The sequence below is a fragment of the Mesocricetus auratus genome, unplaced genomic scaffold (genome assembly GCF_017639785.1).
Source record: "Mesocricetus auratus isolate SY011 unplaced genomic scaffold, BCM_Maur_2.0 Super-Scaffold_100010, whole genome shotgun sequence".
NCBI lineage: Eukaryota > Metazoa > Chordata > Mammalia > Rodentia > Cricetidae > Mesocricetus > Mesocricetus auratus.
The window spans coordinates 59,780,366-59,852,454 of NW_024429194.1; the positions used below are offsets into that span (position 1 = coordinate 59,780,366).

At 40.2% G+C, this 72,089-nt stretch overlaps 1 protein-coding gene across 3 annotated transcripts; it reads left to right on the forward strand.

The window, feature by feature from the left end:
* Window positions 1–23,256: 23,256 nt before the first annotated feature.
* Slc40a1 (solute carrier family 40 member 1) lies at window positions 23,257–41,902 on the forward strand. 3 transcript variants are annotated; one of them, XM_040753679.1, is made up of 9 exons: window positions 23,257–23,387; window positions 24,491–24,635; window positions 25,067–25,134; window positions 29,114–29,273; window positions 31,381–31,496; window positions 32,168–32,294; window positions 37,714–37,959; window positions 38,639–39,289; window positions 40,314–41,902. In XM_040753679.1, the coding sequence occupies exons 2-9, from the start codon at window positions 24,593–24,595 to the stop codon at window positions 40,625–40,627; spliced, it is 1,725 nt and encodes a 574-aa protein (XP_040609613.1). In that variant the 5' UTR covers window positions 23,257–23,387; window positions 24,491–24,592; the 3' UTR covers window positions 40,628–41,902. The 3 variants fall into 3 exon arrangements, with proteins under 3 accessions (XP_040609613.1, XP_040609614.1, XP_005084540.1); XM_040753680.1 differs by having other exon boundaries at window positions 23,264–23,392; XM_005084483.4 differs by lacking the exon at window positions 23,257–23,387 and having other exon boundaries at window positions 24,263–24,635.
* Window positions 41,903–72,089: the final 30,187 nt, after the last annotated feature.

The window sequence follows — 72,089 nt, forward strand, 5'->3', positions numbered from 1 at the left end:
GTGGTGTGATGGAGCATCTTTTGAGTATATGCCCAAGAGTGGTATAGCTGAGTCTTGAGGTAGATCGATTCTCAATTTTCTGAGGAACCACCATATTGATTTCCAAAGTGTCTGTACAAGTTTGTACTCCCACTAGCAGTGAGGGAGTGTTTCATTGCACTATATCCTTGCCTGCATGAGCTGCCACTCTGGTTTATGATCTCAGCCATCCTGACAGGTGTAAAATGGAATCTTAAGGTAGTTTTGATTTGCTTTTTCCTGACAGGATGATGAACATTTCTTTACATGTTTCTCAGCCATTTGAAATTCCTCTGTTGAGAATTCTGCTTAGATCTCTAACACCATTTTTAATTGGGTCATTGGGGTTTTGGTGTCTAGTTTCATGAGTTCTTTACATACTTTGGAGATCAGCCCTCTGTCAGATGTGGTGTTGGTGAAAATCTTTTTCCATTCTGTAGGCTGCTGTTTCTTCTATTGACAGTGTCCTTTGCCTTACAGAAGTTTCTCAGTTTCATAAGGTCCCACTTATTAATTTTTATCTTAGTGCCTGTGCTACTGGTGTTCTTTTCAGGGAGTTGTCTCCTGTGCTAATGAGTTGAAGGGTTTTCTCACTTTCTCATCTGTCAGGTTCAGTGTAACTAGATTTATGTTGAGATCTTCGATTCACTTGGACTTGAGTTTTGTGCAGGGTGATAGATATAGATCAATTTGCATTCTTCTACATGAAAACATCCAGTTAGACCAGTACCATTTGTTGAGATGCTTCCCCTGTCCCCATTGTACAATTTTGGCTTCTTTGTTAAAATTCAGGTGTCCATGAGTGTGTGGATTTACATTTGGGTCTTTGACTCAATTCCACTGATCCATCTGTCTGTTTTTATGCCAAAACCATTCGGTTTTTATTGGTATAGCTTTGTGGTAGCATTTGAAATCAAGGATGTGTAACATTGTTTTAGATATCCTGGGTTTTTCTGTTTGTTTGTTTTTCCATATTGAGTGGAATATTGCTCTTTCAAGGTCTGTAAAGCATTGTGTTGTAATTTTGATGAAGATCTGTAGATTGCTTTTGGTAGGATGGCCACTTTTACCATGTTAATCCTACCTGTCCATCAGCGTGGGAGATCTTTTCATCTTGTCCAGTTTTCTTCTTCAAAGTCTTGTAGCTTTTACCATGCAGGTTTTTCACTTGATTTGATTAGGATGATTTATATTATTTGTGGCTGTAGTGAAGGGTGTTCTTTCCCTGAGTTCTTCTTCAGCTTGTTTATTATCTACATGTAGGATGTCTACTGATTTTTTTCAGCTAATCTTTTATCCTGCCAATTCACTAAAGATTTTTACAGTTGTAGGAGTTCCCTGCTAGAATTTTTTGAGTCATTTATATATATACTATCACATCATCTACAAATAGTGATATTTTTGCTTCCATTCCAATTTGTATTCCTTTGATCTTGTTTTGTTGTCTTATCGTTCTAGCTAGAACTTCAAGTGCTATATTGAATAGATATGTAGAAAGATATATGATAATATATCACCATAGTGGACAACTTTGTCTTGTTCCTGATTTTAGTGGAGTTGCCTTAAGTTTCTCTCCATTTAATTGGCTTCCTGTAAATTGCCTTTATCTCTATTCTCTCCAAGACTATTATCATGAGGGAGTGTTGTATTTTGTCAAGGGCTTTTTTAGCATCTAATGAGATGATTGTGTGTGTGTGTTTCTTTTTCTTTCAGTAGATTACATTGACAGATTTTCATATGTTGAACCATCCCTGCATCTTTGGGATAAAGCCTACTTGATCATGGTGGGTGATCTGCCTGATGTGTTCTTGGATTTTGTTTGTAAGTATTTTATTGAGTATTTTTGCATCAATGTTCATAAGGGATGTTGGTCTGCAATCTCCTTTGCTGATCCTTTATGTGGTTTGGGTAATCAGGATGACTCTGGCTTCATAAAAAGAATTTGTCAGTGTTCCTTTCTATTTTGTGGAATAATTTGGTGAGTATTGGCATTATATTTTCTTTGAAAGTCTGTTAGAATTCTGCACTAAAATTTTCTGTCCCTGGGCTTTTTCTTTCTTTCTTTCTTTCTTTCTTTCTTTCTTTCTTTCTTTCTTTCTTCCTTCCTTCCTTCCTTCCTTCCTTCCTCCCTCCCTCCCTCCCTCCCTCCCCCCCTCTCTCTCTCTCGTTTGGGAGCATTTAATGACTGCTTTTATTTCCTTGGAGGTGATTGGTCTATATAAATTGTTTATTTGATTTTTATTTAACATTGGCAAGTGCTATCTATTGAGAAATTTGTCCATTTCTTTCAGATTTTCCAATTTACAAGTTTTTGAAGTGTTCTTTGGATTTCCTAGTTGTCTGTTGTTATGTCCCTATTTTCTTTTTTGATTTTGTTAATTTGGAATGTGCTGTGACGTGCTGTGAAAAAAGTATATTCTTTTGTGTTTGGGTGAAATGTTCTGGAGATATCTATTAGCTCCATTATTCTCTGTTTAGTTTTTGTCTGGGTGAACTGTCTGTCAATGAGAGTGAAGTATTTAAGTCTCCTACTATAAATGTGTGAGGGTTGATGAGCTGCAGCACATCTGTCCAGGCCTTTCTGGCTTTTAGAATCTCCACTGAGAAGTCAGTGTCATTCTAATAGGTCTGCCTTGTGTGTTACTTGGCCCTTTTCTCTTGCAGCTTTTAATGTTCTTTGTTCTGTGTATTTAGTGTTTTGATTATTAGGAGGTAAAGGGACTTTCTCTTCTGGTCCAATATATTTGGTATTCTGCAAGATTCGTGTACCTTTATAGGTATATCCTTCTTTAGGTCAGGAAAATTTTCTTCTATGATTTTGCTAAATATATTTCTTGGGCTTTTGAGCTGTGATTCTTCTCATTCCTCCATTCCTATTATTCTTAGGTTTTGTCTTTTTCATAGTGTCCCATATTTCCTCAATGTTTGTGTCAGGAATATTCTAGATTTAACATTTTCTTTGGCCAGTGAATCTGTTTCTTCCATTGTATCTTCTATGCCTGAGATTCTCTTTTCCATCTCTTGGATTCTGTGATGCTTGCATCTGTAGCTCTTGTTTGCTTACATAGATTTTTCTATTACCAGAATTCCCTCAGTTTGTGTTTATTTTGTTGCTTCTATTTCCATTTTCAGGTCTTGAACAGTTTCCTTTACCTGTGTTTGTTTGTGTGTTTTTTCCTGGCTTTCTTGGCATTGCTTAAGAGATTTATTAATTTCTTCCAATTCTTTTGTTTGTCTTTTTCTCAGTTTCTTTGAATGATTTTTTATTTCCTCTTTAAGAACCTCTATCATCTTCATGAAGTTGATTTCCAGATCATTTTATTGTGCTTCAGCTGTGTTGAAATATTGAGATCTTGCCCTAGTAGGACAGCTGTGCTCTGCTGGTGTCATATTGCCCTGGCTGCTGTTGATTGTGTTTTTACTCTGGCATTCAGGCATCTGGTTTTGGGATGATTATAGGTCTAGGTGCTGATTTCTAAGTTTGTCTTTGTTGGATGCTGTTTTGTTCCTTGGTTTCTGTTTCCTCTTTAGTCTTCTGGTCTTTGCGGCCTGGATTTCTGGTGCCTGACATGACCTCTAATCCAGTAGGAAGTCTCTGCCCAAGTTGGGGGCTGGACTTCTGGTAGCTAGCTTGGTCTTTGTTGTTACAGAGAGTCTCTGTTTTTCTGGCTGCACCTGAGCATCAAAGTACTCTGGAGTAGGGGGCAGAGAACTGGCAGAAGGGTGAGCAGTGAGAGGGGACAGGGGGCAGTGGATTCTGTTTTACTATAATTTACAAAAAATATTTTGCATATTTTACAATTTAACTCAGGACAAATAATTCATGTTGACACATTAATTAACATATGTCAAATCATGTTTTAAACATTAATATTAAATTCAGAGCATTGATCATCCATATCGAATTGCTAAAAGGTATAATATTTCAAAAACATAGTAATATTTGACATCATAATACATTAGCTTGGTTTTCTTGCATAATATATCTTACTTAGTATTTAACTTCACTATAAAATAGTAAGCTACTCAGTAAACTCAGACCTGTAATAGGGTTTTTGTTTGTTTGTTTTTGTCTTGACAGCTTGGTGTAAATCCCCAACATTGTATAATCCCACAATTAGACATAATTCTAGAAACATGTCAATGGCAAATTTTAAAATTATCTGTTCCAAGTTTATTTGGGAGGACAGAATATTCACTATTCAGCGTTAGCACACTGCAGACGAACACAGCACAGTCTTGACCTTGGATCTGCGGAGCATCATTTAGTGCAGATCTGGCCTCCTGTCAGCAGCTCTCAATGGACTTGCCCTGCTGAGGTGTCTGGACTTGAACCACAGTGAGCCTCCCTAGGCTGAGCCTGGCCTTCCACTGTTGCTACTGAGCTTTGTCCCCTTCTCTAGCAACAGCTTTGTGTTGGGCTGCTGGGATTGGGGTTCTGCTTACTTTTTTTGACCTTAAGCCAGTGGAATCCTATAATTTTGGGGCCATATCTATGAGGAAGTAAGGAGCTAATTATTATATTTATTCTTGGATACACGCGGATAATAATAAGGTTTGTGGAGGCCATAGTGATTCATTAGGTATTTTTACTAAATAATAATTTGTCAGGATTAAATGAGACCTAGGATGTTTTTGTTTTCAATGTTAAAAACAATGAAAAATGATATACAATATGAACTTTAATGAGTATATTACTCAAACAGCATTTAAAATCTAATTTCATGTCAAGTTGAAACTTGCAAAATCTTCACTATATGTATACTTGCCCTATAATAACAAACTAAATATGACTTTGTGATGTATATTATATAATATTTGGTAGCATTAAATTCAAAAGAAGTAAGTCTTCAAAAATCCTTCAGGCAAAATGATTTTGTGGGCAGGTGGTAGTAAAAAATATGTTTTTAGATTCTTCTTATAAAATAGCCTTTAACTGAAATGCATCTTGCTACTCTAACAATCTTCTGTGTCCATTGCAAATGCTTGCTCTTCTCAGATCTCTCCTAATTTTCCTACTTCCTGTATTTTCCCTTTTTAAACCCCATTGGATATTTGTGTTCTGTAAAATCCTATAGGGGCTGGGATGTTTCACTTGGTAAAGTTCTTGCTGTGAAAACATAAGGACCCCCATTCTGGTTTCCAACATCCACCGAGGTAGCTGGAGGAGGCCCGGGCCTGCAATCCCAGTGCATGGAGAGAAAGACAGGATGGTAACCAGTTGCTGCTGACAAGTGAAGCCAATCAGTGAGTTCTGGGTTCTGTGAGAGACTCTGATTCCAAAAGGAAGGCAGAGGTGGGGATGGAGAGGTGGCTCAGCAGCTAAGAGCATGGGCTGCTCTTCCAGAGGACCTGGATTTGATTCGTAGCACCCATATGATGGCTCCCAAATGCTGTAATTCCAATCCTAGGGGATCCAATACCCTCCTCCAGCCTCCATGGCACCAGGAACATGCTTACAGTAAAAATTTAAAAATTAATAGTAATAAAAACCAAGATGGGCAGTGATAGAGGAAAAAACACATTGTATGTAAAGCATTTATTAATTTCTTTTAGATATAAGATCTCATGTAGCCCTGGCCTGGAATATCCTAAACATCAGAAGACAGCCTTAAATGCATGGTCCTCCTGCTTCTCCTGCCTCTACCTCCTGAGTATAAGCAGGAGCAGTCACACCCAGTTTCACGGCTATGTTCATGCTAGCAAGCACTCTGCCAACCAAACTGAGACTCTGTCCTGCTTCTATCTAAATTTCAACAGTTAAAATGTTTTCTGGTTTGGGGGCAATAAAGTTCTGACTTGGATTAAAAGGAAACAATAAGGTCTTGTATTTCTACTTGACACAAATTGTGAGAAGTGGCAGCTGAAGACACAGTTCAGGGTTCAGGGTCATTGTCATCCTCTTGTTCTTTCTAATTAGATGGCAAAAAATTTTTAAAAATTAAACAAACAAACAAACAAAAGGTCACCTCAGCTTTCAATAGAAAAAGTGGGAAGCTGGGATGGGGTGCCAAGCAAAGCTCATGGGATGCTCAGGTAGAAGACTTCTTATATGTTCCATGCCATATCGGAGCTGATAGTTTGGGGGGTTTCATTACTGGTGTTTTGTTTCTTTGTTTTTACCTCTATTTGAAGATGTGAACTGGAAACTAGGAAAATGTTGTGTGGGCTGTAGGTTATTTACATTACTTAGTCCCTGTCCCCGTGGATGTCGCTTCACTTCTTACTCCCAGGAGTCACCCCCCCCCAATTATTTATTGAAGAAATCCACATTTGTGTAAGAACTGAATTGATCTCCAAAGTCTTTAAGAATAACAGAACATACATTCAGGGGAACTGATTTACAATAACAGATTTTAAGGAGTTTGTCTTCCAGAGTTATGTTTCTGAGAAAAATTTTAAATTATGATAAGGAGATAGACATGGAGGAGACTGTTTTTCTATTTGGTCATATGATTTTTTACCTTATGTGTGTTTGTGTGTGTGTGTGTGTGTGTGTGTGTGTGTGTGTGTGTGTGTATGCATGCATGCATGTACACATGAGCAGGTGTGCCATGACCTATGTGTGGAGGTCAGATGACAAATTTTGGGACTTGGTTCTCTTCTTCTACCATGTGAATTTGGGGAATTAAAAGCAGATTATGGTGGCAAGCATCCTTTCTTGATGAACGTCCAAGCCCACAATTTTCTATTTTTAAATTTTTTAAAATTTATTCTTCTCTCATCTATTAAATCCTGACCACAGTTTCTCCTCCTTCCTCTCCTCCCAGTCCCACCCATCCCCCAAATGCATCCCCTCCTCTGTTTCTCTTCATAAAAGAGCAGAACTCCCAGTAATATCAGCAAGTCGTGCTATATCAACTTGCAGTAAGACTAGGAACCGCCCCTCATATTAAGGCTGGACAAAGCAACGCAGTGGGAGGAAAACCATCCCAAAAGCAAGCAAAAGAGTCAGACCGATGCAGGTTCCCAGGTTCTGTGAGCCCCTATGAGCCAGGGTTAGTTGATTCTGTGAGTTTGCTTGTGGTGTCCTTGACTCCTCTGGATCCTACAATCCTTCCTCCCTCTCTTCCTCAGGATTCCTAGTGCTCCACTGTTTGGCTGAAAGTCTCTGCATCTGTTTCCATCAGTTGCTAGGTGAAGGCTCTCTGATGACCATTGGGTGAGGCACTAATCTATGAGTATAGCAGAATATCGTTAGGAAACATTCCATTGACTTTTTCCCCCAGTCTTGTTTGGTTCTACCCTAGGTCTCTGGGTCATGCAGCCTCTGGGTCCTGGCCTTCTAGGCAGTGTCGGGTATGGGCTCCCTCTCATGGAATGGGTCTCAAGCTGGACCAGTCATCACAATTTTCTATTTCCAATTGTTAAGAAATGAAGAACTATTATAGAAACACACGTATAATTTTCAACAACTTCTTTCAATTCAATTTCAAACAATTTCAACTTCTTCAAACTTTTCAAGCTATATACTTATACACAAATGTTAATTTTATGTAAAGTACAGAGCTGGGAAAGCAACACCAGCATTCTTTGTAAAAAGTCTTATTAGAAAACCATTTCCTGAGTATTGTTTGCTATTGTCCTTGTTAGCTTCTCTCTGCACCTGCTTCAGCAGGAATATGGGTAGGGGTCCAACAATTGTGAAGCAGAATTTGCAGCAGCGATGAGAGGCCCTCAGAGGGACACCCAGAAATGGCTGAAGTATCAGTATCCAACACCAATCTGGATTTAAGTGGAGATGGTGTGTGCACTGCTGGCTTCTTGGGAGTGGGAAGGCTTCTGGGGACCCTGATGGCCCTGGCTTAGTTCATGACTATTTCCTGATGATTCTGGGTGTGTACAATCACACAGATGCCAAAGAACTCTTCGGATTTAGCAGAGTTAATGTAAAATTGGATGAGGGGGTGGGGGGACCTACTATATTACTTCTTTTTATCTGAAAATGCTTCAGTGTAAATATTTCATTAATATCAAAAAGATATGTGGCCACACAAAGGTTTTCAGAATGAGAATTGAGAATGGTTTGGGTATCTCAGCTGGAAACATCCTTGCCCAGCATGCATGAAACCTGGGTTCAGTTAAAACTAACCACAGTGATAGTCCCCTGCAATCTCAGCACTCACAAGGTAGGAGGGAGTATAGCAGAATTTAGAAGTCATCCTTGACCACATAATGATTTTGCAGCCAGCCTATAAAACCATATCAACAACAAATAAATAACAGTGGTGCTATCTTAGATTGGGTTAAATAATAGCAAATGACAGAAGAAATGCATTTTTAGTTCTTAGGATTATATTAGATTTTGAAAGTGTGAAGGATTAATTTGCTCTTGTTAGAAGTGTCTTCAGGCAGAAGGATGAAAGACATGTTGGTAAATATACAATGATATTCTCAGTTAGTAATAGAAACTTGACACTTCTATGCGAAAACTAAATACACTGAACATCCCAACAGGCAGCTTTTTTTTTCTTAGATGACCAAATGAACAGTCACTGATCAAGTCACCAACATAATCTGAATTTCAATCTGTGCCTATCCCCATTTCAGGTAGCGACATATGCTTACAATCTTACAAAGGACATTTTGCTAATTAATCAACATCTTTTGAGTGGTGACCACATATGAAATATTATTAGTAGGTACTGGATCCCCAAAGATGAAAAAAATCTAGCTTGTAATTTCAGAAAAGTTTGGAGCTGTACACCTAATAAGGGAAACTGGCCATGTGGTTAATTCTAGACAGGGAGCAGCATGTTCTTCTTTCTTACCCTGGTGCAGAATGGCAATTTGTCCTAAAATTAACCTTATATGTTTTAGCACTAGGTTTTCTTAAGACTGTTTGCTTGTAAAAATACTAGTGTGTTTAGATGTTTGAGTGGAATTATGAGTATTTTTTGTAAAGGCACAGTGATGATCTTCTGCAAGCTTTGTTGTTAAATTGTTAACAGAATATGCTAGCAGTTTGGCTTTAAACTTTCTTTTTGAGAATTGAAACACCGAGTGTATCTTGAGTCAGCTGGTCCTAAGTCACTTGGTCCTTGCCACTTCCCATGCTCTCTAGGTTGGTTTCCTCTCCAACATGCAACTTATTTTTTCATTCTGAAGATCAGAAGTCCTTAGAAACTGTTTATTTTTCTGTGGACAGATCCTGTGATGGTCTGTGAATTCCTTGTCTCCCAAACAAATCCTTAGATGTAAGAAATGAACATTCCTCAACTGTCATATTCCCTTACACCCAAAATTACTTGGCATGCAATATGCCTCCCTGGCTTCCATCAACACCAAACATAAAGTTCTGGAAAGAATGAATGTGCTACCCACCAGTAGTGATCCTGAGGTAGTGCCTTTTGTTACCCATTAATTGTTTGAATCATGTATTGTTAATAGACTTTCTATAGCCCAGTTAACATAAACTTTACAGATGCTTGGCTGGTGTCTGTACTGCCATCATCAGCAGGAGCAGTGAGGAGTCAGACACATGTTTACATGATCCTGGAATTGCCTTGGACCTTACTGTTTAAATGCATGCTTGTTCTGTTGGAAATTTTTATGAATTCAGAAAAATAGTTATGCTACCGCTGAACTTCAGACCTACACACCCCAACTCCTATTTTACACGCTCCAGACTTCTGCTCTTCTTGTTCTCTGTCTCATGTTGAGGATGGTCAGCAGATGCTCATGGTCCAAGCAGGTGATGTCCGACCCCCTACCTCCACTCGCTGTTGGTTTCTTCCCCTCATGTTCCTGGGGTGGTAATTAAAGGCTTTACTCTTCATAGAGGGAATTAAAGTTGTTTCCTTAGTTTTCTCAGGGCTGAAAGCAAAACTACTAAAGAGGCAATAAACCAGGAAGTTAATAAATACCAGCAACAGAAACAGTTAGCCTGTATATAAGGTTTCAATCAAAATTTTATTCTTCGTTCGGATATTCTTCCTTTACAATTAGGCAAGTACGCTGCCACATTTACGAAGAGATGTTTGTTGACAGTTGGCAAAGATGTGCCCCTTCTCGACTCTTCTCTGCTAGAGAGTCACTCCCCAGCCTGTCCTGTGTCCTTGCGCCTTTGGTTGACTCAAGATTTACGGAGGATACAAATGTGAGTGTTCGTTCACATGTCTATCAGTGCCATGGAGGTCAGTTGACAGATGGGGTTGTTGCTCTTCATGGGTTATCACCTTCTTTTTGAGACAAGTTCTTTTACTAGCTTGAGACTTGCCAAGTAGACTATGATGACCGGCCAACAACCCCCAAGGACCGATTTCCTGTTTCTCTGAGTTGCCTGCACCAGGCTTGCAAGCATGTATCATCGTGCTCAGCTTTATTTATTTAATTTTTTAATGTGAACTCCGAGGATAAAACTCATGCCTCTGTGCTTACAAAGCAAACACTTAACTGGATGAATTATCTGCCCACTATATCAGAGTGACCTTTATGCAGAGATTGGTAAGCCATGCCACACATGATTTTTCTCACTCTACTTATTTTATTCTTGTGATTGTGATTAATTCATGTTTATTTGTTTCACGTCAATAATAAACTATCCAAGGCCAACTTCAGTGGTCTTAGCTCTTGCAACATACAAAAAAACATCACCAAACCAACCAAACAAGGAAACAAACAATCCTACTTTTTAATATTTTATTGAGAGTAAGAATTTAAATAAGCCTTGTTGGTTAAAGGTAAGAGTTAAATGTAGAGAACTATATGCTCTATGGTCACATTGCAGTTTATACTTTGCTGGCATTGGTTTTTCAGTTCATCTTTTAAGTACCTGGAGAATTATGAGAGAGAAGTTAACACTTTAACTTTTAGTTTAGTGTTTGTCTGAGTGACCTATTGGTAAGTGTGTGGTATTCAAGTCTCCCACTATCAATGTGTGAAAGTTGATGTGGGAATTATCTTTAGTAATGTTTCTTTTATAAATATTGGTGCCCTTGTGTTTGGGACATAGACATTGAGAATTGAAATGTCATCTTGGTTGATTTTTGCTTTGATGAGTATAACGTGGCCTCATATCTTCTGATTAGTTTTGGTTTGAAGTCTATTTTGTTAGATATTAGAATAGCTTGCTTTCCAGGCCCATTTGCAATATCTTTTTCTAATCATTTTCTCTGAGGTAATGTCTATCTTTGAAGATGAGGTATGTTTCCTATATGAAGCAGAAGGATGGATTTTGTTTTCACAGCCTTTCTGCTAGCCTGTGTCTTTTTATTGGTGAATTGAGACCATTGACACTGAGAGATATAAATGGCCAATGATGACTAATTCCTGTCTTTTTGTTGTGTGTATGTGCCTGTGTTTGTGTGTGTGTGTGTGTGTGTGTGTGTGTGTGTTTCCCATCTTTGGGTTATGTTGGTGTGAGATTATTGCCTACATTCTCATGTGTAGCTAACCTTCTTGGGGGTTGGAATTTTTCTTATAGTACCTTCTGTAGATGGATTTGTGGCTAGATATTGTTTAAATTTGATTTCATCATGAAATACCTTATTTTCTCCATCTATGGTGATTGAAAGTTTTATTGGGTATAGTAGTCTGACCTGGCATCCATGGTCTTGTAGAGTCTGCAGCAATCTGTCCAGGCCCTTCTGGCTTTTAGAATCTCCACTAAGAAATCAGTGTAATTCTAATAGGTCTGCCTTTATATGTTACTTGGCCTTTTTTTCTCTTACAGCTTTTAATAATCTTTGTTCTGTGTGTTTAGTATTTTGATTATTATGAGGTAAGGGGACTTGCTTTTCTGGTTCAATCTATTTGGTATTCTGAAAGCTTCATGTACCTTTGTAGGTATGTCTTTGTTTAGGCTAGGAAAATTTTCTTCTATGATTTTGCTAAATATATTTTTGGGGCTTTTGAGTTATTATTCTTCTCATTCTTCTATTCCTGTTATTCTTATGTTTGGTTTTTTCATAGTGTCCCAGATCTCCTGGGTGTTTTGTGTAAGGACTATTTTAGATTTAATATTTTCTTTGACCAGCTTGTCTATTTCTTCTATTTGTCTTCAATGTCTGAGATTCTCTTTTCAATTTCTTGTATTCTGTTGGTGATGCTTGCATCTGTAGTTCATACCTAGATTTCCCATTTCCAGAATTCCCTCAGTTTGTGCTCATTTTGTTGCTTCTATTTCTGTTTTCAGGTCTTCAACAGCTTTATTCATTTGCTTCAACTGTTGTTTGTTTTTCTTGACTTTCTTGACATTTTTAAGGAATTTTTTGATTTCCTCACATTTTTGGTTGTCTTTTACTCTATTTCTTTCAGGGATTTATTCATTTCCTCTTTAAGGACCTCTATCATCTCCAAAAATTGTTTTTAAGGTCACTTTTGTTTTTTATTGTCCTGTTTTGGTTTTTTATGCTTCAGCTGTGTTTGAATATACAGGGCTTTCTGTAGTAGGATAACGGGGCTCTGGTGGTGACATATTGCTCTGGGTGATGTTGATTATGTTCTTACACTAACATTTAGGCATCTGGCTTTGGAGTAACTGTAGGTTTAGGTACCTATTTCTGGATCTTTCTTTCTTGTATGGGTATTTTCTTTCTTATTTTCTGTTTCCTTTCCTATCTTCTGACTGGTTGAGTAATGCATCTTGGCCTAAGTTGGGGGTTGGACTTCTGAAGGCCTGAATGGCCTCTGGTCTAGCAAGTGTTTGATGCCCAAGTTAGAGGCTGTAGTTAGGGCTGTGTGCATGGCCTCTGATCAGGCCAAGTGTTCTCTAGGGTTCAGGATGATTGCCTGGCTTTTGGTGGAGTAAGGGCCTTCTGCCTGATTTTCAGGGATTTGACATGGTTTCTGGGGTTCAGGATGTTGTTCTGGCCTCTAGTGGAATAGAAGTCTTCTGCCTACGGTGTGGGCTGCTTTTTAGAGGGCTGGCCTGGCCTCTGATGAGATAGAAGGCTTCCACCAGAGGTGTGGCCTAGGATATCTCGATTTAGTTTATAATGTTTGTTAGCTCTAATATTTCTCTGCCTAGTTTTTGTCTGGATAGCCTAACCTTTGGTGAAAGTGAGGTATTGAAGTCTCCCGCTATCAATGTGTGAGCATCAATATGTGAATTAAGCTGTACTAGTGTTCATTTATGAACTCAGGTGCCTTTGTGTTTAGTGCATCGATGTTAAGAATTTAAATGTCATCCTAGTGGATTTTTCCTTTGGTAACTATGCAGCATCCTTTCCCATTTATTTTGATGAATTTTGGTTTGAAGTCTATTTTATTAGATATTAGAAGCTACACCAGCTTGCTTCTTAGGATCATTTGATTGGAATATCTTTTTCTAACCCTTTTTCCTGAGGTAATGCCTATCCTTGATGCTGAGATGTGTTACTTGAATGCAGCAGAAGAATGGATCTTGTTTTTACATCCACTTTGTAAGTCTGTGTCTTTGTATTGGTAAATTGAAACCACTGATACTGAAAGACATCAGTGACCAATGATTGTTGGTTCCTCTTACTTTTTTTTTGTGCTGGTGATGCTGGTGTTGTTGTTGTTGGTGGTGTGTGTGTGTGTGTGTGTGTGTGTGTGTGTGTTTCCCTTCTTTTAATTTTGCTTATCCTAGATTATTCATTTCCTGTGTTTTGTGGGTGTAGTTAACCTCCTTGGGTGGGGGTTTTCTTTCTATCACCTTCTATAGGACTGAATTTTTAGAAAGATATTGTACAAATTATTCATTTCCTCCAAGTGATTATTTTTTATTGGGTTCCTGTGGGAGATTAATTAGTTTCCTCTATTTTTTTCCTGGATTTTGTTAAGAGATTTATTTATTTCCTCTTTGAGAACCTTTATCATCTTCATATAGTTGGTTTTAATGTCTTTTCTTGTGCTTCACCTATGTTGGAATATTCAGGGCCTGCTGTGGTATCATAGCTGCTCCCTAGTTGGAACACATTGCTTCACCTGTTATTGATTGTATTTTTACGGCGTGTTGAGCATTTGGGTTTAGGGTGATTATAGGTCTAGGTGCTGATTTCTGGATTTGCCTTTGTTGGGTGAGTGCTTTGTTCCTTGGTTTCTGTTTCTTCTCTGGATTTTCAGAGAGTGTGATGACTTCATGGGCTGGATTGGGGGACAGAAGGTTGGAGGAGAAGGTCTTTGTGATCTCTTGGGGATGGAGTCAGAGAAGAAAGTGGGACTGCTGTAAGTTCCTTCTACAGAGTTGGGGATGAGACTGTGGGATTCGATCTCAGGAGCAGCAGCAGAATTGTGGGTCTGCCTCCAGCATACTTGTTGCCCTGGGAGGAGCAGCTCCAGAGTTAGCAGGAATCGCTTGCTGGGTTTGGGGTCTAGAACAAAGCAATAAGTGGAGAGAGGAAGGTTTTAAGGGGAAGACCTGTGATATCCACAGGACATGGCAGCAGGGGACAGGGAAGGCTGCTGAAGTCTAGGGAGGGAGGTTAGGAAGGGATGTGTGGGGACACCAGACCTTGAGCAGAAACCCACTTCCCCTTCTGCCTGGGAGCAGGCAGCTGTGAGATAATGTTTACTGAAAACAATTCAGTGCCACAAAGCTCTTGATAGGGCTTCGTTAAGGGCTTGCTCACTGAAACACCATGACTTTGATCCCCCCTATGGCTAGATGCCTCTTCCTGCTCCCTGCTGTGTCTCCCCATTCTGGGGCCAGAGATTAAACCACCAGCCAGGAGGGTGAGAAGTCTGGGAGAGCTGTGAGAGCTCAGTTGGAGAATTGTATGTAGATGGATGGCAGAAGTCCTTAAAAAGGGAAGTGTTTTTTCTTGGGGGTCTCCTCCTAAGCTGACTTGGGAAGCATAAAGTTTTCTTAAAGCAACCGACCGGTCTCTGTGTCATCTATCCCAACCACCTTGCGACATTCTCAGATGCAGGCTGCACAGCAGGTGTGACAGGGATGGTGTGTGGGATCCACAGGAGATGTGGAGGGGTCAAGGAAGACTGCGGCTGGTGGTCTGTTGCAACACTAGGTATAAGTCTAGGGGGTTGGGTTTGAGGGCAAGGGTGAGCAGTGAGGATCTTCAGTTAGCTTACCTGTTTCCCTTTTCTGCTCAGCTGGTGTTCCCAGTGAATACCTGCTGGGCTTGGAGGCTGGGATAATGGGATAGGTTGGGGGAAGGCAGGTTGGGGGAGAAGATCTTTGTGCTCTGTTGGGGATGGGGCCAAAGAGGGAAGGGAGACTGCAGCAGGTTGTCTCCTTCAGAGTTGGAGTCTTCTTCCCTCTTCTGGCCTCCAGGGGCACCAGTGGTACACAGGCATACATTCAGCAAAACACCTATTCACATACAAAAATGAAATAACATATGTGTATGTACATGATAACTAAAAATTAACAAATGAACCCACTAAGGTAATCATTCACAGCCAGCCAGAGATGCCACTACTCTGTCAGTTAACAGCCGCTTGACTTCATTTCATGGCATCCAAGGATGTAACACCCAATCACGTGTAATATAGAAAGTATATTCTGAGTGTGAGTGTCAGATTTGCAAACCCTTCAAATTTTCTCTATTCAATAACTAGGAAACTCTAAGGGTAACACCCATCCTGCATTCTGTGGAATTGTTCCAATGTCACCAGGAAAATCTCCCATCCTGTGAACTTCACTTTCCTAGCTTAATAAATTAATAAATGCCTAATATTTACTAGAATGGTAAAACAAGTTGTTTCATGATGATAACTTGCTGTGTTGACACAAACCATCAAAAATGTGGAATATCCACTCATAAAAGAGTCTTTTCATTTTATGACACATAACACTTAAAAGTTCTTTGGATATTATTTTAATATGTTAACTTCTACTGTATTACTTGGTGTGTGTGTGTGTGTGTGTGTGTGTGTGTGTGTGTGTGTGTGTGCGCGTGTGTGGTCTCCTCAGTCTCCCATGTAGCTGAGTGTACAATCATGCACACCATGCCTGTTTTTTTGTTAGTTGTTTTTTAAAAAGGAAAAATGAGATGAATACTTTTGTTGGATAGTTATATTTACTCTAATGCAGGAATATGTTTAGTAAGCTACAAACAAAGGTACATTAAGAGGCATAGCTACTATTGGGAATGGAATTTTTTATTCAAGTTTTAAATATTCTTGATGTATTACTGGGATCAAATCCTGTCTTTGGGGGGAATTTTCATCTATGACCCCCTTATATAACACAGATAGGCTTTGGAATTTTGACATTTGATTCCTATCACTTGAGAAGATATACCCTAACACTCTGCAATCCTGTCCTTATTCTACCTTTAAAAAAGGGGGGGGCACCACCTCTTTAATTTCATAACCACTGTATTTCAGTGGAGTGGTTTCCTTGACTTGGGAATTAACAGAGTCATGCTGCTTGATGAGTATTTTCTCTCTGAGTTAATGTGGGCATACATATAAAAAGAAGTTTAAGTCGGGCAGTGGTGGCGGACGCCTTAAATACCAGCACTCAGGAGGCAGAGGCAGAAGGATCTCTGTGAGTTGGAGACCAGCCTGGTTTACAAGAGCTAGTTCCAGGACAACCTCCAAAACAATACAGAGAAACCCTGTCTCGAAAAACCTAAAAAGAAAAAAGAAAGAAAGAAAGAAAAAGAAACCCTGTCTCGAAAAACCAAAAAAAAAAAAAAAGCTTATCAGAGTGATATTCTTTATCAGAGTGATATTCAGACCAGTAATCTACCTCTAAGATGGTTCCCACTCCTGTGTCTATTGTAGGGGTCACTTATATCTGTGACTGGAGTTTTATGTAGTCTTACAGTTCAACTGTCTTTGTACAGATATGCTTGAGATAGAATTGGAAGCCATTACTACTTTGGTCTATATGAAAACACTGGCTACTTAGACCACATGGCAAGTTTCTGGAACGTTGATGTCATGATGCTTCTATTTGCTAGTGCAGTCTGTGAGGCAGTTTGAGACATATGGCCTCAGGGAGTCGGGCAGTCTCTTAAACCTGAGAACAAGAGAATACAGAGGAGTTGTCACACGTGTGATCTGCAAAGAAATAAGGTGATAGACCTAATAAAGAGAAACCAATTTACTGCGGTTCGTTTGAGAAAGAGATTATTTCCCAAATCTATCACCAGTTCCGTATAAGTGCATAATTGGTAAAGAATACATTTAATTTGCCATCGTTACAGTCTTGTCCGAGTTGGTCAACTGCTCGTAAAAGGAGGCTGTTTTTGAAGCTGTGCAACAGGGACGCCTGAGACATGAATAGGAGGAGCCTTTCCGAACTCACTTCACCTGACACTCATCCGTGGCCTGGACCATCTGCCCTGAGAGGAGCTGACACATAGTTACTCATCCCTCTTCTCCAGCTCACATTTACTTTAAAGGCAATAGTGTGGATATAAAAGAGAAAAACAATTAGACATGTCTAAAGTAATTAGTGCTGAGAAGAAACAACTAAACTCCTGTAATGACACCTTACATCCTCATAAACCAAAAATTACAGTGTAGGTATTTGCTATTTTAAATTAGTCAAAACATTAATGTTTTCTACTATGACTCCTTAGGATTGCATTATTTTTTTAACTCCAAAGGACAAATGTATGTTAATGCTGAGGAGAATATAGTTATACAAAAAGCTCGTCTGGAGACCACAAGAAATGAGATGCTGTGCCTTCCACACAACTCAGTAATTAGGCATTGCATCCATCAGAGGGAAGGGTGTAGACGAACAGGGCAAAGAGCTGCGGGAGGATCAGGTAAACCTCAGAAAATAATCCCTGAGTAGATTGGCTTCCTGAGTCAAATGCAAGCTAAGGACTTTTCTCTTTGGAGTTGATAACCTGAAGAATGCTCTTCCAATCAACCATGCCAACAGACCTCCATACAAGACGCTGTCCAGGCAGCAAATCCTCCAATATCTGTTCCTACTTTAAAGGCAAGCATCGGATTAAACAATTGGAAAGCAGTCAGTGTAAGAGCAGAAACCCTAAGAGAACTGCCTCACTCTAGGCGATGGTATTGTCTCAGAGTAAGAATATTTGGACCAGATAGGTGAGTGAGAACTCCACAGATAAATAAAGGTCCTAAGCCACCTGTATGAATGCCTTAAATTTCCCCAGAGGCATAATATTGAAATCAGTTCAAGTACAAAATCAAAAATGCTAGACCATTGCCCATTTTCCTCTTAAGTAAAAGAACACTGACCCTAGAGTAGGATGATATTTTAAAGTTGCTACCAATTTATTTTTGCAGCATTGAGCTGTATTTTAAGGTTTAATTAGTGTTTTGTAGAGAAAATGTAGAAGTGAACATAACTGATATACAAAAAAAGGCCTCAGGAAGTTTAAATTATCTTCTTGTTTTAGTTCTAAAAATGATATGTGTTCACTATAGGGAGGCAAAGACAAGTGGATCTCTGAGTTTGAGGCTAGCTTGGTTTACAGAGCAAATTCTAGGACAGCCGGGGCTAAGTGGAGACACAAAAAAGTAGTCTGTACTTACTACATAGAAAAAATACTATGAGTAAAAAGATAAATATCACTGTATGATTGAATCATGATCAGTCTCCAATTTCACTGAATTTGCTATCAGAATTCAACTAATTCCTTCATTTATACATAAAGTAGCTGTGTATAAACAAAGTTTCCCCAAGACACAAATGCTGCTTTTTAGTCAAGAGGTTGCTCTGTTTCCTGATTCCTACTCTGAAGCTTGGCCATACCATGTTCACTGGCCTTGTTGCAAGCCCACTTTTTTTGTTTGATCTTCAGCTTCCTAAATTCTCCCAAAGTCAGTTCAAATCCAGGTACCCTTCATACCTGCTTCACCACAAAACCTTCCCTACCACCAGAGGGACACATAAACACACAGTCGTGCACACATACATTGTGTGCATGCGTATGTGAGTGCATGTGTGTCTGTGTGTGCATTTGTGTGTATGAGTGTATGCACATGTGTATGTGTGTGTGCTCAACAGCTCTGAGACTAACTTGATGTGTAATGTCCACAATAAAAGAACTTCTTGAATAGTTATTAGGAATGAGGAAACATAAAAATGAATGTAAATTTCTCAGTAAAGCATTTTCTAAATATGAAAAGTTATTCTCAAAGCTACATTTCAATTATACCATAAAATGTCCATCTTCTAAACTTAATATTCTGTATCGAATACAGTTTTAGCAACTATTTAAAAAGAACTGCCTTAATATTGAATAATCTATACTCACCATATCCCCTTTAAAAATTATTTTTAATTCCCTCCTCAGTGCCAAGAAATTGTGGAATTTAGACTATTTTAAAGATATTTTAAATCAAGCTTCGGCTCCTACATCTTCTAATAGTTGATATAGAACACAGAAGAAGCAAGCAGTACACAATAAAAATGGAATCTCCTCAAACATCTCAGTTTCTCTCTATCTAAAATTACAGACTCATGCTGAGCAGTGGTGATGCTGTATGCCTTTAGTCCCAGCACTGGGAGGCAGGGGCTGATCTCTGAGTTTGAGGTCTACAGAGTGAGTTCCAGGACAGGGCCAGGAAGAGCTACACAGAGAAACCCTGTCTCAAAAATAAATAAATACCAGCAAACCCAAAACTCAGCTTTTTGACATGGATCTCATCCCTCTTACAGACATGGAAGCTAAGAAAGGGGTGAACTGTCACCTCCCACATGTGGGCAACAGGTCCCATGTGGGAGCTCTCCAACAGCCCCTAGCATTAAGAGCTCTCTGACCCACAAGGAGGTCTGTATTGTCTTATCCCAGCAGCTGGGTTTTTTTTTCCTTTCAGTATGTTTTTGTTGTTGTTGCTTTTGTTTGTTTGTTTTCTGTTCCTAAACTGTCTGAGCTGTTCCTTTTAAGATCCCTTGTTGCCTGATTTTCTGGTATTTTTAGTCGTTGCTCTCGACTGGCTTACTTACAAGGCTTGTGTACCTGACCTGCTTCATTCCACACTTGTTAGGTGATGAGAAGCAGGATGAGAAAAGCCAAGGTCCCTGGCCTTGTGTCAGCTGCTCTTCAATCTTTTACCTGACTGACCTTGAAGGAGTTGTTCAACTTCTTTCTGCAGCTGGGACAAGCACAGCATTACTTCACAGGGTGCTGCGAGGAGGAGAGGAGATGGTAATACCTGATAAGACCTGTCTCCTACCTACCACTTGTGTGGAGCTCCCAGGTAAGGTGCCTTTGTTGTGCATGCCTCCTAGTGCAGATAACACTAATGAAGTGTTTCTGAGGGGCATTCTTGGGAGAGGCTTTCTTTCGAAATGTTGGGATAATTTCACCAGTGATTTCAAATAGTGCGGACTAAAGGGTTTTGTCCAGATCACGTGTAAAGGTCCTTTTGTTTTCTCCGTAAAGATCTTTAACCACACTAATGTCTGTGTAAGCACAACTCAAGGATCTAAGATTAGGGAATTGCCCAAGCATTTCACAGTGGAGGAACAACATTATCTTTAATACAGTGCACTTCTTGTCTACATGTAATGATAACTAGTCATTTTATGAGACTTGGTTAAAAAAATTAGCAGTATAAAAGCAATATTTTCTGAAATAAAATAAGACAAACAAAATGAAGAGCAGGGCAGAGTACACTCCAAGGAAGACCTCGAGGACACAAGGCAGTCAGTCAGTCACTCCTGCATTGGACCTGGGAACTGTGCCCTAAATGGAACATTTTTGCCTTTAGCCCAGAATGCAAACTTTTTGACTAGAAATTCATGGCCAGCTTAGTAGGAATTCGCTTCAAGGTGTTTCTTAGAAGCAGGTATGCCATCTGGAGTGTCTGAGGTGGGTAGATGAAGGCTCCCAAGAGATCTGAGATGTATGCACTCTCTTCTGTGAGGGCTGCAAGCGACTGAGAAACCAAACAACCATGATGACCAAGTAGCAGAGAATTGAGTATTTTTTTTTATAGAGCCTTACAAAGAGCTGTCTCTAGGATTGTGTTCAGTAAGCATCCATCTTTGGCTTTAGCTGAAAGCAAACAATGGAATGGACTTTATATTGTAACAAAGTTTGATTAGAGAGAAAAAGGAAGGACTATGGAAAAAGTTGAGAGACCAAAATATTTATTCAGTGACTAGCTGCATATGGAGGCAATTAAACAATTAACATGGTTCTCTGATTTAGTTTCCAATATGATAGGCAATATTTGATTTCTAATCTTTTCTTTCTACACATTTGGCCTACATTAATCCCAAACCACACAAATAGGGGAATATGGCAGACTTTCCTTTTAAGACATATTTATGGAAACATAAAGTAAAATTCACATAATGTAAAATTCACAGTTTATATATTTTAAAATACACAGTTTTGCCACTCTGGATAAATTCACAATGTTGTACATCACCACTGTCAAGACTTCTATCATCTCAAAAAGATGCCCAGTGCCATGAAGTTGTCATTACCTGTTCTTTCAGCCCTCCTGAAGACAACTCTGCACTTTGCTTTTATGGATTTGATATATTTGTGTGTGTGTGTGTGTGTGTGTGTGTAAAACTCTGCATTCATTTTTTAAAATCTAGAAATGTATGAGAAGGAAAGAGAAGAGAGAACAGAAGAGGAGAAGAGAGGGGATGTCAGAATGCATCCATGGAAATCTTGTCAAGGTCAAATTTATTTGGGATACTCAACCAAAATGAAGACTGGTGAGCACATGCATCTATTAATGGTCTGTGACATGAAGTAAGAGCCTGAACTTGAAATTATCAAGAGTCCTATCAGTTTTATGATTACAGAAATGCCAATACTGAGAAAGGCACTTGGACAGAAACTCAGCTTTATGGCCAAAGCTTTGTATCCAATGGGAGCCATGTCCTCAGATCTGAGGCCTTCCTGTAATAGCTGGTGATAACCCTTTGTGTTTTCTCCTTTCCATTGTCTTCAGGGCAGTGGAGTGGTGACTATTCCCTGTGCTGCCTTTGCTCTGGGCAGCATCAGATACAGCCGAGGCAACTGAGGGCCCTGGAGGTAAGTAAAATCACAGTTGGAAATAAAAGAATAAGAACCCCTTTTATTTCCCAACTGTAAATATTTGTTAACAACTTCCAATCAGAGTACATTTTATTCTGGCTGGAATAATTAAAAGTGTGCCTTGGGAACTGACAAACTTTTGAATAAATAGCTCAATAGTGACACATGCCTATCATTCCATCACTAGAGAGAATGAGGCAGGAGGATTGTGAGTTCAAAGTTGGTATGAGTAACTTAGATTCCATCTCATAAATAGAATGTTGAAAATGAATTGAGAAATAGTCTTTCGGGTACCTTTTTTTGTTTTTGAAAACTAGTTTAAAACATGCATGAATCTTTCAGTTATGATTAAGTTGACAAGAAAGTTATATATTCTGCTCTGAGAGAAAAAAATTCATTTTGGATGAAATTTTACTTTTCAACCAGTAAATGCTTCTTTGGAAGGAGGAAGAGCCAGTGATGTCTTGTGACTGAAGCTTTGAAATCTGGAATGTCAAGGCCAGGAAACTCTGTCACTTTGTGTATTACAAGTGTTTTGTGAGTTTTTATTCCATTTTCTTTTTTAACTCTTTTCATGCTGTGAACTCCGACAACACACTCTAACTGTTCATTCTTGCTGACTTGGCCAGAATTTTAAGATCCTGGCCAATTCTCAAATACCATACTGCTTTTGCTGTCTATGAATCTTGCTAATTTTCTTTCCTATTTGCTTCATTGCAGGTTCCCTTCTGGCCAGCTCACCACTCCCTTAGTTTGTTTTTTTGTTTGTTTGTTTTGTTTTGTTTTTTGGGTTTTTTTTTTTTTGGCTTCTGGGGACAATGGGGAACAGAAGTTCCATGTTACACTTTGAAGCACTCCTCAACTGAGCTGTTTCTAGGAGTCTGCAGTAAATAGTCTTCTCAACTGACTGAAAGTTAAGCTGCTTGGAGGTTGGGGGCAGCTCAACACCCACCCTTAAGGCACACAGCAATTAATGTAAAGGACACAGAGTTCCCTGTCATGGACACACAGTGACATATGTGCAAGGAATTGGGTAGCTTGAAAATCAACAAAATTCAAAAAACAGGAAATGGTCACAATTTGCTAGATGTCCCTTTCCTAAGTGCCTCATGTACACATACTTTAGGTTTACTTCAAAAGACATTTGGATATACCGCCCCATTTTTACAATTTCAACAAACATAACCGAACCTCTGAGTGAGGAGAAAGAACTTAAGTGTGAAAGGAAAGAGAGGGAATTTGCAAAGGACAAAAAGCTGTTATGAGCAGTAAACTGTGAACCCCCTATCTCTGCGCTGCAGACCTGGTCCCAACGAATCCAAAAGCACCCCGCCCGCAAAGACCTTTGGGGCCTCTGATAGAGAGCCCAGATACAAGGCCTGCGCTCATGAGCGGCTCTCTTCATTATCAGGTGCCCTTCTGCCAGTGCTCCAAGTGTGCAAGCTGGTTGGAGTTTCAATGTTGAGGATCACTCTTGCAGTGTTGACGAGATTGACAAAGGTAAGGTAAGTGACAGGCTGGCACAAGCTGCAGGCATGCTCTGGGGATGTAACTGAAGTGCATTTTGCTTGTAGTTATAGTCACCCATTCCTTCAGGAGGCTACCAAGCGGCTTTATCCATATTGGGTTAGACCCAGAGTCGCAACTGGGACAACCGGTATTCCTGGTAACCTCCTGTCAGCTTCTGGGGCCTGTGGAGCAGCAAAGGAGGCAGGAGTGGCGGGTTGAGAGCACAGAGGGAAAGCACAGTGAAGGGTGCTGTCTCCTGGTGGCGCCTGCAGGACAGACAGCAGACCCTGCGTTCACTGGCTGGGCTGTGGAGGGCTGCACTCTAATCTTTGAGTCCCCTTCCTGCGCTTTGATTCCCCTGCTTTGAGAGAAATCCCTGTCTATGGTCCGGGAAAGGAAAACATTGTGCGCCGCAGGCAGGCCGGACGTGGAGGCCAGGAAGGCTGCCACTGTGACACGACTTGTATTTACTTAGCTACCTGCCTTCCGAAATGTAACCGGGGGTGGGAGGCTCCTTTTTATCCCGCTCCAACTCCCCGCTGAGCTTTGCCTAGAGACTGTCGGGCAAACGGGTGGCCAGAGCAAAGCGCTTCCCTCTGGCACCTGCCAATCGGCTCTTTGTGCAAAACGTCTGCATGGTGTCTCCTCGGGGTCCACGCACGGCCCCCTACCCACGTCCCTCCCGATCCCTTCTCGGGTTTCTGCTGCGGTGGCACAGCCAATGCGCCCTCCTGGGAGGGCGGCGAGCACCAGGCGGCCAGACTGCAGCTCGCCAGACCCGGGTGTCCTGCAGGGAGGGGCGTCCCCAGCGCTCGCGAGCTCCGCCCCCGGATGCCTTTAAGTGGCAGCCCGGCCCACTGCGCGGCGGCGGCGGCGGCGGCGGCGGCGGCGGCGGCGAGAGCAGGCTCTGGGTCTCCGCGGCCCGTGATCCTCCAACCCGCTTCCATAAGGCTTTGCCTTTCCAACTTCAGCTACAGTGTTAGCTAAGTTTGGAAAGAAGACAGAAAGAGACCCCGGTGGAAGCTTTGCTGTTATTCTTTGCTTTCGTTGTCCTTTGGGGTATTGTGGCGCAAGGCTGTTTGTTGTGCTTTTAGCGGTGCTATCTCTGGTTCCTTGCACTCCTGTGAACAAGACCCTGGGAAAGAGCAACTACAGCAACCAACATCACAACAAGCAAGGGGTGAACGCCTGGTGTCATGACCAAGGCAAGAGATCAGAGCCGCCAGGAAGGATGCTGCGGTGAGTTGTGTAATCACGTTTCAAGTGGTGGGATCACAGGTGGGACCGGAGCGCAGTTCCAGGAGGGTCGACGTCTGTTTTGATGGAGTCTCAAGAAGAAAGTAAATTCAAAGTTTGAGTAAAAGAGCTTCCGTATAGGCAAGGGTAGAGTAAGCTGGGCAGTGTGGAATTCCTTGCAGTAAGAAACAAAAACAAACCTCACCAAAGTTAAAGAATGTTGAAACAGGAGTTTCTTCACTATGCATGAAGTTGGGCGGTTATTGACCAAGAGGCCACGCTGGACTTAAGTCGATGGTATGAAGTAAACTGAATGCATCAATCTGTAGGTGACCTGATAAAAATCACACATAATTATGACCCAGAGCAAATTCTAACTTGAGCGCACTGGTGTGATCAAACATGTTTTTAATTTACTCTCTCTGCCTTTGTAGGATCCTTAGCAAACTACCTGACCTCGGCAAAATTCCTTCTCTACCTTGGGCACTCTCTCTCCACTTGGGTAAGTGAGCATAGTTGCACACGGTCTTATTTACCTTCATTGGAGACAGCTGTGTTAATCGAAATTTTTGTCAGTCAAGGAAATAAATTGTTCTTAGACACATGTTTCAACAAAAATGTTTTTTTCCGAAGATATTTCCCATGAGTGTTAGTAGATGTTACTTAATGGTGAAATTCTAATACTTTACAGAGACTGACAGCTGTCCAAAACAAGATTGACAAAGCTAGGGAAACTTGAATAACTACTAGGGTTGGTAAATTCTAATGTCCCCTCCTATACTGGAAAGGTATCTCATAGCCTTCTTTTTTCACACTTAAGAAACTTATTTGGGTGGTGGAGAGATGGCTCAATAGTTAAGAGCACTGACTGCTCTTCCAGAAGACCTGGGTTCAATTCCCAGCAACAACATTGCAGCTCACAATGGCCTAGAGCTCCAATTTCAGGGGATCTGGCACCTTCATAAAAATACATGTAGGTAAAATACCAACGCACATTAAGTAAAGATAAAGAAGTCTTTAAAAAGAGGAAGAGAAACTCATCTGTTTTCTTCTCTTGTTAAAGTCTGACTCCAGCATGCAGCATCATGAAAATAGAATAGAATGGTATACTGACAAATCCCAGCATAAGGATACTAGCCCAAATCAAATACCTAAATGATAAAAATGCTGATCTTCAAAGTTGCTATTTGTGGCTGCTTGATTTGTGGATAGTACAAGCTGTGTTAAAAACCACCACCCAGTGAAAATTAGTGATGGATTTACAATTCTCCCATTGGCTTCCTATGTGACTTCGGGAGAATCCCTGTGTTCCTGCTGGTCTGGATTCCTTTATCAATTCCCAAAAATTCTCAAAAGAGAGCTGGATGTGTTCAGTGGATGGCTATTAGAAACTTTAAGATTAAACAGTTGTTCTTACTGCTTAAAAGCTATATAACTCTAGACATATTCTGAGCACTATAAATAAGGAAAAGGGATTTCAAGAATATTTTGAAGTGCTAATTTCTTGGAAGGCAGCTATGCTCACCACTGCACCACCTTATCTATAAGACATGACTGGAAACCATCATGTGAGGAAATCTATGCCCTATGTCCTTGGGGAATTGTTAAGTTGGGTTGTTGGCTCTCAGAATTTGCAGTCACAGATAACTTCTTAGAGACACTAACTCCTGTGTTTCTGAATGCTTACACAGTGATGACTCTGCAAATATATGTATAAACAAAGTGGAACTGGCCCGAGTTTGTTTTAGCTGATGGCTATAAGAAAAAAAGAAAACAGTGAAGAACCCTCTGTAAATCTAAACCAATAGTTCGCTCTTCCAATTTAACTCAATAATATTAAGCATTAAAAGGACCAGAGATGAAGAGTGTCTGGAGTCCTCTGAGAGATCCAGGGTGCCTCTTTTCTAAACACTGATTAACTTCAAGGCTCATGTGACCTTTTGGGTGTCAGACTGGCCAGAAACAATAGAGGAGCTAGGGGATTTTTTTTTTTTGGTATTAAAAGACTGTTGTCAAGAATATTTAAAGCAAGTAAAGCAACTTCCTAGAGAAAGGTAGAAGATGCTTCTTCTAATCTTATAATAAACTGAGGAAATGAACAAATCCTTGGGAGAAAGAAAGATGAAAAGTAACAAGTGACAACAGCAACTGAGGCCATAGAAGTGTTAGTGTTTAGTCCTTCATGCTAAGGGAATTCAAAAGGGGAATGCTCTAAGTAAATAATTTTGTTTTTGTGCTTTGTCTCTTTTGATCATGGATGGATGGATGGATGGATGGATGGATAGATGAATGGATTTACTTGCCAGCATAGCTGAATTATAATTCCTTAGGCATTGGATATAGGGCATTTGGGCAGAAGGTTCTCTGAGGTTAGGTTTGTGTGGATTTGCATGTTTTTGTGTTTTTATTTCTGACTTCCTTTTTTACTAATGGGTCAATACATTTCATGCTACCACTGGAGTACAAAATAGGTAGGAAGTAGATGCTTTTGTTTAGGAGTTTGTAATACAACTTAGTAAGCACGTTAGAGAAGAAGCCACAAAAATAACACCATAAAGCAGTGAAAGAGGGGCTAGCTGCTTCTGCTTTATGCTGTTTAAGCCCAGGTGGTCTGCATTTTGCAGGGGCTTACTTCTCTGCTCATAGAGGCCTCTGCCATGATATAGAGTGCCACCTGCCAGCCCCTCCTACGTTCCTTTTCTTCATAGCATTTGCTGCAGCTTGTCCTATGCTAGGTTTGCCTTCAGCTCTGTACACTGGAATGCTGACAACACGAAAAATATCCGGTGTATTTTGTGCACTACTGAAGCTGCGATGCCCCCAGTAGCGTTGGGCACGCATCAGAAACAATTCTGTAGGCATTTATTAAGTAGATTAACGACTGTGGTTACTTATTCTCAGATCTAGCGTGGGTCGATAGGCATGTAAACAAATATCAAAGTATAGTGAGAGCATGTGTCTGGGAGGCAGAATAATGTGGAGACATAAAGGAACTGGGTGAGCACTCAGCCAATATTTACTTAGGTGTCTCCCAGTTCTTGGGATTGTTATGAGTACACAATTTACCACTTCTTAAAACTGAAACTCTTTAGAAATTAGAATTGCCAGAGCAATTTCAGCTCCATTCCCCAAGCTCCATTCCCCAATCTTGTGTTAGTTTTGATTATGATAGGAAACTCTATCATTCTTTGCACCAAGATTTCTCTATCTCTGCAGCGTTAATGTTTGGGGTCAGGAAATACTTTCTGGTGAACTGATGGATGCCAACAGTATTTCCCCACCCCAAGCTCCCTTTAGACATGGAGGTTGTGTTGCCTCAAAGCGTCTACAGACTTTAGCAATCAATCCCTGAAGAAAAGAATGCTGGTTTGTCGTGTTAGCATGAATCAGTTTAAATTTTGAATGTTTAAGGTTGTTACCTTTGTCTTATTAAAATTTAACAGTGTTTGACTTAGTCAGTATAATAATTTTCTTCCAACATATGAAATTTCTCATGAAGATTTTGTCAGACTTTGGGAAGATCTCAGAGTTGAAGTTCATTCACACAGGGTCAAATATGTAAGGAATGTCTAGGAATTTAGTGATGATTATGACAAAATGTTGTCTTCCTTCAATGTTAACCCAAAATGCCCAGGTTGGACTTATACTCTCATAAAATGTCTATTCTAGATATCTCATATATTAATCTCTGGCTACTTTAAAAGTCCCTGTTAAACTTATACCACATTTTATGCCAACTAATTGCAAAATTCCTCATATGTTCTGGAACTAATTAAAAATATAGCGTGTTCTCTCTCTCTCTTCCTCTCTTTCCCTCCCTCCCTCCCTCCCTCCCCCCTCTTCCCCCTCTCTTTCTCTCTCTCTCTCAGTTTATTTTTTTTAAGACAGGGTCTACTATGTAGCTCGACTAGGCAGGCCTCAAACTCACAGAGCCACCTGCCTCAGCCTTCTGGATGCTGGGATGAAAGGTGTGCACCACCATACCCAGCTTCTATTCTCTTTTCAAAACTTAATCTGTATGAAAACATTAATATAACTGCTTACTTACATAACAATTTCAGCATCTTTGGTCTTACAGGTCAGAGTTCCCCCTATTGATTCTTTTTCCTTCTGATTGTTCTGCTATTTATGTTGAAATAAATTTACTTGTGGAATAGCACATTGTGAGAAAAAAAAAAAGCAATGTAAAGCCATCAGAGGCCACAGATACCATTCCTCCCAGTTTCTAAATTGAAAAGATGACTTGTGTCAGCATTTAAGTTAAACTGATGTTTAGAAACTATGGTAGTAAAGCTTGAATTTTCCATTGTGCTGGAATGAAGTTTTGACAGTAGTACCAGCATTCAGTCCATAGCTACTGACTTGAAAAAAAATCATCTGATGTGACCAGAGATCATCTGCTTGACAAGAAAGCAACTTCTAGAGTACAATGGGCTAACAACTAAAAACATTTCAACTAAAACATCTTTCTCTTGTTTAAGGGGGATCGGATGTGGCACTTTGCAGTGTCTGTATTTCTGGTGGAACTCTATGGAAACAGCCTCCTCTTGACAGCTGTCTATGGGCTGGTGGTGGCAGGCTCTGTTCTGGTCCTGGGAGCCATCATTGGTGACTGGGTGGACAAGAATGCCAGACTTAAAGGTGAGTTCTGGAACATAACTAAGCCTGTGTTTCCTCTGTAACGGAGAAAGGAAATCAGTATAACTGACTCAGAGAAAGGGACTCACACAGCTTAGGATAGGGGTTGGTGGTCACACCTGGATTCAGGGTCCTGAAGCTGCTGTAGTAGTTGGGATGCCAGACACTGACCTAATAGATTTTTCTTTCTTTTGGCAGTTTGTCAGTTTCAAATGTTAACAATTAACCCTGAGGCCAATTTTCTGGGAATCATGTTAAACATTAAAAGTTTGCTTAGCTCTGGCTTCCTCTCTAGCCATGAATTGCACTAGAGGTTCTCTAGTGTGATGTTCCTGGGTACACCTTGAACATCTGTCCTTTGGTATGCTGTTACATATAAAGGTATTTGTAATGGAATTTGAAAACTAGATATTAATCCAAGGGAGAATAACTATATCTAGACCACAAAGAGTTGAATTATACTTTTTTAGGGAAAAAGGAGAAATTACAACATATTTTACATATATTGTACACATATGATAAAATGACCTTTATTATAGGGTGTCAAGATATAGTCTCTTTTATATGAAGAGATTGGTAATAACTAAGCAATTTAGTTCTAGAATATAAGATGTATGTGGGTAATTATTTGAAGCTCAGTTAATAATGCAAAGAGGGAGCCATGCCTGCCTGAAGAAGACATTGGGAAAACTTGAAGGCATAGCTAGTTTTGTTCAGTTCAGAGTGACTGCTCCTAAATAGTCAACAGGATTATACAGTTCTAGGATTTGGTAATACTAGTAAAATGATTCATATGATTTTTCTGTTTTGATAATGAGTAGATCAGAACATATATAGAAAAAAATTCCTGTATGCCAGAGAAAACCAAATTATTTTTATAGTTGTACGTAAGAGTATTAGCCATAGGATCCTCTAACCATAGCATCCTTGAGCATTGCAATCACGTGGTAGAAAAGTAGGAAAGTGCTAAGTTTGATGGAGAAGACTGGAGTCTCCTGTGTCTGCAGTATAAGTGACTCACAAGTCACCCTTCATGAAAAATCTTCCCCGATACAGAGTGAACTCTCCGTTTCTTCCTCAGTGCTTTTTGAGACCATGTTACCTTGGTTATTGTTTTCAGATAGCTATGGTAATCTGCTCACACATCCTTCCTTCTGGTATGTTGGCAGTTGGTATTTAATCACTTGCTATGAATGCATGCATGCGTAGATGCATGGGTGAATGACTTCTATGTTGGATTTTATTGCAGACTACCTTCTGAAGAGGAGTGTGTTTTGTCTTAAGTCTTTGATATGCCCTTCCAAGCCAGGATAATCTTTACTGTCCTGAATGACAAGATTTGTAATTATAACTTATGCATTTCACAATGCTTCCATAGATATTTTATTTGAGGATCATTATGATTTCATAAAAGGAGGAAGGTGGACGTTATCCTCCACACTTAACCAGGCATAGGCATTAGAAGCATTAAATATCCGATCCTAGATGATCTGCCTAGTGAGTGATGGAGAAACAACTACTGGGTTCTTAACTGGCCTTGCTCATCTGTATGAAGGAGTGTCTCTCTAATAGAACATGCACTTTCTGTGATGGAAGGCGTAGCTCGAGATTTCATGGCAGTGACAAATAGAATGCAAATCAGAAGAAATTTACTATTTATTGTTTGTTGGCAAATGTTTGTGTATTTTCCATTTGTTCAGATTATTTTATTAGCTCGGGCCTGCCATTAAGAGAGAGGTTATGGAGTCTACAACTTTGTCCTCACCTCTTTGCAAACCTCCTATGTGTTTTTGTTTTAGCTTAAGCAGCTAAGGGTTGAAAAACAAATCTTATCCATAGAGTAGTTCTGTGTAGGGTACTGAACCTTTTAGTGAGTAAATGAGATGAAAATGCAGTTATCGTGAAAGACTTCTAGTAGAGGAAAGTTGTGAGCACATTATTTTGTTTGCAGATTTCACAGGTCTGCGGACAGGAGCTAGCCAAGGCAGAACTGACTGTTGGCCGTTCTTCTCCGTCTTGTAGTAATGATACATAGGTATCCATGTAGTTCAACACTGTGTGGATGAAGGCATGCTGCCACAGCGAACATTTTCCTTTTTTCTCCATACAGTGGCGCAGACTTCACTGGTGGTGCAGAACGTCTCCGTCATCCTCTGTGGGATCATCCTGATGATGGTTTTCTTACACAAAAACGAGCTTCTAACCATGTATCACGGATGGGTCCTTGTAAGTTCTCCACGGGGCTCTGTTTGTTTGCGGGGTCCTGAGGATGGAGCCCAGGACCTCATAAATACTAAGCATACACTCCACCACTGAGCTGAGCTTCAGCTCCCTAGGATTCTGGATGACAGAGAACTGAACATCTAATAGCAGTGAAGGTGTGAACCCTTTATAGTCCAGGAGTGTACCTTTTGGTTTTTTTCTAGTGTAACCTTTTCATATTGATTTCCATGTCCACAGGTCGTTTTGATTCTCTTTTGATCACGTCTTAATGAATTTTCACTGTCATATAAGTGGTTATTATAACTTTTGCATTAACTATAGACAGTGCAGATCTGAAAAGCATCACGCCCTTACTTTTTGACTCCCGGTACTTAACTGTTCCATGTGTAGAAAGTAAAGTTACTTCTTCTTTTTTTTTTTTTTTTTTTTTTTTTTTTGGTTTTTCGAGACAGGGTTTCTCTGTATTGTTTTGGAGGCTGTCCTGGAACTCACTCTGTAGACCAGGCTGTCCTCGAACTCACAGAGATCCGCCTGCCTCTGCCTCCCGAGTGCTGGGATTAAAGGCATGCGCCACCAACGCCTGGCCGTAAAGTTACTTCTTATGAATGAGACTAAAATTTAAAAATATTAAACTTACATAGTAACTGAAGTTTTTTTTTTCCCCAACTCCTTAGACTCTCTGCTACATCCTGATCATCACCATTGCAAACATTGCAAATCTGGCCAGTACTGCTACTGCAATCACCATCCAAAGGGACTGGATTGTTGTTGTGGCAGGAGAGAACAGAAGCAGATTAGCAGGTGGTTTGGATTACCTTTTCAGCTAAATGACCCTGAATCCATGGCCGTAAGTGGGAGGGGAGCCTTTTCATCACTGGTCATCTGGGAAGGCTTTAAGAACACTCCATGGAAATCACCGGGCTTTCTCTTGTTGCCTCTACAGTCGTCAGACAGCGCAGTGATTTATCTAATTGTTCCCAAGTTAATTTTAGGATATTTACTATGCTGTCGTTCTCTGTAAATCTAGCAAATAGAACATCTCATTTGAACTTTTCCCTTTCTCTTTTTCAATTATGCTGTTTCTAAGTTTAAGTTACGATGGTGACAATCTGACATAATATTTTACCCTCATAAATGTGGACATTATTACAAGTACTTCAAGGGTTGTACTATTGGTACTATGTTTCTTACAACACGATTATAGCAGAGATTCTTGAAGTTGGTTTCCACTTCAAAAAAATACTTGAACAGCAATTATCTCACATCCTACAAAATGTAAGGCTTTTGAAATATATTTTCAAATGGAAGATGGGATGTGCTCTCTAACAAACAATCTTAGTTTATTGGAAGCACAGACAAGTGACTAAAGAATGACCAAAGCGTGCTCTCTGGTCAACATGCCCTACTACATGGGTACTCCTAAGGCTCCAGATGGCCTGCCTTGCTGTATTCTCCTTTTTCACCACAGCGCCCACAGGTTTGAACTGGATTGATAATTACACAAGGTGAGGGAGGAAAGCTACCCGGAGCTACAGGTCAGCTGAACTGACTCTGAGGGTCATTAAGATAATGAGTATCACAAACACGTTGCCCAACAATCCCGACAGACAAGAAAACCATTCTTGATGACTGAAGTGACTTACTCCAGGACACAGAAGGAAAGACTATGTGCTGGGGTTAGCAATCGGCTCTGTTTGACTAGACCTTGTGGTTAAAAAAGAAAAAGAAGGTAGGAAGGAAACAGTCATTGAAAGAGAACAAAGACTGTGAGAGACTGGAACAGGCTTGGCCAACCTGCCCGTGTGTAGCCTCGTGTAGTTATTTATGCAGGTGGCCCCATGTATCTGTAGGTGACTGACAATGTCGCACTCTAATTTTAAAAAGTTGGGCACCCCTGATGTAGGAGAAAAAGAATTTGCCTGAATCATCACTTCCTGGTTGCAGGGTTACCACCCAGAGAAATACTGCCGGGATTGGCGTTTGGGCGTGAGAGTAGTACAGTGAATGTGCTCTGTAGCGAGTCCTCCATCCTTCTTCCATTGTTTAGTTATAAAAAATTAATAACTCCACATCTCTTTCTGTTATGCCGAAAGAGAGGGTAAGACTTTGTCCTCCTTTTTGTTAACTTTTTTCTTTTAAACGATACTGAAGCATGTAAAATGTGTCTATATTTTAAAATTCAAAGGATCTGAAAGAGTGTATTTTGAAAATAGGTCACAAATATATTTTTCTGACATATCTGAAGGAAAAGGCTGGCTTCTAAATTATTTTCTTTCACTTATCTCAATGTATTTACTGTACTCATTTTGACCCTATAGAGTTCATTAAATTAAGAAGGTTATTTTAGGGAGCTGGAGAGATGTCTTGGTCCTTAAGAGTGCCTACTCCTTTTCTGGTGGCCCTGAGTTCCCTTCCCAGCACCACATCAGGAACTCCAGCTGCAGGGAGTCTGATGCCTCTAGGCTCTGTCGGCACCTGTCCTTACATGCATATACCTGCATATTGCACGTTATTAAAAAGCAGTAGACAATTAAAAAGTAATAGGAAGAAAAAAATATTAAGGCCAGGCTGTGATGACTCACGCCTTTAATCCCAGCACTCAGGATGCAGAGACAGGTGGATTTCTATGAATCCTAGGCCAGTTCCAGGACAGTCAGAGCTGTTACACAGAGAAACCCTGTCACAAACAAACAAGGAAGCAGCAACAACAACAAAAAGCTTGGTTAACAGGGAAATACTCAGAGTCCTAGTGCATACACACGAACAACCTAACTGTGGATCTGTGGGAAAATGTTTCAGAACAACTAAAAATATGATTGGCCTTCTCTTTATTGTGAATTATTGCATGCTAGAAGACTCTAGGACAGAAAGCCTGTTTCCTAGCCTTGTGGGCTTTCTCCCTTAAGAAAGGAAATGGAATGTCCACTGACCTCTTCTGTCAGTCAAGTCTTGGTGTTGCCCCCTACCCTGCCCCTACTCCCAAAGTGCAGGTTTACAAATCAGTGAAGGAAACGCACAAGTTTTCTTTCCTGATATTTAACCCCAGTGAATGTTAACTAAAAACCTATGTTTCAAAGCAGGATGCAGAGACTTATTTAGTTCAGAGGGTCAGCAGATGTCTGACCGTGGATTTAGGGTGTCATTTCTGCTATAAGCAGAATTTTAAAAGTCAGGGAAAAAAGGACACGACTAAAGAAAAATGGAAGAGAAAAGAAGTAGTGTTTGTGTGTGTGTGTGTGTGTGTGTGTGTGTGTGTGTGTGTGTGTGTGTGTGTGTACAGAAAGAGTAAGATTATGAGCTGGCAGCTGCTTGCTGGCTGTTTCTATTTCCTTATTCCAGCATTTATGATTTCTGACAATTTTAGAATTGGAAGCTGTATCATTGAGGACGGTTAGGTAGAGGGCTCCAGTAAAGGCACAGTTTTTCACATGCGCTAAGGTAGATATTTTTCAGGTTTAGCCTTTTATTAAGACAGTCCACGTAGCCTGTGTAACCTCCTTGCCCAGGCTTTGTTCACCCATCTCTCTTTCCCCTTGATGGAACAGTCTGTAATGACAGCTTTGGGGGCTCCTTGCTAGTTATTCTGAAGGAAAACCTGATGGTTTGCTTTGATAAAGGATGGCACATAAATTTCATGCCTAAGCTCTGTTGGTTAAAAGTTGATTGTATGTTTTAGGTAGATGAGCCTGCTGCCTCCTATTTGCTTGGCAAATCCTTTATGAAACTTATTCTTCTATGTGGCATCGTGTGCCTGTTATAGTCAAAGAAATTGTTTCATGCCTTGTTCTGTGCCATAGTTATAGCCCAAAGAGCCAAAGCAGAATGAGATCAACACTCAAATATTTGAGTGTTCATATTAGAATAAATGCAAATTCACAAAGAGCATATGTTTGGACATTCAGAAGACTGATTGTCTTCTAGGTTACTATCAGTAAAATAATTAGGTCTTCAAAAGTACTGCTTATTTCATTCTGCTCCAGAAAGATAAGAGCTGTTTGCTGACACCACCTTTCTCTTGACATAAGCCATTATTGTCTTCCTAAGAATTATATAAAATATAGAACTGGGGTCTTGGAAGCTCTGTGAACCCCGAGTTCTTGATCGTTTGGGTAAAGACAAACATTTAATTCAAACGTTTACTGTCATAATGATGTTTTAAGATGCAGCTGTTGTTCCTTGAATTACTGGCTGTTTTGGATTCAAGTTGCTGAATTACTTGAGTCAGTTCCTTGCATCTCTGTTGGCATGGGCACTGGAATCTTGCTAGTGGGCAGACAGAAGTTAAGGAGCTGTGCGAGATCGATGAGTGCTGCCTTTGCCTTTCAAGTGAAAGGTGAAGAATATCAAAGTTCTCCCATTATCGTATATTCATTATACAGTCATAGGACTAATCAGAAAGCCGTTGAAGACTTGAAGGAATGAAGGAAAGAAGAAAGGCAATTTTCCATGAATGTACTCATTAGTCACATATTGATTTTTCCTTGCTAACCCAGATGATTGCTAAGGCTCTGCCTCATTAATTTTCACTCTGCTCTGTGCTATAGGGCATGACAAAGTAGATCATTTTCTTGCCTGCCCTTCCTCATCTTGACACTGTTGTACATTTCCAGGGTCAAACCTTAGAAAATCCTGTTACCACCACTAAATCTTCCACTTATAATCTCAGTCTGTGTGTGTATGTTACCCTTCCCCTCTCCATCTCCCCTGCTCTCTCCTTCACTTCCAAACAACTCTGCATGACGGCTTCCACATACAACCCTCAAAACCTGCTGCTGCCTTTTTACCACTTAGGGCCCTTCCCATTCTCCCTCTCCTCCCCCGATTTCAAGGCCAGTCGTGATGCCATGCTTACCTCCCAGGGAATAGCCTTGGCTCACTTGGTTCCCTGTCCTTTTGTTGGGCCAACTCAGTAACCCCATTTAAACCTTACTTTTCGCAGTAGAGCCAGACTGGAGAAAACACGTGACTTAGCTCCCATGAGCATGGAGTTGATCTTTTCATGCTGTCAGGTGATCATGCCTTTCCCTGCTGTCTGCCTTTCCCATCCTCCCTGAAGGATTGCTTTGTGTTTTCTCCCTACATCCTGCAGGAACTTCTCCACCTTCCTCACACTTGCTGAGGTTTGTGTTTTGGTTTGGTTTGTCTTTGGCTCCTAGAACTTTGCTAGGAGGCAGCATTCACATTGTGCCCTGGAGGGACACCTGTTGAAAAGATAAGGAAAGAGTGTTTCCTGGAGTTGGTACCACATTGTTGTGGGCTCCTCCTGCTCAGCTGTCTTTGAGGTTCCCACTGGTTCTCAGTGGACCCATCCAGTGCCCCTCTTAGTGTCATGTTTCTTGAGTGCCACCATCCAGTGCTCCTTTTAGTCTTATGCTTCTTGAGTGCCTCCCCTGTACCTGGCAAGGGTGATTTTTCTCCACTTTGAGGCACTGTCCCCTTTTGATTTCTAGGACATAATATTCTTGTTTTTATCATTTTGATGATTTCTACTCGTGTGGCACATGTTAATCACCTGTCTGCTCTCCACACACACCCCCTTTAGATTCGATCTTATCGCACTGTTTGAAAAATTGGTAAACTTTCAAAATTGACTAATATCTCTTTCTGAATCTTCAACCTCATTTATTTAGCTGTTGGTCTCAGCAGAGCCTCCAGAGTGTTAGTCAGTCTATCAAAATCAACATTTCCAAAATCAAATTCTAGTTCTTTCATGCTAAACCTGATTATTCTGATGTTATCTGTCTCTAGTAACTGAAGAAAAACAAAGAGAACACTTTGTTGAGCCCTCTGTGACTCCTCTTTCTTTGACTCTGTCAATCATAATCTATTACCGTCATCTATTACCAATGTATTATGAGTTAAAGCGGTGGTTCTCAACCTGGGGGCATTGTATTTGCTTCACCACATTTGACATGTCAGATGTTAATGTGCAGTATTTGTATGCTTGTTTATGTATATATTTCTATACACACATGTCACATATAATGTCTATTATACATTGTTTATTGATTTATTGACTTTTCCTAGAGAAATGTTAACTTCATGAAAACAGGGGAAGACCTTTTTCTTACAGCAAATGTTTTGGTCACGGACTGCCTTCAGAAATTAATCTTTTGGGAATCTATACTCTTGGCATTTAGCTTTATGTGACATAAATGGTCAGGGTTTCTTTGATATGCTTGAGCTCTCACTCACCTGGCTCTTGCACCTGTTTCTGTAGATATGAATGCTACCATCAGAAGGATCGACCAGCTAACCAACATCCTGGCCCCCATGGCTGTTGGCCAGATTATGACATTCGGTTCCCCAGTCATTGGCTGTGGTTTCATTTCGGGATGGAATTTGGTGTCCATGTGTGTGGAGTACTTCTTGCTCTGGAAGGTCTACCAGAAAACCCCTGCTCTGGCTGTGAAAGCTGCTCTCAAAGTAGAGGAGGCAGAGCTGAAGCAACTGAACTTACCTAAAGGTAACTGACCACAACCGCCAGGTCTTCATCCTAAATTCAGACCCTGACCTTTGGTGAAGATCGGATGCTAGTTTAGATTTCAGGCTGTGTCCAGGGAAGGCCTGGATGAGTTGGATATGTGGGAATATAAAAGGACTTGGGGTTAGGTCCCTGACCCCTTTTCTTGTTGTGGGGCAGTGGACACAGAGGAACAACTGATTGAGGGTGGCTGGGAAACTGAGTCAGAAGGGGAACATGGGTGTTCCTTAACATTCCTGAGGGGAATAACATAGTCATTTGGAGAACAGATAGGGGTGAAGAGAGAGGCAGGATTTTCCCAGGAGAAACAGAGGCTGGTTTTCTGACAGATGAAATCTTACTGGGATCTAAAAAGAAGATACTGTTTTCCACACATAATTTTTATACTTTATCTGATAAGTTTTTCTGCTATTTGCCTCAGAGAGTGTGTAATCTCTAAAAGAAAGATAGACTTAAAAGTAGATCAACTGTATTTTTAAAGCAAAGCTGGTACTTGGGAATTATTTCACGGTTGTAATTCTTAAATTAGCAGTAAAAGGAAAATGTATTCATAAGTTAGTAGTCAAGGAGACCCACACAGGAGGGGAATGAGAAAATCAAAAATAATCGGTTTTTACTTCCCGTGTTCTTCCCCCAAAATAACCATGTATCTTATTAACAGATACTGAGCCAAAATCTCTGGAGGGTACTCATCTAATGGGTGAGAAAGACTCCAACATCCGTGAACTTGAACATGAGCAAGAGTCTACGTGTGCCTCCCAGATTGCTGAGCCCTTCCGCACCTTCCGAGACGGGTGGGTCTCCTACTATAACCAGCCAGTGTTTCTGGCTGGCATGGCCCTGGCTTTCCTCTATATGACAGTCCTGGGCTTTGACTGCATCACCACAGGGTACGCCTACACTCAGGGACTAAGTGGTTCCATCCTCAGTGTTTTGATGGGAGCATCGGCAGTAACTGGAATAATGGGAACTGTGGCTTTCACATGGCTACGTCGGAAATGCGGCCTTGTTCGGACTGGTCTGTTCTCAGGACTGGTTCAGCTTTCCTGTTTGATCTTGTGTGTCATCTCCGTGTTCATGCCTGGAAGCCCCTTGGACCTCTCTGTTTCTCCATTTGAAGATATCCGTTCTAGATTTATGCAGGTAGAGCCAGTGTCCCTATCTACCCAAACACCGGAGGCCGTCTTTACACCTGAAATGCCTATGTCCAACGTGTCTAATATCGTTAATACTGTCCAGGAGATGAGTACGAAATCCACGCCCATAATCTCTGTCAGTCTGCTCTTCGCAGGTGTCATTGCTGCTAGAATCGGTAAGAGCTCTCTTTCTGTTATTAAAAAATTAAGTCATTTTGGAACCCTAGTGCAGAGAACTCAACAATAAATTACCCGAAACACTTCATGGATATTAATTTAAGCAAAACACAGTTTATGTATAGGATCTACTCATTAAACATGAGATTTTACTTAATATTTTAAACTATATGTACATATGTGCATGTGTGTGTATATAAAGTGTTTAGAATATTTTTTCTAAAGTGTGTCTGTGTGTGTGTGTGTGTGTGTGTGTGTGTGTGTTACTGGGGATCAAACCCAGGACCTTCTTGTGCTAGGGAAGTGCCTTAAATTATTCCTCTTTTGAAGATATTGTGGTTGTAAGAAACGCCCTTCAAAAGTCCTCTCTAGCTGATATGCATTTACTACAGTTTGTTACACAAATGAGTTTTATACTTCTGCCCAGAAACAATGTAAAGGCATCTTATAGAGCAGACTAAGTAATCATTAATGGAGCACTGGTGAATGGCCTCAGAATCCATTCATTCTTGAAATGAAACCATATTTATCTTGTGATACAGGGCAATTCATTAATTTATCAGAGACATTAATACTCAGGCAAGACAGCTTTATTGGGAGCCCTGTGCTACTCAAGTAGCAATATCACAGTGGTTAAAGTTTCTGTGCTCTTTATCCACAGCCATGTATCAGATCACTTTAAGCTTTAGAAATGCTAGAATTTATAGGTTCTGTATCCCTGATGCCACTTTACTTTTGTAATCTGTATAATCACATAAAAACAGGACTGAGAAGCTTGTAGCTTAGCTTTATTGTGTATGAAGACTGTAAAAGTAACTTCTTAAAGACATTAATAATCCAATGTATACTAATAAATTATCTAAGGCAAAGTGTGATTAGTATTTTCTATATGTGAGTAGTTCAAAGGTTGTGGAGCTCCAATGTGTTTTGCATATATTAGCACACCTGAATAATGTATGCGATATAATGTAAGTTAAGTTATACATTAAAATTTAACCTTTTAAAATATCCTTTACCATATAGGTCTTTGGTCCTTTGATTTAACTGTGACACAGTTGCTGCAAGAAAATGTAATTGAATCTGAAAGAGGCATTATCAACGGCGTGCAGAACTCCATGAACTACCTTCTTGACCTTCTGCACTTCATCATGGTCATCCTGGCCCCCAATCCTGAAGCTTTCGGCTTGCTCGTGTTGATTTCAGTCTCCTTCGTGGCAATGGGCCATCTTATGTATTTCCGATTTGCCCAGAAGACTCTGGGCAGCCAGCTTTTTGTTTGTGGTCCCGATGAAAAAGAAGTTACAGATGAAAATCAACCTAACACATCTGTTGTGTAAAATTGTTTCTCTGCGGCCCCCGTTACTAGATTGTGGAGAGCATACACATGCTTATTTTGTACTGCAGAATTCCAATAAATGCCTGCATGTTTCTCTGAGTTTACCACAGCTGTGCCTTGAGAGCTAAGAGCTCTAACTAAGCTAAGTCAGCAGAAGATGGACTGGTTATTTCCCCTTACATTTAGACATGGGAAAAAAGGAACAGGGAAAGGAAATGTTGGTGTACATGTGGAGGGAGTATAAAGGTAAAGCCAAGTTTCCTTACTCTTATGAGTATGATATGAAACTTTGCAAAGAGTGGCTATCAGGTGAATTAAGTTATTCCTTAGCAGATACTTATTCTATCTCCTAGAATTCAGATAAATCAATTCTCCCCAAGACCCACTCTTGTAAAAGTCTGGCCTACCTCCTTCTTTTAGATCAGTAGTATTCTCTGTTATGTTATAGAATCAGTTTTTTTCTCCATGTATGAAGATTATATTCTGATAACCAGTATTATCCTTATTAAGCCTACTGAACTTCGGGGATCTATCCTATGTGGAGAATGAAATATGTAACCAGAATTGTCTGAAAAGGTTTATGGCTTGAGCTTTGTATCAACTATCACATAGGACATAATAGTACAGTAACGTGTGTGTGGCTCTTCATAAAAATGACTCTGAAAAGCTGCAGGCACGCAGAAGCAAAGCTGTCAATTTCTATTGCAGTGTGGAAGGACTTGAGGCGTCTTATTAGTGTAGCTATATAGAAGCTGGAAGTCAAGCATGCACCTAAACGGGAAGGCCCTCATGTAACCAGAGTCAGTGTCACCAGTGATCACTATCTTAGCGTATGAGATAGCGGCCCTCAAACCGGGCAAGTTGCATGTAGAAAAGCAGCCCACACTTGGAAAGGACTCTTTTGATGAGTTCCTATAGAACACTTTACTTTTATTGACTTGGGTCTCGGTGTTCATTATCTCTGCATTATTCTAGAGCAAAGATAGTCACAAAAGTTTCCCTTTCGATATCTCTGAAAAGAATAAAAGGAAAAACTGTTTGTATATATATTTTTAAAACTGTTTTGGGAGTTATTTTGTAACATGCCAGTACCGACATGGGACATTGACTTAACTTTTGATGCACTTTCATGGAGACTGCAATACGTTGCTATGAGCACTTTCTTTGTCCTTGACTTTAATCTTTTCCTTCACCTTTCTACAGTATGACATAATGATTTACTATGTTGTAAAATCTTCATAAAATATTTCTATATAAAATGTTTTTAAAAGCTTCATTTCTCTTTACTGAGTTGTGTTCTCCAATTTTTTCTTTAATTATTTCAAACACTAACATAAGGTATCTGGTATCATTGTAGCCTTTTGAATAAAGTGTGTTGTAGTCAGCTCCTCCTCCCCTCTCCCTCCTTTACCCCTGACCTCGTCCTTACCATCTCCAGTGACTTCTGTTTCTGTGTCTTTTTCACTCCCTCCTGGTCTTCCTTACCACCTGGCCATGCCTTGCCTTCCTAGTTTTTAAGCTTTATTCACATCTAAACATGTGCACATTGCAGCTAGGATCAGCATAGGACACGGAACTTGTTTTTTGTCTTTCTGAGCTCAAGTCACTTAAAATTAAATTTTCCAAATCCATCAACTTTCCTGGAACTGTCAGATTTTCATGTCTCTTTATAGTAGAATAAGATTTTGTTGAGCATATACACCCCATTTTCACTATCCATTCATCTGTTCATGGACATGTAGACTATTTCCATTTCCTTGCTGTTGTGACGAGAGCAGAAACCAATGTGGACATGCAGTCATCTACGGTAGGATTCAGAGTCCTTGGGGATATGCCCCGGAGTGCTACAGCTGTCTCACATGGCAGTTCTATGCTGAAATTTTAGTAAGTCACCATCATGATTCACATAATGGCTGTATTAGTTTGCACTCCCTTTCCCCACATCCTTGCCAGCATTTTCTATCACATTTCTTGTGATGGCCATTCTGATGGGTGAGATGGTATCTCAATATAGATATACTCTTCACTTCCCTGATTACTGGGGATGTTGAACACATTTTGAAATTCTTGTTAGCAGTTTATGTTTCTTCTTTGGGGGGCATTATTCATTAGCCAATTCCTCAGTCAGTGGTTTAAGAGGTTTTTGTGTTTAATTTTTACAGCTCTTTGTAAACTCTGAGTGCCAGCTCCTTGGCAGAAGTTTGATTGGTTGTTCTGTGAGCTGTCTGCCCCACTGATAACTTCTTTTGCTATATAAAAACTTTTCACTTCATGGAGCCCTGTGTGCTGATTCCTCAAGCTAATTATTTAAGCTGTTTTTATTACATCTGTGTTGGGTAATGTGATTTTTTTTTCTCGTTTATGATATTCCGGATTGTAGATGGAAGGTTCTGTTCTGTCACAGCCGCTTCAGCCCCAAATAAACACACAGACGCTATATTAATTATAAACTGTTGGCTTGGGCTTCCTTATTGGCTAGCTCTGTCTTAATTATTAACCCATTTCTGTTAGTCTAAATATTTCCACGTGGTCTTGACGTACTGGAGAATGTCCAGACCTGTTTCTCCTTTGGCGTCTCCCTCTGCCTACCTTTCCCAGAATTCTCTTGGTCTCCGAGCCCCACCTATCTTTCTGCTTCTATTGGCCAAACAGTGTTTTATTCATCAACCAATAAGAGAAACATATATGTGTGTGTGAGTGTGTGTGTGTGTGTGTGTGTGTGTGTGTGTGTGTGTACACCCCCCATCACTGGATGAAAGAGCAGTAAACATGGATCCCAGTGCACAATCTTTGACTTTGGATCAATCATACCAAGTTCTCAAGTTCTATTTTTCCCTTCTGTAGCTTGGAGGTAATACTATGTAATGCTGTAAAAACAGCCCCACCTGTTTCAGTACTTCCTTGACTGAATACATGAGGCCATGTGGATCAGTTGAGGATGGTGGCATTACAAGAGATTGGACCCAGATACTCTGCGACTAGAGTCATAATCAGAAAACATACTCAGCAATCCTTTATTGCAGATGTGATCTAGGCCCGGGGCTGTGATCAGGCATGGTGAATGCAAGTTTAGCTGATGCAGTGGATAAAAATCCCTTTTCTCCTGAAGCTGAGAGCCTCTGGCATCACCCTGTAACTGCAGGTCTGGAGTTTGCCCAGCCAGCAGGTGCCAACTCTGCCAGGCTTGGCTGCAGTCTTGCACAGGCCCTCTGCTCCTCCCACAGAGGTCAAGCTGGGGTTCGATATCTGCTCTGAGTGTTTGCAGCCATGACTGAAGGTCTGTGACCTTGTGCAAGGAACAGAACCATCTGGGCAGGAAAAGATCCCAGCTCTTGATGCGGGCACTCTGCCAAATGCTGGACCCACAAGGAGAGTCCCATTGGAAGAGGAAAGAGCTGGAAGTCCTGAGCTAACAGACATTTTACAGCCACTGTGCTTATCTTTGCAGGCTACTGGATTGATCAGGAAGAGGAGGAAAATGAGAGGGAATCATGGCTGCAGCCTTGAAGAACTTTAACTGTTTACTGCCTGAGGGTTTAGAATTAGGTCAGGGATGGAAGACTGGGAGGAGAAAGGGACCCTGCCCCTAGGTGTTTCTAAAAAGAGAAGCTCCAAACTCTAACGTGCCAATGGGACAGTACAACACAGTGAATCAGAAGTAGGAAAATATTCTTCTACTGTGAATGTAACTGCATTTTCCTCATTTTGTACCCACTTGAAAGCACATTCGTTGTTTGTTTCGTGTTCTTTTTCAGTCTCTGTAGGATTTGTAAGCTGCTTCCTCCAACACAAACAGTCATGTATTAAGCACAATGTAGAAGGCTTCACATTTTTGTCCTTTATTAATTTAAACAACTTGCATAAAGCAGTGCTGTTTGCTGTGACGATTGCAGGCATATGTGTAGCAGGGTCCTGCCCACCATACACTCCCTGTCCTGCCTCCCTTCCCTCCCTCCTTTCTGATCATTGCTCACTCACTTGTCTTCCCCTTTTCTGTCCCTCTAGATTCCAAAAAGGAGGGGAGAAATAGAACTGTCTTTCTAATTCGTCTCGATTCAGTTAATTTGCAAAGAAGTATTCCAACCTCCATTCTCCCATTTTTCTCTACCTCTCCCCCTGGCTCCCGGTAACAAACTTAACAAGCTTGATATTCAATATCCTTTATCCTTTGTGCAGGTAGAAAGTTGCTTTCCAGTACATTATAAGGAAAAGACAGGGCACAAGGAATTCTGAAGGCACCCACACCCAAGGCCTGTCAGCAGGGAATGAGGTGTGGTCAGGGCTCACAGGCAAGTGTATGCGACCCATTTGCCATGTGACTTGTACCTGTGTTGGCAGAACCTGGAATTCTTAAATATTGGCAATTAATCTGAAAATACACACATACCACACACACCTAAACAAACAACAAAATGCATAGGCCACCATGGCCTGACTTTTTTTAAAAATTATCTTTCTCTAATGATATGGTTTGTGAATAAGAGGATGTATTTTTATAAAGCTAGGGATTGTGAGAAGAAATTTATACAAGAATTACAAAGTTGGGAGAACCAGGGAAAACCTGAAAAATTCAAACTATTAAATAATCTATATATTTATTACCTATCAAATTGATATAAAAATTCTAGCATCTCATTCATTTATTTCATGTTCTGCTAGTACTGTTGGGTTAAACAATGATGTTTAAAAATGACTTTTTTCATTTTTTAAACTTTATATTAGAAATAAGCCTGCTTCACATGTCAATCCCATCTCCCTCTCCCTCCCCTTCTCCCCCCACTCCCTCATCAGCCCCCCCCAATCTCCCTCCCAATCCCCACTCTGATCCGCAGGGAGGGTGAGGCCCTCCATGGAGGAATCTCCAGAGTCTGTCATTTCATCCAGGGCAGGGCCTAGGCCCTCTCCCAAGAGTTCAGGCTGAGAAAGCATCCCTCATTGTGGTATAGACACCCAAAGTCCATTTGTATGCAAGGGATAAATACTATCCATGGTTCCATAGATTGCCTAGGCCTCCTCACTGACAGCCACATTCAGGAGATCTGGATCAGTCCAATGCTGTCTTCCCAGCCATCAGTCTGGGGTCCAAGAGCTCAACCTTGTTCAGGTTTGTCTGGGTTTCACCAGCCCAATCTTGACCCCTTTGCTCATCATTCCTCCCTCTCTGTCACTGGGTTCCAGGAGTTCAGTTCAGTGTTTATCTGTGGATGTCTGCCTCTGCTTCCATTAGTCACTGGATGAAGGTTCTTTTTCCCAGACTCTCTGGCAGTGGGATTGTATGCTGGCACTTACCTGATTCATTTCTAAAACCCATATATGAGTGAGTACAGACCATGATTCCCTTTTTGTGACTGGGTTACCTCACTCAGGATGGTTTCTTCCATTTGCCTGAAAATTTCAAGATTCCATTTTTTTTCTGCTGAATAGTACTCCATTGTGTGAATGTACCTCATTTTCTCTATCCACTCTTCAGTTGAGGGGCATCTAGGTTGCTTCCAGATTCTGACTTTAAAATGACTTTTAAAGTTTGCCTAAATTGTAAAGATAATACTCTCCACTTTGAAAAGGATGCAAACAGTACAGAATTGGAGTGAAAATGTTCACTTCCCATCCCATTCTCTGAGTCCTTGGAAATAAACATTTTGTTCATTCTTATCATTTCTTTTCAGTGAAGTTAAAGAGTTAAGATGGACATTGGTAGCACATTCCCTTAATCCCAGCACTCAGGAGGCAGAGGCAGGTGGATCTCTGTGAGTTCGAGGCTAGCATGGTCTACAGAGTGAGTTCCAGGACAGTCAAGGCTTCACAGAGAAACCCTGTCTTGAAAAACAAAACAAAACAACAACAACAAAGCAAAAACAAAATGAGACAGACAGACAGACAGACAGACAGACTTTCTGTTGTATCACCATAGTTTGTTTGCCAAGATTTAATCTCTACTGAATGATTTGTGGATATTTTCAAAGTTCTAAGGAAGACAGAAAGTCGTGTTCACATCAACTGTTGGGTACATTAATTAAATATTTAAAAGATCTTGAACACGGGTAAGTAAGTATACAAATTGTCTAATATATTTTACCATGAGTAAGAAATAAATTTGGGGAGGGGGGCTACAGAGGTGGCTCAGCAGTGAAGGACACTGGATGTTCTCAGAGGGGACCCTGCTTCACTTCCCGGCACTCACATTGGTGATGCCATTGTCAGTAACTCCAGTTCCACAGATCCAACTCAGTCTCAGCCTCTGAGAGCACCTGCAAACTTGTGATACATACAGACACATACATACACATGTGATGCACACACACACACACACACACACATACACACGAGTAACAACAAATAAACATTTTAAAAGGAAATAAATTTAGTCTAAGATTACAGCTAAGACCAAAAAATAAACTAAAAATCCCAAACAAAATAAAACAACAGCACCACCACCACCGACAAAACCCTGAGTTTTACCTTTTTCCTCAAATTAATTCTTCCTTCAAACTCTCAACAACTGCAGCTCAGTGTTACAGCTTCTTCCATGATGGTTTCTTTCTTCCTTTGATCAACGCCTCAGAGTCATCTTTGCTATCAGAATTTTTTGTTGTACAAGATGGTAGGTAATGAGTAGAATGGAATGTTAGAATCTTGTGGCAGCACGTGAACATTTACCTAAGAGGTCTAACTGGTCATATTCCTCACACTTTAAAAACTAAATGACCCTTTCCTTACATGGAGACTTCTTCACACTTTCCAGGGTCTACAAGGGAACAAGTATTTCTAAGGAATGGACAAATGGAATATCAAAGCATAAGTGAGCTCTTTTGTTCCCGGACTTGTGCAAGTTAGGACAGATTTTCTATCTGAACATTTTCCTTACTGTGCTTCACTAGAAGGAGAATGCACTGAAGGTTCTTAGAATAACTACATTCAAAATTATCTGAGATGGTCACTGTCCTCATTTCATGCTTACATGAGCACGCATGAAGTTTTCTAGAACTAATTTTCAAAATCCTATCATAAATGACCTAGGGTACATTATGGCTTAGGTCATACTTACCAGGATATTAGACTTTTTCATATTATAGAAAGAACAGTTGTGCCTTGATACATTTAACTTTTTATTTAGCATTGTGTATTTGTCAAATGGGTGCAAATTTTCTCATTTAATTCGAAGTTCTTGAGGTAAAAGACATTCACAATATTAGTGCAGAAGGAGTTAATATTCAAACATCTCATCTGTATTGCACAGATGAGAAAGACTGACTTGCAGAATAAAGACTCTGTGAGGGCATCGCTGGTACAAAGCAGAACAGAATCCCAAACCACTTCGCTCTGTGCCACTCAAAGCCCCACATGGGCTTTGTCCAAAGGGAAATGCCAGAAAACCCCTTGTGTTCTTGAGGCCCATTTACGTCAGGTGGGCCTTACATGTGAAGGGGGCAGAATTCTGTCAACTAGCTGAAGGTGAGGATTTCTAACTGTGCTTCCAGGAGGCTGGTTTTTCCTTTATCTGTGGCGGTCTTGCCTGTTACAAACATCTGGGTTTGTGCTTGTGCAGATCTCCAAGTATGCTGAGGCATTTCTAGCATCTCTGTGAGTGGCAGGGATAGCTGTATGCAAATGTAAGGCTTTCCAATAGCTAGCTTTGTATTCTTGGGCCTGAGCTTCTGTCCCATTTGCACAATGGGATGCTGACATCCGTCTCACTGGGGATTAGCACTTTTAGTCCAGTAGCTCCTTTAAATGTTTCTTAAATTTGTAAGGTAGAATTGAGGATGTTCTTTGTTCCAATGCAATCTATGGTTCTCTGCTTGTTCTCATATAGTGTTCCATATTTGAAAACAGATAAAGGAATGTCCATTTATAAACCTAGTACAGGCATACACCACAGTCTATGGTGTGGCTTGGATTATAGCTCAGTTATGGGAGAAGGCAGAAATGTTGTATTATCCAAACTGATCCTATCTACCCAGGCAGAACACATGTGCAATGTCACTGATAAGGCAACATTTGCAAATAGATGATAAAGAAATGAAGATTTGTTCCGGAGAGCTCACCCCCCAGTGAGGCCGAGGTCCTCTAGAGAATGGCCTGTTTTGAGAGTGGAGTGAAGGTGTGACGACTTTTGTGCCCCAACGCTAATCTAGTGACATGTGTTGCCCACTTACACAAAATCCCTGCCCTCTCTCAAAGGATTCCAGTTAAGGAAAATGCAACCTCCTAAATAGCAGAAGGAATTTACATGGGCTGCTTAAGTGAATCATCCTAGTCTCCCTCTCATAAATATGAGATAATCAAAGGTGGTCAGAAATCTGAGCAAAGGGACAGAGAGCAGTAGCAGATGCAAAAAGGAAGTAACTGGTCAAAGAAGACTGATAATTCATGGAGGAAAATACATTTCTCTTTTCTTTTTTCTTTTTAGAGTTGTGGTTAGTATATTTAGAGATCAAAGAAGAAATGCTATCTATAAATTAATCAAAAGCCTTTATGCAAAAACTCCAGAATTTTATTAAGATGAATAAATAAGCTGAAGACTTTATAAAATAAGGACAGAATGTGCCAGAATATTGATAAACTAAGTACAAATATTGATAAGTTGAATCATTGCATAGTTGATAAAACCTAAGAACTGCAAATTAAAGATACAGTAGGCTTCCTTTAGCTTTGCTTTGAGACAGCCTTGCTGTGCAGCCCAGACTAGGGTAGTACTCACTACACACTCACTACATGGTCCAGGCTGTCCTCCCCACTCACTAGCCTCCTGCTCTGTGTCCAGACAGATGGACAGTATCGCAGGATATGCGCTCCCAGGTATGAGTCTCAACTTACTGAGAGAAAACTGAGATGCTGTATGAATTTATGAAGCAATAAAGGACGTTTAAGCTTCTTATTTGAGACTATGAAAGGTAATAACATATCGTGAGAAGAAGTAGGGAAGGGCTATAGATGAATTACTTAGCGGGGTAGTGAGCAAATGAGAGTCTGCCGTAAGTCTCTCAGTCGAGCAGTAGAAGTAGAGACGCCAGTAGTGTTGAGAATTAGATATAATTAGTTACCAGCCACCCTAGCAGATCCTGATATTTACCTCTTTGTTCCCTGTTGTACATATTAACAAGTTCATTCTTAAATACAATTGTTAATGAGATCGGTAGTTCAGTGACTAAGACAACTTCCATTGTCTGTTTAGAACCACACAACTTTTGAAATATATAAACAGGCTTCTTCAAGGGCTGTTATTGTGATGTCTTAAATACATGTAAATGATTACTTTTGCTCTGTTTTGTGAAAGTGAAAAATGTGTTTGCTTAGGGGGGGTGGGGTAATGAAGTCCCACCCCTCGCTAGGGATCTATTGGCATTTGGTAACTTTCTGGAGAATCGTCTTTAATGATTCCTAGTAGGTTGACCAGACATGAGGGCAGGCCTCACTACCTGGGCAACACTAATTGGACTTAATAGGTTTAATAAAGAGAGAGAGAACACGAAGTTGCGTGGGTGGGGAGGTGAGTGGAGAGGTGAGTGGGAGCGCATCTTTGAAGACTTAGGGGAAGTGAATGAGATCAAAACACATTGAAATTCCCAAAAAATTAATGAAAGTAATTTTTAAAAAGAAATGAAATAACAGACATACTGACTGGCTTAAAGAGGAAGGAAGCGCTTATGGTCGTAGAATTACATGAAAGTTACTTGAGATGTAATGCAAGTGGGTGTTAATTTGTTCCTCTCTTCCTTACCTGATACACTGTTTCACCATGTGCAGATACACAGACTCATTTGTAGCTTACTTTTCCCATTCTTCTCAGTTCCAGTCATCTTGGAATTTTTTCTCCTCTTCCCAAAAGTATTTTTATCCATATTCTCCAATATTTACATTTATCAAAACTTGAGCTGTTGATTTTAATATTTTAAAATGGTTTTATGTGATATAAGTTCCAAATAGAAAGTACATAAATAATTTTATGCAGTATGCTCAGTTCAGAATGGTGAGCTATGTTCAGTAAAGCTTGATTTTGTAGAGATTATTACATAATCAGACATGAACGGACTGTAAAGATTATTAAATAAGCAATCAGAAATGAACTGACCTGCCAGGGATGACACCGGTAGGATGGGACTCACAGCTCTCATGTGATGATTACAGGCCAGGCCGATGCTTGCCATGCTGGAGGAGTGTGTGAAAATCACACCCATCCGAACACGGAGACACACGAACTAAAGATGAGATGACTCCAGAAGAATTTAAAATGGAAACAACACTGGATTGCTGTAAGGCGCTGCCTGCTTTAAGAAAAGAACAGAGGAGGAGAGGAGAGGAGAGCAGAGGGGAGAAGGGGAGAGCAGAGGAGATAAGAGAAGGGGAGAGCAGAGGGGAGAAGGGGAGAACAGAGAAGGGGAGATCAGAGAGAAGAGGAGAGCAGAGGAGAGGAGAGGGGAGGGAAAAGGAGAGGGGAGGGGAGAGGAGAGCAGATAGGGGAGGGGAGGAGAGGGGAGAAGAGGAGAGGAGAGGGGAGGGGAAGGGATAGGAGAGGGGAGAAGGGAGCAGGAAGAGGGGAGAGGAGAGAAGGGGAGAGCAGGGGAAAGGAGAGCAGAGAGAGGACCAGCACCACAAAGCTAGAGTGCCCCCAAATGCTTACAATCACATTCATAATTCTTACAGGGAATTTAGACCTTTCAGCTGTTAAAAATAATTTTAGTTAGATGTTTCTTTTCACTTGTCACTTTCACTGACATCTATTGCTCTTCTCATGAATTTTGCATTTCATGTTAATACCTAATAGTTTCTAATTCCAGTCCATTTCTACTCACAATTCTCATATGTAACTACAGTTCAAAAGCACTGAAGACAATCTGTGCTCTGGCAAGAGGCAAACAAACATCATATGCTGAAGTTAATGGACTGATAAAGGGATCTTGTGAAATGTTCTGAGCTGAGCCCGGTGCACAGCACTGTTTTTCAACATTGAAATACAGAGTTCACTGGAAAATTTGAAGCAGAGATAACACGCTCTCTTCTCTAGCAGTAGATGGCTATTGAGCAAATTTTTCTTTTGGGTTTTTTTTTGGTTGGGGTTGTTTGTTTGTTTGTTTGGTTGGTTGGTTTTTGTTTTTTTCAAGACAGGGTTTCTCTGTGTAGCCCTGGCTGTTCTGGAATGTGCTCTGTAGAGCAGGCTGGCCTTGTGCTGGGATTGAGGTGTGTACCACCACTGCCCAGAGGACAAATTATTCTTATTCTAGTTTTGCATCTGTAGAAAAAGGCAAGTTCTAGAAAGTATATATGCTCCTAGTTTAAAAGCAAGCAAACAAACAAACAAACACAGTCATGGTCAAATTCTGACTCGCACATCTCTGCCTGCCAGAAGGCCTGAGACCCTACATTTTGCTTGAAGATGAATTTGTGAAAAGTCAATTCTCCATTATTTCCCCACAATTTAATCTTTTTTGTTTGTTTTGGTTTTGGTTTTTTAGAGACAGAGTTTTTTTCTGTGAAACAGTCCTGCTGTCCTGGAACCCACTCTGTAGACCAGGCTAGCCTCAAACTCACAGAGATCTGCCTGTCTCTGCCTCCTGAGTGCTGGGATTAAAGGTATGTACTACCCCCCACCTCCCCTAGCTCTTAATCTTATAAAATCAAGACCTAACACCCCATACATCTGTTCTGTTTCATTGCTTGGTGTTATTTATTTGCTCATTTAAAAATTCAAATTATACATGAGAATAGAAATTAGAGTAAAACTCCTTCAAAATCTCTTCATATAGAGGTAAATGCAGTTGACTTTGTAGTGAATGCCCTTCTAGGTATAGGCATGTTTCTTTATGCAGTATAAATATTTTATATGTCTGTGGCCATACTCTATCTGCTACTCAGTATCTTCACTACATTTCACTGAACCAATGTCATTCCATATCAACATGCCGTAAGTTTCATGGTCACATACTTTGTGGTTTTATTTAGTTAGTTCTTTACTAAGAATAGAGTGGCTGTTTTCAGCTTACATTGCTGTTTTAAATAGCTCTGTGATCACATTTCTATGTGCTTTGGGCACTTGGGCAGTGATCTCTACAAATAAGTCTTTGGAAGAGTACCTATGATACACTTGAAATTCTGGAAAGTCAAGTGGCTCTCCAGAGAAATTGTACCTTGTGTCTTTCTACATCTTTTCTTTAAAAAAGGGGGGGTCATTTAAAAAGTATTTTTTAATCATTATTTTTCACTTTGTACAGCCTGAAGTACTCTATCTACATCTTTGTTAACATCTGGTTTTATCTATCAGTTATATCTCTGCCACTGAGATAAATGAAAATTGATTTTCCTTCAAATGTGAACTTCTTTAATCAATGGTAAATTTAGACATCTTTTGTATCTCTTATCCTCTTACCCCACCCCTGGAACTTCCTATGTCCAACATGCTGGCTTTGAACTGACAGACATCTGCTTGCCTCTGCCTCCCAAGAGCTAAGACTAAAGGTGCACTAATATACATGGCTGCTTTTCTCATTTTAATAAGATGTTTCTACATTTTTCCATAGGCCATCTGGTTGATTTGTAAAAATATCTCTGTGTGATGGAGCCATGTTGACATCTGCCTGTTGTATGCACTGTGATTATGACTTCACCCCTTGCTTATTTGACTTTAATCATGGTTTTAAAATGCTTAGGAGTGTTGTGTATCAGTCTTCCTCTCTGGGTGTTTGTTTTGAGACAGGATCTTGCTGTTGTGTGGTCTGTGAAGAGGCTTTGCCACACTGAGATTTTTTAAAGCCCAAGAGGTTCAGTGGGTGTAAGACCGAGGTGAAAGATTGTTGGGTGATGACCAGAATACACTGTAACATGGTTGAAATTGTTAAAGAATAAAAGAATTTAAAGTCCATATTTCTCCCTGGTGCTTTTGTAGTTTTATTCATGTTATTTAAACTATCTAGAATTAAGCTATACTGTATAAAATGATGCATGGCTTTGGTTAATTGTGTTTGAATTCTTGGTAACTCAAAACACGGTAGAATGATCAAAAGATAAGATCTTGAAGTCAGACATCCTGGGTCCAAATTCTGGATCCACTGCTTAACAACTGGGCAAACCTGATTTCCCATATACAAAACAAGGGAAATAGGAACTGTTTCCTGTTGGTATTTTTCAAAACTGACATGCTAATATACATAAGGGGGTTAAAATCCAGTAACAATATCAATGACCTTACTAGAAATTTGCAAAATGGCAAATTAAGGAAACATATAGAAAAATAAATAAATTAGAAGAATAAGGAATATCGGGAAAAACAAACAAGAACTTGTCTGCACAAGTTATAAGTTAGAATTCATCCTAAACTATAAACTTCTAGACCCTGCCTTTTGTACTTAGCAGGGTCTAGAAGTTTATAGTTTAGTACTGGCCTTATAGAGTAGTTCTGTGGTGGTTTGAATGATATGGCCCCCATAAGCCTTTTGAATCCTTGGTTTGGGGAGGACTAGGAGGTGTGGCCTTGCAGGAGAGAGTATGTCAGTGTGGGTGGGCTTTGAGGCTTCAAAAGACTCCAAGCCATTTTGAGTTTCTGAGATCACCCTCCTGCTGTGGATCATGATGTGAGCTCTCAGCTTCAATCCAGATTCATCCTGCTGCCCTGCCTCTCCTCCATCATCCTGATGCCCTGCCTCTCCTCCATCATCCTGATGCCTTGCCTCTCCTCCATCATCCTGCTGTCCTGTCTGTCCTCCATCATCCTGATGCCCTGCCTCTCCTCCATCATCCTGATGCCCTGACTCTCCTCCATCATCCTGATGCCCTGACTCTCCTCCATCATTCTGATGCCCTGCCTCTCCTCCATCATCATGGTCTTTAACTCTCTCAGACTGTAAACTCAAGTAAACATTTTCTTTTAGAAGTTGCCTTGGTCATGGTGTTTTGTCACAGCAATAGAAAGTAACTAATACAAGATCCTACTAGGGAAAAAAAGACTTTTTCATGAATTTTAATGTTCCTTTCCTTTAAGTAGCACGAAAACAGTATTTTTCGACTCTGATCTTTTTATTATTTAATAAAGTTCTAGGTATGTATTCATTAAGAAAAAACTTTTAAGTTTTTATAATAAGGTCAGTGGAATAAAGCACATTCACATTGTGGTGCAATCATCACTGTCACCCATTCTCCAAAACAGTCTCACTTTTCCAGAGTGCTACTCACGTCTGTCTCCATTAAGTACTAACAGCTCAGTTTCCCAGCACTTCGATCCTGGTAATAATCACTGCAATTTCTGTCTCACTGAGTTTGACATTATTGGTACTTGAAGAAGTGGAACTGTACAGTATTGTCTTGCTTATCACCCGCTTCTTTGATTCAGCATGTCTTCCCAGTTTCATCCATGTTTGAGCCTATCAGATGTTCTTTCCCTTTAAGGCTGAGTAATACCACTTTGTGTATTCACACACTGTTTTGTTGACCAAGCTCCCAATCAATGAACACGTGGGCTGCTTCCACCTGCTATAAAAATGTGGGTGTAAGGTTAAGATGGAACTGCTCGCTGCCCTGTGCCCTCCTGTGCACACCCAGTAGTGGGATTGCCGAGTCACACAACTGTCCCCAGTTGTTTTCTTCTGTAACCTCACCATTTTTACAATCCCCAAGGCAATGCAAACAGGTGCCAACACTTCACACTTTCTGTTTAGGTTTTTTAATTTTTGTTTTTGTTTTTATTTTCGTTGTACATGTATTGGTGAGGAGAGAAATGTCACGGTGCACATGTGGAAGTCAGAGGACAGCTTTGTGGAGTACATTCTGTCTGTCACCTTACACAGGCTTCAGTAACTGAATCCAAGTCTTCAGGCTTGCACAGAAATGCCTGCCTCCACCATAGTGCTATGCTCCTCACTTTCTGTCTTTTGACAATAGTTACTCCAGTGAGTGTGAAAAGGATACTGAATATTCTGAGTTAAATCTTAAAGAATAAGCAGGAATAGCTCAGAAGTGAAAGTTTAGCAGTGTACTTTTAGCTTCCAGGAGTCATAGTTATGGTTGGAACACTGAGTTTTAAAAATGTTTTTCCATCAATCCACATGAGATATAAGGAGTGAAAAAATAATCCTCTGGTCTTTCTTGCTAGAAGTGGAGTGAGGCAGGCAGCCAACGTAAGAAATACTCATGCAGCTTTTAACTAACTAGTTCCAAGAAACTTTTGGACACTGCTCATAATACTCATATTTAGTTTGTTATGAACCTACGGACTTAAGAACCCAAAGTCCAATGTGATTTCTGTTTGTAGACATGGAGTACAGACAGATGTGTGTGTGGGCGTTCTGAACTAAATCGGACCTCATCAAGTTTGTGAAACAATTCCAGTGCTCTTCAGTTGCCATTTGGTCTCATTTCCAACCTAGCCCACTTCATCTTCAGGATTGTGGCTTGGAGTTTCATTTCCTGCCCAGGTGCTCTCGCTCTTGTTTCCAGCCACTGAACTGAGTCATTGCCCTCAAATGCCAAGCCATGAGAGGCTGGCTTTAGTCAGTCTGTACTTAGTCATAAAATGAACATCAATAAACTCCCCTTAATCACACAGCATGTTCCTCAGCAATTTCCATGCAGAGTTCTTCTTTAGATCTTCAAATTTTAAAGTCAATCATGAGCTCTACTTATGACTTCTTTTAACCTGGCCAGCAGCATGGAGCCGTATGCAAGCCTCACCTTAGCCTCCTAAAACACTGTGTCTGTTGGGTACAAGGAACTACTCTGTCTTCAGAGCAAAGCAATCACCTTAGCTGTTGAGAAAAATAACTAGGGCACTATAAAAAAAAACAGAATGAGGAGAGTTCTAAACCATAAGAAGAATTTGGCCAGGCATGATGTAGTGGCACACACCTATAATTTCAGCATCCAAGAGGCAGAGGCAGGTGGATTTCTGTGAGTTCTAGGCCAGTCATAGTAAGACTTTGCCTTAAAAAAAAAGCAAGCAAAACAAAGAAACACAGACACACCCATTAATTTATTACAGACAAAGAGGAAAAAAAGTATTCTGAAGTTAGATTGTGACTTTGGAGTGGGGAGTGTTTGTAGCCTTATTTGATTGTCACAGAAAGGTTTGGGAGAAGGAAACATTGCTGTCAACACCTTTAATAAGCTGTTCACTTGGTAGGGATGGAGTCGGGGCTTGAGCATAGGTAACTGTTCACTTGGTAGGGATGGATTTGGTTCTTGAGCCTAGGTATGTGTTCACTTGGCAGGGGTGAAGTTGGTGCTTGAGCCTAGGTATCTGCTCACTTGGCAGGGGTGAAGTTGGTGCTTGAGCCTAGGTATCTGCTCACTTGGCAGGGGTGAAGTTGGTGCTTGAGCCTAGGTATCTGCTCACTTGTCAGGGGTGAAGTTGGTGCTTGAGCCTAGGTACTGCCCAAGTAGTAGGAATGGACTTTGTACTTGAGCCTAGTTATCTGCCACACCAGGGCTCTGCTTCTGAAACCCTGAGCAAATCGAAATATCTGGAACTGGCTTGTCAGCTCCCTGACTGAAAATAGTCACTATCCTGAGTCTCTTTATCATGTCACTGACAGAGAAGTTTCTTTCATCTGTTTATGGCTTCTTTTTAGTCAGTTGGAGCCACAAGATAGCTACTTAAGTATAATGGATATTCTCTGAAAAGAAAATTGATCTGATTAAGCAGTTTGAATACATTGTAAACAGTCCAGAGCTAGCTGGGTGAGATACCTAAGCAAATAAAGACATTTATCCCCAAGTCCAAAGACCTAGTGTTCAGTCAGTCCCCAGAACCACAGGGCAAAAGGAAAGAACCACTTTTGAAAATTGTGCTCTGACTTCCACATATGTACCATGGCAAAAACATGCCTTGACACACAAAATGAACAAATGTTCATAAGCTTCCAGGGCTAAAGAGGATACTCTGTAAGCAGTCAGTGTCCAGATATTGTATCGTCTTTGAAACTGCAACAATATTATTTATTATTGACTATATATCCACCCAGAGGAGCAGAATGAAAAATACTATGTTGTTGAAGAACACAGTCCCCCACTGTTCTATAGGTGAGCTCTGCCCACCATTCAGGGACTTAAGAAGCAAAGTAAGTTTCTGGCAGGAAATAGAGCAATAAAAACAACTACATACTCAAATTTTATCTTTCCTTTCTCTTTTACAGTTTCTGCCATGCTGTTTCTATCCCTTACCTTCAAATTCCCACCCATAGGATACTTCTAAGAACGTTTCAAAGATAAAGCTATACAATGTAGTGATTAATGTGAACTTAACAAAGTTGTGGTTTAACATGGACAGATCATTTTAACCTCCTTGTGTTTTAGCTGAGTGGCTCATAACACAATTCCTTGGTATGTCAAGTCGAATTTCAAATACGTTTTAAGTTCTAATTAACTGTCTTTGTTTAGTTCTCAGATAATAAACCATTGGGAGGATGTATAAAGGTGAGTATAGTAGAAACCTAATATCCTAGGAACTTCCAGCCAAGCAGACAAGACAGGCATGCCAAGAACTCCAAAGGCAGTTATAGCAGGAAAGGCAGTCAGGCAGACATTTCCTGAACACACACTGTGAGCATTACCCTTCTAGGGCTTCAGTTAAGTAGAAGAAAAGAGGAACAAATAAAATGCCAATCACAGGTCCTGGTGGCTTTCCTGAAAAAGATTTCATGGAAAGTGTAGGATTAAATATGTTTTTAGTATTAAATAATGAACAATTTGTGAGAATTTGCTTCTGTCAATTCCCTGGGAAAGGGATGGAAACAAGCAAAGAAAAAGATCGCACAGCGGCTGGGCGTTGGTGGCGCACGCCTTTAATCCCAGCGCTTGGGAGGCAGAGGCAGGCGGATCTCTGTGAGTTTGAGGCCAGCCTGGTCTACAGAGTGAGTTCCAGGACAGCCTCCAAAGCCACAGAGAAACCCGGTCTCGAAAAACCGAAAAAAAAAAAAAAAAAGATCGCACAACACTGGCAGGAACTGGGCAAAACAAGAAGACAGGGCACTTGGTAGAGAGGTGTGTTAGTCAGTGTTTCTATTGCTGTGAAGAGATACCTCGACAATAGAAACTCTTATAAGGAAAAGATTTAATTGGGCTGGCTTACAGTTTCAGACATTTAGACCATTATCGTCATGACAGGAAACATGATTGAATACAGGCAGACATGATGTTGGGGAACGAGCTGGGAGTTCTACATCTGGATCCACAGGCAGCAGAAACAACTATGTGTCACACTGAGCTAGCTTGAGCATAGGGGACCTCAAAACCTAGCCCCACAGTGTGACACATTTCCTCCATAAGGCCATAATCATTCCAACAAAGCCACACCTCCTAATAGTGCCACTCCCTGTAGGGCCATATTCTTTCAAATTACCACAAGAGGTAAACAGGGGAACCTATTATAGTCTGGTTTTCTAGTAGATTCATTCAATGGACCAAATTCCATATGAATTGAATAGTACCACAACAATTCATACGTTGATCTGAACCAACCATTTGGATGTGACCAAATTTAGGAATGGTGTTGTCATATATGTGTGCAGTTAATATGAGGTCATCCTGGGCCAGAGTGGGCTTCTAATGCAATATTACTGGTAACTTTATGAAAGCTTGGATAGTTCGACACAAATATAAGAGGCTGGTAAATAAAAATGAAGAGCATGAAATAGCCCCTACCAAAGAATGCTCCATGCCACCACCCAGTCATGACCTTCTAGGAGAAAGTTTAGGCATGCATTTGATTAAGTGTTGACTCTTCAGTCTTGGGCTTCCACCATCCAGAACCAAGAAACAATACATTTTCATTCTGAAAGGTAAGATAGGATGTGGACAGTAATGTCTGGAAGCAGCAAGTCCCCAGTGCCAGTCCCAGGTGATTCACATAAAAATCCTCCATCCTCAGTAGGGACAGAGTGGCTTAGTTCATGCTTTGAAGGGATACATCCACACAAGCTGTTTAAAACTGTCTCATGGTCCAAATCCACTTCATTTCTCAGAGAAAACAACTCTTTGGCTAGAGTACATTTGGGGAGACCATCAGGGGTATGAATCTTTGCCACCACCCTGGACGGCTGACTGACTTACTCCATCAATATAATGATGCTTCCTAGCTACAAGGATTGCCCAGTCATGCAATGGAACCATCAAGAGTTTTTATAAAAATAAAGCTAGGTGAAGTTGCCTATTAATATGAGAAGACTTTGGTTTGGCAAGTGATCATTCTGTACAATGTAAACAGTTCTTAATGGCTGAGTTACTATATGGGCAATTTCCATGGCAGAGGCCTTTCCTTTGGGCATCTCCTAAGTACATTCATGGTTATGCATGTGCAGCCACTAGGTTTAAAATACTATTTTATAAAGTATAATAATGAATTCATTCCTGTACAATTCAAACTTAGTCCCTTCTTTTCTCAAACTAAAACAAAACCCAGAACTTCTAGTGGTCATAGTCTTCAGAATTCCCATGTATATGGACAACTACTATAAATATTCCATAAAACAAACTTGAAAAGCTAAGTTGTCTGAACCCAAAAGCACATGGTACCTCACTGATGCTGATACCTGATGACACTCATGGATATATTTGTCACTTCTCCTACATTCAACCCAACTTGATATCTAATTCTTCTTAGTAGCATTGATAAGCAGGGCTCTAAGGTACATTTGGTTGTCCACTTAGGCAGCTGTTGAAGTAAATCAGAGGAAGAATGACATGACCAATAGTGCCTACTGTATTGAGAGAAACTGATGAAGCATAAACCACAGAAGCCTCATTGATAGCAACCCAGGCCCAACTGCAAACCCTCAGGGTTTGAGATCACAGGGAAGAGATGATGATGGGGGCTAAGACCTGGTCCTTCCAAGGAAAGAAGCCAATTTCTGACATCGAAAGTGAGCTATCAATTGATGCAACCTTCCCCAGGAAGACTGATTCTTACACTCCTAGCATTCTTTAGTTATCTAGGATTGAGGCCTCCTGAATTTTCTTCCATTCAGGTTAGCACGTCTATTTGTGTTGTCCATGTTCAGGTCGTGTTTAGGCATCCATGTTGGTGAGTCTTCATGAGTGTAGCTTCTGATATTTCTATTAGACAGAGTCTCATACTAAACTCCCTGTTCCTCCAGCTCTTCCAGTTGTTCTGTCCCTTCTTCTATAACGCTCTCTGAGCTTTAGCTTCAGGAGTGTGTTGTGGATGCACCAGTTGGGACTGAGCTCCATGACCGTGCAATTTGATTGGTTGTGTTTTTTATGGTCTCCATCAATTGCCAAGAGAAGTTTCCTACTTGTCCAATGTCAAATGGTTAGCCCTGCAAGAATATGTATACATGTAGCATTATACAGAGTAAGCAGGTTGTATTTATGTATGCAGGAATATATACACACACATGATATGTATATAACAAAATTTAAGAAAAAGGGTGATCAATTTGTAAGATAGGAAGGTAGGGTTTGGTGGAGGGCAGAGAATGGGGAAATGATAAAAATTATATTATAATCTCAAAAAACTTGAAAAAGAAAGTGAGCCATTATAGACTGAATTCTCAACTCCCTTCTCTCTCTCTCTCTCTCTCTCTCTCTCTCTCTCTCTCTCTCTCTCTCTCTGTCTCTGTCTCTCCTCTCTCTTTCTTTCTTCCTTTCTGAGACACAGTCTTTCTACAGAGCTCTGGCTGCTCTGGAATTCAATATACAACAAATACGCCATCATACCTAGCCTTGAATTCTAAGAGCAAAGAGAATTTTTTTTAATTTTTTGATGTTTCTCAGATACTTGTTGCTGTGGTAATGAATCTTCAGACAATGGCTTAAGCAATGTAAATGGAAGGTCTTAAAGTCTAGATGTCAGGAGGTTATGGTAGATTCCAGCTGTGCTACAGTCAGGCTGTTGACAGGGCTGTACTTCTTTCAGAAATTCTACAGTTCTCTACTTTCTTGAGGCTGCCTGCATTCCTTGGCTTGTGGTCTCTACCTCCACCTTCAGAAGTGGGCAGCAGAGTTTTTCCAGATGTCTGCCCATCTGCTTCTTTGACCACATCTCCATTTCTGACTTTCCTGCCTCCTTTCCCTTGTAAAGAGTCTTGATTACATTGGTCCCACCACCAAGCATAGTCGAGCAGCTCCTCTCTAAGATGACAGTGGGTGTATATCTGACCAGATTTCCAGTTGCAGTATGAGATGGTCAGATGCCAGAACTCAATAGTTGTATTAACTCCATGGCATAAAGTTTTTATGCAAAAAAGTGTAAAGAAAAAGCCTCATCCTAAAAGTACCAGAGGAAGGGGACTCAGAGCAGAGAGCCATCAGGCAGAAGAAGCAGAGAAATGATTGGAAGCTGGTTGAGATCATGTCATATGCCCATTGGGAGAGCTGTTCTCTAGCCAGGTCTTCACAATTGCCTTTGCCAAAGTTTGGAGCTTTACACACTGGTCGTTTTGGTTTTCTTCCTTCCTTCCTTCCTTCCTTCTTCCCTTCCTTCCTTCCTTCCTTCCTTCTCCTCTCTCTCTCTCTCTCTCTCCCCCCTCTCTCTCTTTCATTTAGGATTTAGGAACAGTGGATGAATATTGGCATATTTGTTACAGTATACTTCATATATCAATAGAGAATACTTTTCTATTAGTATCAACTATGCTGTAGTCACATATGATTTCTTTTGGGTCATGACTTCCTCTTGGTTACTGCCACACTGAAGGCTATCTCTTTCCAAGAAAAGCTTAGGTACAGATGCAACCTAACATAATGAGTGTAACAACAATCTGGTAGACCAGGTTGCTTTTTAGCTTCATTGGAAACTTGTGCAGATCTGGCAGGGAGTTGGCACAAACACTAGACAATTATTTTGCCATGACTGATGGTCTGTCTAAGCCAAAGCTACATCAGATTAGTTATTCTGAATCAGAATCTTGACTGGGTTGAATTTTAATTTCTGATGGCAAAAGAAGAAAGGAAGGAAGAAGGGGAGAGAGAGAGAGAGGAAGGAAGGAAGGAAGGAAGGAAGGAAAAGAAAAAGAAAAAAGAAAAAACTGTTTTCTAAATTATCCTATCAAGTACTGGGCTATTTTGTGTACATCCACAAAAACATAGCAGGATACCTCCTACTTTGTGGACACCAGGCTAGCCCTAACTGAAGGGAAAGTATTCATATGTAGCTGTTAAACACATCTTAGGTTGTGCCACCTCAAGTGAGTCAATCAACTTGTTAAATCAGACAATAATACCCATCATATAAGGCTCTGATGACCAAGTGAGACAGCAGATGGGAAAATATTCTGTGGTTCTTTGTATGTGATTTAAATCCATTTCTTCTTTTTCTGTGCAGTTTTCTTTATAATAACACATTAGTGTGTTATAATCAGTTTTTTATCCTTCATCCTTTAAACAAGTATAATTCTTATCTAAAGACCACAATGCACCAGACCCCCAAAAATACCAATTTATATTGATTTTTCATACAATATATTGATAATATTTTTCTTTTCCCCTCACTTCTCCCAAATCCTACCTATCTCCCTACCCACCAATTTCATGCCTTTTCTTCCTCTCTTTAAACAGCAAAAATACATGCAAAAGAAAAACACAACAAGTAACTCTGATACTCATACACACACAGAGTACCCACAAAATCAGAAACCATTATTATACAAACAAAATACCAGCAAGATTTTTAAAAATGCTCAAACAAAGCAATATGAGAAAAAAACTATACAAAAATACCATATGTTGGGAGATGTCATTCTGTAAATATGCGTCTGATTGGTTTGAATAAAGCACTGTTGGCCGATAGGGAAGCAAGATAGGTGGGACTAGGAGTTGAGGAGGATTCTGGGAAAGAGAGAGACACAGGCAGACACAATGTAGGCCTCCAGAGGAGTAAGAGGTATGGACCCTTTTCTATGGTAAAAGAAATACTTAGATTAACAATTATGGGTTAAATAATGAAGTCAGAGCTAGCCAGTAAGAAACCAAGAAAACAGCCAACAGCTTCATAATTAATAGTTTCCTATGTGTTCATTTGGGTTGGTGTGGCTCTGAGACCTGGGCAGGATCCTGCAACAACCATATGAATTTTTCCTTTGCAATAGCAGGGCAGTCAATTGGAAATAGTTACTGGATTAGGGATAGGCACTTGTGTCCACATCCCCTGTTAGTACTGGGACCCCAACTGACTCAAGCTTGCACATGTGCTATGCATGCTGCCACAATCTCTATGATTTCTGAGGACATTGTATCCTCTGTGTCTCCATCATCTGTGGCTCTAACAAACTTTCTACCTTCCACAGCTCCCTCAGCTAGACGTTACCCGTTCTTGACACTGGAGGCTTCACTTGGTGGTGGAAGATCTGTCTAGTTGCGTCATTGTCTCCCCCATTATTTGGTGACTCTGGTAAGATTTCTTTCACATATGTATATAATTTAGGAAGCTTACAGGACTGTTTTCCCTCAAATGGCCTTTAGTGTTAGTTGTATATCCCCGAATTCCCTCCCATACCCCTCTCATTCTCTGTCCCCACTTAATCCTCTTCTCCAGTCTTCCCCCTGTCTCTCCATTTCCCTTTCCTTAGGAGATCTTCTCCTCCTACCTCCCTAGCACCTTTCTAGGTCCCTAATCTCTGTGGGCATATGAATTGTATCAGGACTATGGAAGGCTTAAAAACTAATCCACATATAAGAGAAAACATAGACTATCTTTTGAGGTCTGGGTAATTTTTTCTAGCCAATTTTTTAATTAAATTTTTCATTTATTTTTACATACCTCCTCTCCTCCCATCTCCTCCCCCACCTCCCTTGTCCCACCAACCCTCCCTCCAGTCCCATCTATTCCTCCTCCATCTCCATTCGGAAAGGGGCAGACCTCCCATGAGAGTCAACAAAGCATGGCACATTGAGTTGACCCAGGACCAAGTTCCTTCTGCTATATCAAGGTTGGCTGAGATAACGAAGCATAGGTTCCTAAAAGCCAGTTCAAGTGTCAGGGACCAGTCCTGAGTCCATTGCTGGGAGCCCCACAAACAGATCAAGCTATACAACTGTCACATACATGCAGAGGGTCTAGGCCTGTCCCATGCAGGCTCCCTAGTTGTTGGTCCAGAGCTCAGGTCAGCTGTCTCTGTGGGTTCCTTTGTGATGGCCTTGATTCCCTGGGCTCAAACAATCCTTCTCTGTATTCAACGGAACTCCCAGAGCTCAGTCCAGTGCTAGGCTATGGATATCTGCATCTGCTTCCATCAGATACTGGGTGAATGCTCTCTGATGAACATTAGGATGGTCACCAATCCTCAAGCCAATTTTTCAAAATTAGTGTAAACTTGAAAAACAGGATGAAAACCCATTCTACATTTATAATCCTATAGTGTATGCAACACAAAATAGAAAAACTCAAAACCACCTGCTTGAGTGTCAATCAGTAGATAGAAAGCACTTACTTCTTTCCTGATGTGTGAAGGGTTCAAGGTCATCCATCTCATTCCTCTTACTAAAAGAAGATGGAAACATTTGATGAGGACCTGTGGGAGGAGACTTAGTGTTGCCTATGGACCAAAAATGGCCCATAAGCAAAGATGCTGCTTTTCTGTCTCCTGAAAACAATTGGAACAGTTTACATTTCACCTCATTACAAAACAGAATAATTAACTTGTATAAAACTCCCCCAACTTATTGTGAAATTGGTGAACTGCAGGCTGCCTGGGTAATGATGACCTTTTATTGAGTCTGATAAGCCTTAGATCATTGCTTCTTAGCTCTGTTTTGTTTCAGTTGTCAATTTCCCATAATTAATTCATACTATCACTTGGTTCTGAATCACTATTTGTTACTCAGTTTGTCATTTGCCTGATTTAATTGAATCATCAGCGCTCGCTCACTTTACCCTGCTGTTCCTCGGGATGACTATACTTGGTCACTAAGCCAGGCAGACCTCAGAAGGGTGGCTGAACTACTGCTGGGAGACATAGCCTTCCTTTGCAAGCCTCAGGCTTGTCTTAGGAATGATTCCATAGCACTTCCTTTGCAAGCCTCAGACTTGTTTTAGGAATGATTTCATAGCACTTCTGTCTTCAGCACTTGAAGAATCTGAGTGGTTGAGAGAAAAAGGCATGAAGTTTGGAGACAAGGAAAATGATCTTGAATCCCAGGTTTCCATTTGCTCCTGGGTTAATGCATCGTATTGCTTTTTCTGTTTGATAGAGACTCTTGATGTATGCAAATGATAATCTTGACACATGGAAATCCATCAGTGTAAGAATATTGCTGAAGTATTTCTGAAGAGTTACAACACATAACAGAGGGAAAAAGTAGAATAAACAAGTCCAGACTGAAGTGGGGAGGAGGCCATGACCTTGTGAATGACTTGACCCAGCTTCAGCTTCCAAACCAGCATTATCAGCTTCAAGTAAATGCTTCAGGAAGACTAAAAGCAGTATGCTTTGGGGATAACCATGAACTAGCCCAAATCTCCAAAGTTTAGTCTTCAAGTAACTTAGGCTTGCTTAGCCATCAGAAAACGCAACATAGGTGGGAGATTAACAGGTTATGATCAGGAAATATAAGAGCCTTTCTTGAAAATCAATGTTTGCTAGGTGAACCAAAGAATATTGGAGTGAGAACTGCTCCTCTTTATGTCTATATCGGACACTTATTTCTAGGATTCAAGACTCACCCCTTTAAAACATATTGGCCAAGCCATTACATTTACTTCATCTCTATGTAGGGAACTCAGAGCTCAGCTGCCCATTCACACCTCTTGCCTCTTCCCTTGGCTTTATTCTCTATAAGATAGATTCTGTGCTCATCCCCAGTGTGTGTGTGTGTGTGTGTGTGTGTGTGTGTGTGTGTGTGTGTGTGTGAAGGGATTCTACCTTTTAATTATATCTTCCCATTCTTAAAGAAAGAAATATAATATTCCTTAAAAGATGCACCACAGAATTGGCACATGTAATAGAATTAAGTAAAAATTAGAAAAGAAAACATTGATTATATTATAGTTTGTGTAAGAAGTCAGATTATAAGCAAGAAAGGTAATATAAGAGATAATCATCTGTATCCTACAGATTCCTTTCAGAAACACACAAGTTTTAAAAATGTAAAGTATACATTTATTTTAACATCTACTAAAACAAGAGTAAATCAGACATATATAAACAAACAACACTAAACAGTGACATTAGGAGTGAATCTACAAACAAATGAGCTTAGTAAAATTCTGGGAGATTGAAAATGAAAGTTACTGTTTTTATAGATAGTATAAAGTTATAAGATGGGAGCTGATTTGCCCTGTAGCAAATCTTTGGACTTCTCTGGCCTCCGAGTCAACAGCAAGGCAATGGGAATCAGAGGATCAGAAGATTTATTCGAGATCTGTAATGAATGACTGGTATTGTGGGTACCTCTGTCCTTCTTCCTCAAACGTCTAACACAAACCATTATCTGGCATCTCTTTTAAAGCAGAATAATACCCGTGGAAAGCAAAGATTTGTGTATCACCTAGGACGAAACATAGAAGGTTTTGCTGTTTTTACAGAGCAATACGTAGATGTTAAAAACTAGGCTGTGAAAAGGTAAAGTGTTAGCTGGTGGTAATGATAGAACATGTAGAGGAGAAAGGATAGAATGCTGATACCAACAATGTAGTCGTTGATTCCTTTACTCAACAAGTATTGATCATGGCCCTACTGAGAGCTTTGGGGGACAAGGGAAAGAAAAATCAGATCTAGTTTTTCAGCCTTATGTAGCTCACATTGTCAAAGCAAATAAAGTTGAAAGAGTTACCCCAGGAGCTGGTGGAATAAGAAATGAAGCTTTAAATGTACATTTAAAGATAACTAGTAAAACTAACAACAATACACATTGAGAAGGATAGAGGTGAATGGTCTAAATCTTAGTCACTCACCTAAGGGGTTAATCAGATAATCTCAAAAGTAGGTAAGTCAAAACAGAGACAGTCATAATATATAGAATTAGGAAGGTAGCCATCAAAAGTAAAAAGAAAAACACTCGAAATAGTTTGCTTTTAGACCAAGAAGAGAAGGGCGGTTGTCATGTTTGCTTTGTGTAAGTTGGCTCTGCTTTGGTACCTAGTATGTGTACTGTATTGATTAGAATACAGACAAATAGTTTAATTAGGTGACTTCTAACAACAGTTCCAATCAAAGATAAAGACTCACAATGTATCAGTGTCAGAGGATTAGATGTAAAACCATTAGAAATGGATTTCCTTTCTTTTATACCTCTCTTAGTAATCACTGAAAATCAGATACAATGTCAGTACCTTCTGGCTGTACTTAATGGTGAGATCAAAATAATACTGCGTTAGTGAAGGCTGATGCTTAGGAGATGAAGGAAGACATTTGTTATGCATGTTTGAGCAGATGGGTATTTTTCCCAACACTGTTACCGGCGCCCAGTCAGAGTGTGGGCAAGTGGAGCTCATGTGATTTTGCAGAATGACTATTTTGTACACAGTACTTTGTGTATGGTAAATCACTTATCCTGCTCAACAACCTAATGCAATTGCCATTAATTTCCACACCAGACACAGGAAGAACCTGTTAGATAAGCGGCAAGGCTTCCTAAAGGTAGCCAGGTGTTAAGCAGACGGCCGCATTTCAACCTACATGTTTTTTATGTCAAAAGTGGTGCTTTTCTCCCTTACGGTCTGGTTTGCCCAGTACATGCTTTCATAGAAAAAGACTACAGATTTGTGCAATTCCACCAGAAGTTTCCTATTGATATTTACTGTGGTACCATGTTGCTAAAGTCCCATACTTCTCTAGGTCCCTAAAGCACTGGCTAGTTTTGCAAGAATTTCAGTATCAAATTCATGATAAAAGTGCCTGCATATTCATTTTTCAATAAGCAATGAAAGAAACTTCATAAAGTTTCATTAATTTCATCTAGAATCAATAATATTATTTGTATTGCCTCATGTTATGCTTAAATTACTCCTCAAAATTTATCCCAAACACTGCTTCCATCCATCATATGACCACTTTTACATACATGTATTTACTTATGTTCTATTATCTGCTGGAATTAGATGATAGACTTCCCTTGCCCAGTAGCCAACAACAGAAAGACACTCAAGTCATGCACACAAATTTTGGAAAAGTAACCTAATTTTGTTTTGTGAGCAATATTTCACAAGTTTGACATGTGGTTCATCTTGATTGTCATCGTGACTTGATCTGGAATCAACTAAGAGACAAGCTGCTGGGACACCTTTGAGAGAGTTTTTAATGTATATATTTCATACAATATATTCTGGTTATGTTTTCCCCTCCTCCAGCTTCCCCCAGATGCTCCTACCTCTCTACACACCCAACTTCCTGTCCTCTTTCTTTCCTTTCTCTTTAAATAAAACAGGTAAACAACAACAACAAAACAAGAATAACCTAACAAACCAGAATAAATTTTAAAAAGAAAAAAGAAACACATACAGAGACAAGAAAAAAAAACCTATAGAAACAAAACCAGAAACTATAATATACAAATAAAAGATCAGTAAGACAAAAAATGCCCAAACAAAGCAATATGAGAAAAATTCTACAAAAATATTATTGTGATCATTTTGTGTTGGTCATTTACTGCTGGGCATGGGGCCTGCCCTGAAACATAGTTTGTATACCCAGTGAGACTCTGTTGGAGAAAAATAACTTTTCTTTTGCAAGTGGTTGCCAATTGGAGATAGCTTCCTGGTTAGGGATGGGAATTGTGTCTTCTTCCAATCTCAGCACTAGGACTCCATCTGGCTCAAATTTTCACAGGTCCCATACAAGCTACCATAGTCTCTATGACTTCATATGTACATCAGTCCTGTTGTGTATGGAGGACACTATTTCCTTGGTGTCATCCATCCCTTCAGGCTCTTACAATCTTTCCACCTCCTCTTCCACATAGCTCCCTGAGGCCTGAGGGAAGGGTTTGATGGCCATCCCATTTAGGACTGGGTGTTCTCTCACTGCCTGTCTCTCATTTTTTTCACATTGTTCAGTTGTGCGTCTTTGTGTGACTTTTCATATAGTGCAATAGGAAGCTTCTCTGATGATGGTCAAGACAGATATTGATCTCTGAGTATAGCAGAATGTCTTTAGGACTCATCTTGCTATGTTTCTTTTAGCAGAACAAGAAAGAGTATTTGATTTTTCCCTACACCAATGGCCTACACATTCTCAGGTTCATGGCTACCCAAATGGTGTCAGACGTGAGTTCCATTTCATAGAGTGGGCCTTATATCCAGTCAGAGTGTAGTTGTTTACTCCCATGACATTTGTGCCACATTTACACCAGTATATTTTGCAAGCACCCACTGTTGTAGGTCATAGTATTCATAGTTGAGTTGATGATTTCCTCTGGTAGTATACAAAATACCTTTTCGTGCTATGAACATTATATGAACACTATTCAATAGAAGTGAAGCCTCAAGTTAGGCACCAGTTTAAATAACTTTTTTTTGTTCAATGAGATATGTAAGTGTTGTCTTCTGCAATAGAGCCTAATCATCTGTCTGTGGAGAGAAACCACTAGCCTTAGCAATGACCTCAGAGGTTTAGGGGTTTCCATAGGGTCCCTTTGGCCAATGACTCAAACAGATGTAGTTCAATCATGGCACTGGAGATTCCACTTGGTTTTAAAAGCTGTGTTGTTGGAGCATTGTCTCTCCTATTATTTGGAAATTCCATTTAGATTTCTTTCATGTATGTGTATATTATAAAATGCTTCTATAGTAGTACTATGACACTCCTTAGTATTTTTTGAAACTTCTCATATTCCCTGTCTTCCCTCCTCATCCATCCACTTTCCCCTTTAACCTTCCTACTCCAGCTTCCCCTAAATCTGCAAACTATATATTCTATTTTCCCTTCCTTTGAGATTCTTTGCCCAAGTTCTTTACACTACAACTAACCTCTGTGTTTGTACAGATTGCAGCACAATTATTGAATCCTAAAAACTAACGTCTATATGTAAGAGAAAACACACCATATTTGTCTTTTGACGTCTAGGTTACCTCACTCAGGATAACTTTTTTCTAAATCTATCCATTTACCTGCAAATTTTATGGTTTTTAATCAACTGAATAACATTTTGTTGTATGAATGTACCACATTTTCATTATCCATTCATCTACTGATGGCTATCTAGGCTGTTTTTAATTTCTGGCTATTTTTAATAGAGCAGCAATAAACATGGATGAACAAGTGTGTCTGTATTAGGATATACAGTCTTTTGGGTATGTGCCCAAATGATGGGGAATGTCCTGTATATATGTTTATTTATTGGTTGATGAATAAAACACTGTTTTTTTTTCCTTCTTGCCTCCACTAGTGCTAGCAAGTTTATCTCCCATACTGTTGCAACCACTACTACTGTTGCCTTCTTTCACTGACATCATACCCAGTTTCTTCAGGCTTTCAACGTGTGATGAAGTCCATTGAGTCTCAAAGAATCCTTTGGGCCTTCAGTGCCAGATTGGGAATGCCGAAGCATTCTGCCTCTAGAAAGAGGAACCACTGGATTCTCAGTCTGTTTTGTATATGACAGCCCATTGTTGGACTACCAAGACCATATTATGCAAGCTAATTCTATAAACCTAATATTTGGTATATATTCATCCTATTGGTTTTGTTCTAGAGAACCATGACTAATACAGAACTATAATCCATGGATTTTAAGAAGTAATAGAATTATTATAAGTAATAGAATTGTGATTGAACATTAGGTTGAAGACATATATACTTTTTGATGTTTCCTGATATACATAATTTGATAGATTCTCTTATGCTGTTATTAAAATGCAAATTTATTGCTGAAAGGTTTCATGGCATTAACTTTTTCTATAGCTGTCATGATGCAGATTACCCTTTAACAATGGCAGTGTGAAGAAAAGTCTTAAGAATGCTATCATGCATGTTCTTTGTCTTGATAGGTTCTATGTTGTTCTTAACAGAATGGTAAAAGTTGTTGATGCCAAGTGGATCATTTTGCCCTAGAAGAGATGAGGAAGAAAAGTTGCTGTGGAATAATCCTTTTGTACTCTGTGAAAATGTGTTGTTCCTATTGTTAATAAAGAGCTGATTGGGGGCTGGGGAGATGGCTCAGAGGTTAAGAGCACTGACTGCTCTTCCAGAGATCCTGAGTTCAATTCCCAGCAACCACATGGTGGCTCACAACCATCTATAATGAGATCTGGTGCCCTCTTCTGATGTATAGACATACATGGAGGCAGGATGTTGTATTCATAATAAATAAATAAATCTTTAAAAAAATAAAGAGCTGATTGGCCAATGGATAGACAAGATTTTCAGGGAGAGAATTCTATGGCGAAGAAGGGATTTGAAGGAGATGCCATGAGACACAGAATGAACAGGAAGGGAAGTATGTACATGAGATAAGTGAACCTTGTGGCAGCACATAGATTAATAGAAAGGGTTAATTTAAGTTAAAAGAGCTAGCTAAAAAGAAAAAAAGAGCCTAAGTTATTGACCAAACATTTACAATTAATACTTAGTCTTTGTGTGGTTATTTGG

What these genes read in the sequence shown, in the direction of transcription:
- Slc40a1 (XM_040753679.1), top strand. Translation starts at nt 24,593, where the DNA reads ATGACCAAGGCAAGAGATCAGAGCCGCCAGGAAGGATGCTGCG. An exon ending in GGCACTCTCTCTCCACTTGG is followed by an intron (nt 25,135 to 29,113) that starts GTAAGTGAGCAT and finishes CTCTTGTTTAAG; the next exon opens with GGGGATCGGATGTGGCACTT. An exon ending in GAACAGAAGCAGATTAGCAG is followed by an intron (nt 32,295 to 37,713) that starts GTGGTTTGGATT and finishes CTGTTTCTGTAG; the next exon opens with ATATGAATGCTACCATCAGA.